Here is a 72,089-nt window from a genome sequence, read left to right on the forward strand (position 1 = left end):
GCGCCAACACCACTTGGGCGGGAAAATAGTGTGTTTCCTTTATAAGTACAAACTGGGTTGCCTTTCTTGGTCCATCCCATTTCTTTCTTTTTTTTCTCGCTTCAAAATGGGTGGGGGAGGATTCTACCAAGAATAATACAAATGTTGGTTCATCATCAACCAACTATAGCAAATGTTTTGAGTGTGGGGAAACTGGGCCTTTGGAAGATCAATCGTCCATGGGCAACTACGCATTCGTCCGCTATGCTCAAGTACTGAATATGAGGGTATGGTGTAAGTACAAAGCCACATAGTCCGGGAAGAAGGTTTCTCTCATGCGGGGGGCCGATCCATGCAAGGGTTTTAAATGGATAGATCTAGAAGGTGAAGGGACACATAAGGCTAAAGCACCTGCTAGTGAAGCAAAGGTGACAAAGGAAAACCAGTTGCAAATCACCATTGATGGTCCTATTAAAATGAAAATAGAGGGCAATGTTGATGATGTTAGCCTACTTGTAAAGAAACTATCCATTAGAGACTGATATTAATAGTTATCAGTGTTGATGACCATGTCATTGTTATAGTTACTGATATTAATAGTACAAGAAGATGTCCGTTCAAACCAAATTAATTACGAAACCAAAATTGCCAACCAAAACTATCCAAAATATCAACCCCGAAGTAAAGCCACAGGGTAACAATTTACCACTAACATATATGCAACTGCAAGTGCCAATTTCAAACAAACAAACCAAAGCTGCCACTATTGGTGATTGGTTAAAAGAAAGATCATATGTACTCTTCATATGCAAAATCTGGTGGAATCCCAGCTGAAAAATCAATCCACTCAACATCATCACTTGCAACCGTGCAAGTTGCCTTATTGTGTCCAAGACCACCACAACGCGTACACCTTCTTCTTTGCACTGGGACTCCCTCTCCTTTAGAGCGCTTTCTCTTTTTTTGTGGTCTTCCGGGCATCACCTCATCAACGGGTGGACGGACGATGATGCCATCATAAACCCAAACCCACTATTCTTTTCCTCTTAATGGTGTCCAGCCTTCTCTATGTGTATCCATCATCGTTTCTTTTGTGTACCAATGCAAGCAAAAGTCATATGCACATAGCTTACAGTGATCGATTGCCTTCATAGCATGGCTACAAGGAAGACCAACCCGTTGAAAGAAACCGCGTGTGCAAGTCCTCTCCAAAAGGTCTACGGTGTCGATGCGGTCTAGTGATTGCCGCAGAGTAAACGTGTTCACTTGCCTTTGTTGTCTTTGTGAAACGCCTACTCGAATATCTCGATGAGATGAGCACTTCCTCACCGATTTGGTCGGTTTTGTCTTCAGCTTTGATGCCATCACCCGGTAGTCATAAAAATGTTTCATTATGTTCAACCCGATACCATTGACAAGAGATGTCACCGGCATAGCTCTCTCTGGAAGTATCATCTTGTTCCGACTCTCTATGTGATTTGTGTAGCAAATGCCATACCTTCTCATTGAGCAAAAGCACAACACCACGACTCTTTTCGGAATCTTTACAATCTTTGCATAACCTTTTGCTGTCGGCAAGACATAAATTTGGCTCATAAGTCTTACAAATTCTACAAATTTCAAGTGTTCATAAGTTTCTTCACCTTCCCTTTCACTTGCTTCCATACAATTTGAAATGTCTCTGCTTAGCAATGGACATTACAATTTTTAATGCTTGAAGAATGCTTAGATGCCTATCGACAAAAGAACAAAGGACCGCCCAACAACAAGGTCTTTTAACTTTTCCGCACCAATCCCGTCATTATTATTTCCTTTGGGACTATGGCAAATGCAATTAAATCGTGGGTATTGCCATCAGCGCGATAGCGATTAGTATGATTGACTTGTACCTACCGTCATGAAAGTGCCATCAATCATAATCAATGGACGAAGACATCTTTTGTAAGCTCGGACAGTGACGCCGTAGCTCACAAACAAACGTTCAAACTTGTGCTTAGGGGCCGATGACGTTTGCAGCTCGGTGAAACAATCTGAATCCACTCTTTTAAGTTCTTTACAATAATTTGGCAACATTTGGTACGACTGACTAAAGCTTCCCCTTATCTGCAAGCAAAAAAGCCAAACAAACATAAGTTAGTTGTTGCTACTATTGCGTTCATTAGTTGCTGATATAACCAAGGTAGTTACCTTTTGTATTGCAATTTCTTTTGCTTTCCAAGCAACTTTATACGACACATTTGTCTGGTGTGCGCCCTTAACCTCCAACTGCAACTGTTTTTGAGCCATATCAATATTGTCCCTAAGTTTCGATTTCACAACTTCAAACCCATTTTGCATCGGCTTTTTTTTATTAGTTGCAATTGCTTTATCTTATGAACATGTATGTGCTTCTCCTCAAGGTTATAATAACCCATATATCGTAACCGGTGGTCGGTTTTGCAAACAAATGAAATGTACAACCGGAGACTTACACTTCATATAAATCCTCTCGGAGAAGTGCTTTCATGACGAAAATCAAACATGTTTGCTATTCAAGCGTATGACTTCATGTCTTTTATAAGATCATCCCGAAGTAGATAGTGTTGTCCTACTTTAGGAGGAACAAACTTCAGTTCACATGAGGAGGAGTTACATCCACTTTAGTGGGTGTTTACGGACTATGGGAGAGCGAAGAGATCATATCCTTGATGTAAGTCTTACGAATTGAGATCTTCTCGCGAATAGCATAGCATCAACCATTCCATTTGTTTCAATATCAGGTTCACTTTGGCCTTCCTCATCATTAACAGTCATATCAGGTTCACTTTGGCATTCCTCATCATTAACAGTCATATCAAGTTCACTTTGGCCTTCCTCATCATTAACAGTCATAGGCGTGCCTCCCCAAAAAAACTCTTGACTACGGTTAGGAATAGACCATACATCACAATCATCATCCAATAATTGAACTTCATCATCATCATCTTGATTACCACCATTTACTACTCTAACTTCATCATCATCAGCTCCATCCTTTACTTGTACTACTTCTTCTTCAAAATTAACTTCATGTAGTATTTCAACTTCATCATCATCACCCTCATTATTGTCAATATTTTGATTCATGAAAATTCTATATTCCTCAGGGACGTCCTCTGTATCACCATATGGATTTTGGGAATCAAAGTCATCATAATCAGGTTGATCAAGATCTGGTACACCATCTTGCTCATCACTATCATTGACCGTCCTCAGATATATCGATAATTAGCTCCCCACTATCGGCAAATCGAACTATATGTTACCTTGCAAGGCTATAGAGTGTACCTTCCACAAACGAGAGAAGCGGTGTGACCGTTTCTCTTTTTCATCTTGAAGGTTCGGTGTAACTTCGTGAGGAAACACCCTCCGGACAAATATCTATATTTCAATGAACACTCGATAAGTTCCACACCACTATCGGTGACGGGTAAAGCTATCATCTATCAACATATCCCATTGATATCGAAGACTTACCGCCATCACCTTTTCGAACGTTGACAAGCTGTGAGGTTGAATGTGTTCTTCGGCGTCGTGAATCTCCACATCTTCCCATTGATGAGTCCCCACTCTCCCACCCGTGGGTTGGTCAAGGGGACTTTTCTCGAAAACCAAAGATTCATAACTATCGGGAAATAAAGCATGTACCCACCCTCACTAATAATGACTTAACCAAATGGAACCGCATTACTTACCAATTGCTTCGTGCGACAAGTTTAAATTGGTTAATAGGGACTTTCCGACGAGCTAGCTCCTTCGTTTGAAAAGAGTGTTTCACAGAGAAATAATGCTTGGAGTCGCGTCTTTCTTAAACAACTCGAGAGCAATTTCTTTCTTCTTAACATTAGGTTGTCCATTGCTTACCACTTCTACTTCGTTGATAACCCAAACCATCATTGTTTTTTCTTGGAGACTTTCTTTGTTTCATAATCATGTTCAAATAATCTGTTTTCTTCATCAATTCGACCGCGGGGACTTCTTCACAAGTATCTTATAGAAAAAGTAGATGATCTCTTTCTCGACAACACACCTTCCACGGTACTCATGAATCCTTCAAATGAAATACCCCCATCACAAACTCTCAATTTCACCTCGCCACCAACATACTTCATTCGGCCATACTTGTCCGCTTTCATCTCCCCATTGTAGTGAATAAGAACATCCAAAGAAGTACCTAACCAGTAAGTATAAAAAAAACAACCAAAAAACGATGGTTACAAAGAAGTACCTAACCATAAACCATAAAAACTGAAAAGTAAATTCAAACATTTAAGCACAAACTAGTTAAACTAATACTTTTAGGACATTTATGACATAATCTATCTTAAATGCCTTAATATTAAACCCAACATTAAATATAGAATCAACATGGAAACCACCAACATTCTACCACAACTATATAATCAACAAGCATTTATGCATGGAGACGTCATAGGTACGTCTTCAAAACCCTCTTCCTTGAAAGATGAAACATCAAACAAACAAAACACTAAACTACGTGGAACAAAACCGTAGTACCCCCAGGCCCTAAATAGCTTAAAAACAACAAACTATACCTTTATCATGTGAATGTGTCATGTTTTCCATGTCAAACCTTAAAAATACAAAAAGCGGAGGGACAATGACGAGGAAGAAGAAGAAACAACCAAGAAAAAAGCGAAACTTTGAGCTTTTGTTCTTATTTTTTAGGTTGGCTCAAAATAATGAAATAAAAGTTGTGAAGGTAATCGACAACAACCAAAATCAATCGAGAGTTGCCGATAGTTTATTAGTAAGTTGCTTCTTCATTATAGCAACCACGATATAGTCAACATGTTTTGATTAACGTGTTTTCTTGATCAAGATCCAACGGTTGTCCATCATCAGAAAAGTCAAACTCATCGTATAATATAGCCGAGTTATCGCGAGAGGGGTGAAGAGGGGAGAGAGAGTGTTGCAGGTCCACGTGGGCATTGTTTGAAAATAAGGAGAAGGGCAAAAGTGTCAAAAGTGAGGTTGAAAAGTCAAAATTGAAGAGTGGCTACTTGGGAACAGATTAATATTATGGGTTACTAATTGGGAAATTACCCATCGGGATATGTACGTACCTATAACCTAATAACCTTATTGCACATAGAATTTAATATCAAGAGGTGAGACACATTCTCTACCGCTGATTTCTTTTTCATTTTTTTTCGTTCGTTTGTTTTTATCACTTTACTTCCAAGTAAAAGTCATAACTTATTGGTTTAGTTTGTATACAAATTACATTTTTCTCTATTATTAGGTAAAACCTTTTTTGTCTTTGTGTTTACGACAGACCAAAAACAGATCGGAGATTTGAGAATGATGGCATGCAAAATTTTCTGATTGATAAATGGTCCAAAATCCAAATACTCCTAAAAAATCACAAAAATGTACCAGTACCATTACTGTGCAGTTTCAGGCTTTCAGCACTGTAACGACTGAAATGCTGAAGTCTTCAACGGCGAAATAACAGTAAGTACATTGGGCCTTGGCAGTACCCAGAATCATCCAATTCAAAGTTTCCAGTCAAAAATGCACACATGGTCAACAGTACCCTTCAACTAACCATACTATAACTCTATAAGCCTGGAAAAATCCATATAACCAAGGGTACTCTAGTAACTGTGACCATTTTAGCAGTGCTTTCGTTTGTAGAATAATATTCTGTTCAAACTTCAAAGTGCAATCCCCGAATCTTCTTTAAATCACAAAGGCAGACCTCACCTAAAAACAGTAGAAAACGACCTCTTACTAAGAAGATCGAATAATATCGTTTTCTTTTTCTTCACCTTGCAGAGTATAAAGACAAATCGTCAGGGATCTAAAAGGTTCTTCTGTACGGATTTCCTCATCTAATACTCTTTTACCACATTTAAGATATTCATTCTGTTTTTTTTAGAAAAAAAAATGTATAATGAACCTGATAAATGAGAATCATTTAAGTGGAAAAAAGTTAGCTAGATTCAAAATGACTGAAAAATATCACCTCTATACCAGTATCTTCTTAATTGAATGCTCTCATAGATTCATCAACTTACATATATGGATAACTACAACTATTAGGCTACTCAACAAGAGCTCTTGTGAGAAAAGATGAATTTCATATAACAGCCACAGGTCCTATCTTAATCAATTTACCTTCAGTCAGCTAATGAATTTATAATTTTATTCCATTGAATTTTATTGATCAGAATGCACAGTTCAAAACTAATTTGGTAAGAACTATACAATTTGGTGTGATCTTTTTTTTTTTTTTTAAAAACAAATTCGTTAGAACCAACTGTCATTAAGTTGCTGTCTATAACTTTTTGCAAAGAGACGGTTGTGCCAAAAGTGTCAAAACTGAAATGAATGAAACAATGTTGGTTAGCTCTACAAATCTCCTCGTATTTCTCAATTTTTTCTGCCGCTACTCTATTAGCTGCCTCCTAATGTAAGTAGCAAAATTTACAAAATATCTTTTCCTATCTAGAATGTTTCCAAACCATGAAGGTGGGTATCCATCCTATAGTAAGAGGTAAAAATTTGCCATGTTTGGCTAAAGTAGCACATTTAATTGAAGCAAGAAACCACGTGAAGCAATATCATTTAGTGATAGCTAGATAAATCATAAAACTAAATCTACATTATATATCTAGAACCCCTCTATAAAGGCACCCTTGCGGCTTTGCCTGCATACATGGATTGATGGATAAGAAAGGATCTAGTACTGACCGTGATACATGTATCCATTTGCTCGAATATCATTGTTGCTATCCTTTTCATATTCTTCATATATCTAATTAAACAAGTAGCACTTGAGGGAATGCTTAGCCTAGCCCTAATAGTATACATATATCAGTTACCAAAAAAAAATAGTACATATATCAGTTTTGATCAGTTACCGTTACAGCTGGGTATATACATAATATACCTCCCAATTATCTAAAAGGATGGGTTCTAGGAATATATTTTATAAAAACACATAAACAAATTCAAATTCGTTAGGACATTCAAATTAGGATTATACTAATTTTTTGTAGATATGTTCTTCCAACTATTCTACACATTATCACAAATAATCAAAAATTTTAAAAATTCAAAAATTTTAAATTTGCCAAATGTACTCAACAAATTACAAAATTTAGCTAATTAATTTTCACCTTTTTTTATATTATATTTGGCAAGTTTAAAATTTTCTAATTTTTTTTATTATTTATTACAATATTTAGAAGAGTTAGGGGATCATATCTACAAAAATTTAACCTAATCTAAAACTTATAAATATCCTAACAAATTTGAGTTTGTTTATCTGTTTTTAATATATATGTCCGTCCCTAATTTAGAAGATTATTTTCTTATGTCATGCTTAATTGGCCCTACTAACAGGAAAAATCAACTTCCTTGAGTCCATCAACCTCAGAATATAATCATATAAGAACATAATCCGCATTGGACGTAGTGTAGGATGGTAAAATGCATTACATAAAATAGGAGTTATTATTATTATTTTTTGGTAAAGACGTAAAATAGCGAGTGTGCGTAATTGGCGTATGTGACTATGTTGTATGTATTGTTGAGGTATTTCGTAATGGGCACTCCTTCTATGCTTTGCTTTTCAAGCTTTTTGATCACGTCCACCTCCGACAACAAGGACGGAGACATACAGCCGTCTAATACCTAACCAACAACTCTCTTCTGAAAAAGCCTGCTTCCTTTGTCCCCATAAGTACAGTTCTATTTTCATTAGGGCTATTCACAAAACCAGCTCTATCTCCCTCTGACCATTGACCAGTTGACCACCATGTCATCAGTCAAACCACAACTAGTTCCCATTAATCACAAACTCATCCCTTATTCCCAAAATAATTGTTACCACAGTCCTCCTAACTCACAAGTCACTCTCTATAAATACCCACTAAATACTTATTTCTACACACCATCATATCTTGACTACACACTCTACTAGTCAACTTTCTTTCTTTGAGATTTTTTTTTGAACTAGGAAAATGGCTTGGGGTTCATACAAGAAGACAATCAACACTGTTAATGAAGAGTACCCACCGGCGATGATTCAAAGAGTAGCATCAGAGAGTGCTGTAGTGGTTTTCAGTATAAGCAGTTGTTGCATGTGTCATGCTATCAAGAAGCTATTTTGTGGAATGGGTGTGAACCCATATGTTTATGAGCTTGATCAAAACCCAAGAGGGAAAGAGATTGAGAAGACATTAATGCTGCTTTTGGGTACTTCTCCAGTTGTTCCTGTGGTTTTTATTGGTGGTAAACTTGTTGGTTCCATGGATAGAGTTATGGCTTCTCATATTAATGGCACTTTGGTTCCTTTACTAAAGGAAGCTGGTGCTCTTTGGCTTTGAAGATACTGTCACATATTCAGAAAGAAAGAAAAATGTCTTTTAGATTTTCAGAGATATAGCTAGCTAGTAAGAAAAGGAGAAATGGAGGAATGGGTTCAATATTTTCCTCCATTTTGTTTACGTGACTTTCCTATTGTCAGGTTTACTAGTTCTTCACCCTTTTTTCAGCTAGGATGTTTACACAGAAAAAAATGTATTTGCTTCGCTCTCCTGTATGGAAAATCAGAAAAAAGATTAGTGAAAAACTTGTTAGTTACTTTTATTGTTTTTACTTCGATGAAAAACTAGTTAGTAACTAACTTTTCCTTCAATCTTTGATGTCTTGTTTTCACTTTCAATGTTCTTGTGTCATTCATTTTTTATCCTTTTTCAAGGATGTTTCTCTTGGTGTGTTATGTCACTTATGAGTTACGTGATGAAGTGAAGAGTGTTTTTAGACCTGAAAAGGATTGCCACTTTGCTGTGTTTTGGCCCGGAAAGTTATTGTGCTTTACTAGTTTTTTTACCAGAATTCTGACCGACAGAATTGAAGTCAGAACGTAGAACAAAAGGCATGATTGACTGCTGATCTGCCCTTCCAAAGGACCCACATTATCTGTAGAAAACAGTGGAAAATTTTGAAGCTAAAATTTTGTCCTATATTCTGAAATGTCCAACGTGGCAAGTTCCGATTGAGTAAGAAAAACAAAAAACGTACGAGCAAATATGGTCGCCATACCGAATGTGAGTCGCCCGACAGAAGAAAGTTGAGCCCAAAACAGCAATTGCAGTATCAATGGCATATATGTTGAGACTTGAGACAATGATATTTTATTCTAGGAGCCAAATCATTTGCCTATATTAATATTTGCCCAAACCCAGTGCCAGTAAATAAGTAATCTTTATACAAGTAATGACTTTGGTATTTTCTAATACTCAAATTTTCGAAACATTTCTTTTTTAAAATTTCATATACAGTTGGGAGTACAAATGGAACAGAAGCCAATCGATATATGGCTCAAAGGCATACTTTGGAATTTGGTTTCAGCAAATGGGGCTAGCAAAACAAAACATTGCACTCACTGTTTGGCTAGCAGACACCATAAGAGTTATAGGGATCCTCGTCCACCTGAACAATAAACTCAACTGTGAAATCATTGCTGCTTCCAGATTTCAACGAAGGATGCCTTCAAGAAGACTCAACTTGAAATTTCGGAATACAGTCCCCTCAGGGATGCTTTTGATGCCTGAAAATAAGCAAGCCAAAATAATATCATGACAGTACAGCCCAATCTGGATATGGGCATTCGTAAACCCAACCAGGTCCCGAGTATCTCGCACAATGTAGCCACAGACCCTCTTCATCTTTGCCATATCTGCAAATAGAAGATACATGACACTGCAGATGAAATATATACTGACCACAGTCGAGGATCTAACCCGAAAGAGTAGGAGTAAAAAAAGAAGGCAGGAGAATCAGCACAATAACTGACTTGCGCGGCCATCCATTATCATTAAAGATGGAACCATCTCCTACTAACGTCACGTCAACATTGTCATATCAACTGACACGCGATGCCCAGGAAATCGTAGGAGAAGGTTCTACCCCATCGTGGATACAGGTTGGCCTCTTCAAAGTATTTTTCAGAATGAACTTTTTCTACTAAAGAAACAATTCTGAACTTGGGAGAGAAACCCTTAGTTATTTTGTTCAAACGAAATATAATATACTGTTGTGCATGCTTCGAAACAGTAAAGAGATGTTCATTATGGTACCAAGTTCCAAGGTCTTTCCTGAGAAATATTCACAATCGAAACCTCCTTGATGGATGATTCTAACAACTATGCACTTTTAATACTTAAATAGCGGAAAGCCAAGTCTATCCTACAGCTCAACAGCTCAAAATACTTGTGTTTTGTTGAATAGGACCGTGAAATCAAATTTTCCTTTTGCCAGAAAATATCCATAGACATATTCTAAACTCTGTAGTCAACATAAAGGCTCTATAGACTTACAATTTGGGTAACATAAAGGCTCTATAGACCATGATAGGCATTTGACTTAAGGACATCATTTTGGGTGGTCCTTAACTGACTATCACAGTACTCTATACCTATTGTTTTACCAATCCCAAAAGTATAACAAAAAATAAGAATAAGCTCATAGAACAACTAAGTCTATCACCACTATTTACCATGAGCTCCATGATCCCCAGCACTGAAGCCATGATAGGCATTTGACTTAAGGACATCATATCTAAGTTGTTTCTTGGTGGTCCTTTCTGTCACCCGCGGATTTGTAAGGTTAAATTCTCTATCACAGTACTCTATACCTATTGTTTTACCAATCCCAAAAGTATAACAAAAAATAAGAATAAGCTCATAGAACAACTAAGTCTATCACCACTATTTATTTTGATGGAAATAATACTCCTTACCCTTTAGGAACCAAATCTGGACAGTTAGTGCACATAGGATCAGTGCTGAAATTTTTACTGGAGCTCTCTTCACTTTCATCAGATTGGCCGTTATTAGGAAATTGAAAAGTTGAGTGATCTGAGTTGAGCATTGCTTCTTTTTCAGCAGTAACTTCTACAGTAGAACGAGTTGCAACTATGTCGTGAAGGTAGAGAGCGTCATTGGCGATAGGGTGACCAGCATACTTTAAGTGTACCCGAATCTATTCACATTCATAATCAATGAAGCAATTAGGAGCCTCACGAGTCTAGCTTCAACCTTGGCACTTAACGCTATCATTAAGGTTACAAGCATATGAAAATTAACCAGAAAAAGCTACCACTCTAAAAATGCAGACAATACAATACAATAAAATAAACAATAAAAAGTGCAACACATTGACCTAGATAATCACTTGATTTGTTTTATTAATGCAGCAACATAGAATAATAATAAATACAGTACACGTACATGCCTGTGTGTGTTTACTGGACAGGTTGGATTCCTGTCTCCAGTGGAGCAGTGGAAGTGAGTGAAAAGCCTAAATGTGACAACAATTAGAGAGGTTTCTTCTTAGTTAACAAGAATCGAAACAAAGTAAAGAAATACTTAATCATGAAAGAAGAAGATGACGTTGATAACTGAATACATGGTCATTCTCTTACAGAGGGTAACATGTTTGGAATTGGAGCCAGTTCGCTCATGTGAGGTATATGGTTGGAGCGTAACAGACGAAATTTTGAGGGTAAAGTAATGGAATCCCAGAAGGTCATTATAACCATAAAGGGCCTTCTTTGCTACTGGAGCATAGTGTTTGTTGACCTTTTTTTTTCTTTGGTATCCCTGAATGTAATAAATTCTCTGAGAAGATAAAACCAATAGCTTTCACAAAGTCCTCCCCCACTATAGACCAGCAAAACTTATAAAAATAAGCATTGTAGCCATCTGGGCCTGGTGCTTTAAGATTGTCCATGCTGAACGATGCATCTTTAATCTCTTCTGGATCTATTGCTCTCTCTAGCAATGTTGCTTCATGTGCTTGCACTGAGGCTCTCATCTGAAACTCTTCAAATAATTCTTTGTTAACAGAGGAACTAACTCCCAAAATATTCTTATAGTGGCTAACTATAAAGTCTACCACCTCAGAATTGTTTGAAATTTTAGAGCCATTACTATCTGAGATAGACCATATTTTGGTTTTCATCTTCCTTTCCTTCACCATGTTGTCAAAAAAAGCAGTGCACCTATCGGCTTGTTGTAACCATTGACAACTAGCTCTTTGCTTGATATCCTCATACTCCATCTTCATGAGATCTGAGTATTCCTTTCTTGCTATCCTTTCTTGTTCAATGAGGCTTGTATTCCCTTGGTCGATGCTTAATTTCTCTTGAATTGAGAAGAGCTTTACTCTTGAGTTTTCAGTACTCTTACTTATATTAGAGAAGTGTTGTAGGTGTGTACCAAGTGAGTACCATATGAGTGTGGTCAGACACCCCTCAAGGCTTGAATTCTGCTTTTGCACATTAACCATACATTTGTCCAAGTGTAGAAACTTCCAGTGTACTGTAAATCTACCAGACATAGAATTTACACAATCTGAAAAGTCTCTGAGATCTCTACAATGGACAAGAGCTCCCATCCTTTCAGTCGAGACCAAACTGCTATTGAAGTCATCCCTGACACACCATGGAGTTGTGATAGTGCTACCTAAGGAAATCAGATCGTTCCACAAGTTGTCTCTCCACAGAGTTGGTAGCATAAACTACAATTAAATGAAAACTATGAGCCGTAGGCAGCTAGCAAAACCAAATCCTCCCAGAGGGATCTGAACTAGGGCTGTCAATAGGTTCCGATAACCCGATAACCGACCCGAACCAAACCAATAAAAAACGGTTTGGGTTTTGGTAATTTGATTTACTTTCCACCGACCTGAAACCGAACCAATAAGATATTGGTTTGGTTTCGGGTTTGCCCTCCACCGAACCAATATGAACCCGAACGATAAGATGACATTTTAGTAATATTTATGATTAATTTTGTATATGTTTATCAATTGTGTGGTTGAAATTAATTGATTTAATTTAAGATTTAATTGATTTTATAGTTTTCGGTTGAGGTCAGTTTGGGTTCGGTTTGCAATATTTTTTATCGGTTCGGTTCGGTTTGGGTTCCCAACTTTCTTATCGGCTCGATTTGGTTTTGGGTTCTAACTTCCTTATCGGTTCGGGTTCAGATTTTTCAAAACCCGACCTAAACCAATTCATTGACAGTCCTAATCTGAATTATAAATGCTATAATTCCTCAAATGAGTCCAGAAAGGACAGCAAGTGCTCCTAATTAAATAATATCTGCCCTGACCTTGGTTTTATGTAACCCAAGCATACAAAGATTATTCTCAATTCTCACTTTATTCAATTCTCTTGCTTTAGAAACTTCATTAATACCCCTCACATTCCAGACTCCTAATTATATATATATGGGGAGGGATGGAGGCACATGCACTGTAGCCACATTCTAAACACAGCCAATCCCATCCCTCTATCTATTCCAATCCTACGGATGAAGTCAATTCTCAATTAGCAAACACGTGAAAACAAGGAAGGGTAATTTCGGGAAAAAAAATTGATCGAAACAAAAAAATTAAATAAACAAAATTTAGATCGAGAATTTTTCTCTGAAACTCCTCCTTCTCCACTATCTCTTTTCTCTTCTCCCCTCTCAACCACGCCTCTCTCCAAAATCAGGCCGCGATCTAGCGGAGTTCTCTATTTCGGTTCGTGTGCTTTTTTCGAGATAAATTTTGAGCTCACAGTTCACTCTCTCAATTTCTCAATCTTAAATCGATTTCTCTCTTTCAATACCATCTCAAATTCCTAAGACTAAACATATCTAATTGCTTGGAAACTTTTTTCTTATATATTCACTGTTCACAGAAAAGAAGAGAAAAAATTACTGGTGGCTAAACCAGGCCAGTTAGTTAGAACAGAGTTTATCTTTGCGTTCCTTCTAACTTCCAACAACACAAAAGGTGAGTGAGCTTGGTTGTTAAGTTAGTTGTCTTTCTCTATGTTTGTTTGATTAATTACATGTTTTTTTGCCATGTATGAAAAATGAAATGTTGAATCTTTTGTAACTTTAGAGAGTGTTTGGGTTGTTGGGTTAGTTTGTTTTAAACGTTAATGCTAGTAAAGAAGGAAATTTTTTTTTTTTTTTTTTTTGGGTTTTTCTACAATTGGGGTTGTGCTGCATTTTGTGTAAAAGAGGAAGAATAAGCTATTTTAGTTACAAAAAAAGAAAAAAGAAAAAACCATCTTTGTGTTGTTTCTTGTATGTGGGTCTTTGTTTTGCATGTTAGCTTTAGGTAACAGTTCATGTTTTATTTCTTGAAAATGCGAATCAACCATCAATTTTCGTGTTCAAACTTTAGCTCTTAGTTACTTTTTAGCTCTCAATTATTTTTTAGCTTTAGGTAATAATTCATGTTTTACTGTAAATGGATATAGCTTTAGGTAATAATTCATGTTTTACTGTAAATGGATATAACTATGCTTTAGCTCTCAATTAACTGTTTTTTAGCTTTAACTAACTGGATGTTTGGTTTGTTGAATTTGTATTACTATAGATGGAAATAACTATGTGAAATAGGTGTGGTGATAACACTCATGCATCAGATAAATGTGGTTGGCTGTCCACACCTTGTTGCATACGAAACTGTCGCGGAAGTAGGATCCTGAAACAGGCAGGCCAAACTCGATCTCTTGGGAAATTTTTTTTTTGACCTTCCGCGATTGCAGAGACTTCCAATGAGAGCATCTTCAGTAATACCTCTGGAGTATCTAAGATACAGATAGGTGAATTGTGCGGGGTTTAGAAAGGTTAAAACAACAATGAAGAAAAATGAAAATGAAGGCAAAATTTTTTTGAATTGCACCGAGTGTGGAAAAGATTTCGAATGGTTGGATACATTGTCAGCAAGGTTAAGGAACAACATTAAGTCGACAACGAGTTCAAGCTTTTCCCCAGTCGCCTCTTCCTCATCTTCAAAAAGAGATTAAAAAGTGAAAATTACAATTGAAATTGACGATGATGGTTTGTCGAAAGAGTTTGAGTTTCATTGTAAAATTAGATGAGTGGTATTAAAGAAGGGGGTGATTTCAAGTTTTATTGTAATGGATATAAAAATGAGGGTGACAACTTTATTCACAACTTGATGATTTCCAGTTTTATTGTAATGGAAAGTTTAAAAATAGATATATATATATAGTTTAAAATTTTCCATTACAACAAAACTGGAAATCATCAAGTTGTGAATAAAGTTGTCACCCTCACTGAAGCAAGGCGGCACCCACATTTTTATATCCATTCCAATAAAACTGGAAATCACCCCTTTCTTTAATACCACTCATCTAATTTTACAATGAAATTCAAACTCTTTCGACAAACCATTATCGTCAATTTCAAGTGTAATTTTCACTTTTTTATCTCCTTTTGAAGACGAGGAAGAAGGCGACTGGGGAAGAGCTTGAACTCGCTGTCGACTCAATGTTGTTCATTAACCTTGCTAACAACGTATCTAACCATTCGAAATCCTTCCCACACTCGTGCAATTCAAGAATATTTTGCTTTCATTTTCATTTTTCTTCATTGTCGTGTTAACATTTCTAAACCCCGCGCAATTCACCTATCTGCATCTTAGATAATTCAGAGGTATTACTGACGATGCTTTAGCATCTTCCAACCATTGGAAATCTCTACAAACGCGGCAAGTCGAAAAAAATTTCCCAAGAGATCGAGTTTGGCCCGACTGTTTCAGGATCCTACTTCCGCGACAGTTTCGAATGCAACAAGGTGTAGATAGCCAACCACATTTATCTGATACATGAATGTTATCACCACACCTATTGCACATAGTTATTTACATCTATAGTAACACAAATTCAACGAACCAAACATACCGTTAACTAAAGCTAAAAAACAGTCAATTGAGAGCTAAAACATAGTTATATCCATCTACAGTAAACACATGAACTGTTACCTAAAGCGAAAAAATAATTGAGAGCTAAAAAGTAACTAAAAGCTAAAGTTTTAACACGAAAATTGATGGTTGATTCGCACTTTCAAGAAATAAAACATGAACTGTTACCTAAAGCTAACATGCAAAACAAAGACCCACATGCAGGAAACAACACAAAGATGGTTTTTTCTTTTTTCTTTTTTTGTAACTAAAATAGCTTATTCTTCCTCTTTTACACAAAATGCAACACAACCCCAATTGCAGAAAAACCCAAAAAAGAATGAATTTTTCCTTCTTTACTAGCATTAACGTTTAAAACAAACTAACCCAACAACCCAAACACTCTAAAATCACAAAAAATTCAACATTTCGTTTTTCATACATGGCAAAAAAAAACATGTAATTACTCAAACAAACATAGAGAAAGACAACTAACTTAACAACCAAACTCACTCACCTTTTGTGTTGTTGGAAGTTGGAAGGGACTCAAAGATAAACTCTGTTCTAACTAACTGGCCTGACTTTGACACGAATCCACTTTAGCCACCAGTAATTTTTTTTCTCTTCTTTTCTGTGAACAGTGAAGTGAATATATAAAAAGAAAGTTTGAAAGCAATTAGATAAGTTTAGTCTTAGAAATTTGAGATGGTATTGAAAGAGAAATCGATTTAAGATCGAGAAATTGAGAGAGTGAACTGTGAGCTCAAAATTTACCTCGAAAGAAGCACACAAACCAAAATAGAGAACTCCACTAGATCGTGGCTTGATTTTGGAGAGAGAGTCGTGGTTGAGTGGAGAAGAGAGAAGAGATAGAGGGAGAATAGAGAAGAGATAGTAGAGAAGGAGGAGTTCTAGAGAAAAATTCTCAACCTAAATTTTATTTATTTCGTTTGTTTTGTTTCGGTCAATTTTTTTTCCCAAAATTACCCTCCATTATTTTCACGTGTTTGCTAATTGAGAATTGACTTTATCCATAGGATTGGAATAGATAGAAGGATGGGATTGGCTGTGTCTAGAATGTGGCTACAGTGTTTGTGCCTCCATCCCTATATATATATAGTTTTAAATGAGATCAGCAACTTTTCGCTAGCGGGGTTCGAGCCCTTGACCTTTGGTGTCATCACCCAAAGGTTTTACCAACTTTGTTAGTTGGCACCTACTGTTTTGGCAAGCCTGTTTTCAAAGGAGATCAAACGATCAGTAACTCATTTATACGGCGGGGTTTGAACCCCAGACCTCTGATATCATCACCCAAAGGTTTTACCAACTTTGCTAGTTGGCACCTGCATTTTATAAGATATTAGTGTTTCATTCCCCCACCTCTAGGCCTTCCCTTGCCTCTAGAGGGTAAATGTTGTGGCTGCTGCTTACTACTATTAGGAGAGAGTTGGTGCTTCTAGTCACTGAACATAAAGCTTTCTCAGCTTGCTTCTGTGTTTGGTTCCTTGTAACTGGTGCTGATGGAACTACCCTCAGCTTCTTTCTCAATATGATCATCAAAAACTTGATGATTGCCAGCCTCAGCCACTATCTCAGAGATTATAGAAGTCTCCAATACTTTAAAAGCTGATTGTTCCTCCTCATAGATGAGTATAATTTGTTCCAACTCTTGAACCACGTTATGGGTATATGGGACTTGCATTTTCTGGAACAATGTCAGACAATGTCTGAGTCTCAGTGCTTAGACTATGCTGTTCAATTCCACCATCATTATCCTTAAGGTGAGTAGGATTTCAAAAGTTCCCTGTGTGCACGGAACAGGCTCAGTAACAAGGTCAGCTTCATGGCTCTGATCTATAGTACTGACTATCCTTTCGAACTCCCTCAGGTGGTCAACCACATTCACCTCAGCAGTACTTACAGCTTCTTGAGCGTTTATGGTGTTAACCCTACCTTCACCAGTATCAACCACTTGAGGAGAAGCTCGAGCGGTTACCATAGCACTTTGTGTACTTGTTTCTCTAGGAATCCAGACTCGAGTCACACTAGGCTACATTTCCAACTTGTGCCCACATCATTTACAGGTGAGTACAAGGTGGAATCCAAGAATATTCCACTCCAACTGTAACTATTCTCCCAGCACCTAAATTAAATTTTTAGAGAATCTGGGTACTTTGCATCATATGGAATTTGAATGTGCACCTTCGCGAAGTCAAGCCTTGACCTTTTCCTTGTAGCCACATCCAGACAATGGGGTTTACCCAATCTACTGGAAATAAAACTCGAGTCATGCTTAGTCCAAAGTTGCTTGGGAACATCATAAACCTTTACCCAGATTGGTATAGTTTTAACTTTTAAGGTATTGCTTACCTAACTCAAGATCTTCAGACCATGGCCTAATTAGGAAAATTCTGCCTCTGATAAATAGAGGTCCACCCTCAAGAACTTTTTGTCTATCCTCTTGTTCAATGAACTTGAAGTAAAATAAGTCCTTATCTGTGGAGATTTCATAGCCGGGTTAACAAGTATTAACCCCAATACACACAAAAAAAACACGGTCAACCCAAGTTGACTTTTTTGTGTGTGTGTTATTAGGGGGGAGACCCTAATTTCCCCATCTAGTGAGGGGGAAATCCTAATTGGCTCATCTAGTTGGGGGTGTAATACTAGTTAACCCTTCATAGCCTCTCAGAATTCTGCACCTTCATCAAGAAATGAATGAGGGGGGGGCATCAGCTATTCATCCACTCCTGATAACTCAATATACTCCAGTTGTTCATTTCCAGAGAATTACTGTTACTATAGAATAAAGAGCTCCAAGCAATAGGAGCATTATCGCTTGAGGAAGCCTGAGTGGCTTGGATCACAGAGGGATCCACCATACTCAAGAACACGAAACCCACCAACTAAAGACAACACATCTAGACCCAAATTGTACTAACGAGGAGAGCAAATCTTTGTGTAAAACTCACACCTAAGAAGACGAGAGATAATTACACAAATAAGAGACTCTCTGCTAGGGAAATGGTGCTACTAACATTGCCTAAAGAATCGCATCCCAATTCGCCCATGACATCACCAGAGCTAGAAACATGTTCCTGATTTTTTTCATGTGTTTGTGGACTAGAGAAGCATTTTCTATGATAATTTTATGGCGAGATCATTGGATATTATCTATAGAGATTCTTAATTGTAAGTGTAGTTTTTTAGGAAGTCTTCTTCATTTTTCTTTCTCTTGTTGTACTGGTACTCTGGTAGGTTTTCTCGATCTACAGTTTTTCTCTAATAAAAATCTTTCACTTGACCAATTCCAACAAAAAAAAAATGATGGCAACAATAACCATAAAAAGACTTCTTAAAACTGATAAAAGTTTGATCCATAAGTTGTTCGTTCCAAACAATTATATAGATAAGCTCATAAAAATCATTCACTAGAAAAGTTCTAATTCAATTATGAGTCCCAAAGTAAATAGTAAACTCATACTAAAACTCTAGAAACTCCCACACAAATCCTACTAAACTTGGACCCGAGTAGAAAGCAAATTACAATGAAAACTGGAAATCAAGATTCACTTGAATGAATTGGGATTCATTTGGAAGAATCACTCAGACCCAAGTCCCTGACAGCATTCTCTGAAATAACAGATATATTCATCCAAATGAATTTTTCCAATAAACATTCAGTAAAAACTCATTCAAATGATTTATTATGTTTTTGTTGAGTCGCGTTCTACGTAAATCCTCCCCTCTTGAAAACAACTCCAACTAGAGTGGAAAGAAGCAGAAAAGAGTACCTCACTAAATAGAAACTGTTCATTTAGAAAACAACTCGCCTTGATTTTTTCATTGAAAATGAAGAGGGTACAGTTTCAGAAAACAAGGGATGAGATTTGGATTTGAACACTGATCTAGATTGTGCTGTTTATAAACACTCGACAATCACCAAATTCGCAACAAAAAAGTTATGATTAGAAAAATTAATTGCAAAAACCTGATCTGCGTTTAGTTTAATCTTGTATAAGGTTCTTACGAACTGCTCCCTTGTCTATGTTGGTCATGATCATGACTGATTTACGGATCTTCAATCATTCTAAAAATATATCAGTAAAATTCATGTTGAAGTATATGATACAGTGAGAGGCACTGGATCATTGTTTGAGTATAATTGGCATAAAATGTGGGAATATCTCTACATGGTAGGATATAAAAAATGTTGAATATCTAGAATATCTTCGGATTGTGGAATATATTTGGATAATAGAAAATTAGAATTAATGTGTTTTGTATTATTTGTTTCCATTTTAGGGTGATGTAATTCTACGTATGAACTCATTATGAATTCATCAATCTAACAAGAACAATGAAACATATTTTGCTTCTCTTTGATCTTGTTCTTCATCTTCACTTTTATACTGTATAAGAGTGTGGATCTCTCTCAAACTGGTGCCGAGGCCTTTGAGTTAAAAACCCCACACCAATTGATTGGGCTCAATAGTGGCCAAGGTTGGGGGCAGTATCGGGCTTGGATGGAAATCTGTGAGAGCACCATTTGTGGGCCCTAGGTTTGGCTGCGGTCAGGCCTGACAAATGGTATCAAATCCCGGTTGCCTGACATGAGACTCAGGTGGAGTCCAGTAGACTAAAAATGAAAGAAAAGAAAGAAGACAAGCTTTGAGACGAGATATTGGTCCAAGGTGGAGAATGTTCGATGTGTGAACCAATATCCAAAAAGAAAGGATAGTCCCACATTGAGAAACAAAGAAGATAACAAGACCAAGGAGAAACAAAATATGTTTCATTGTTCTTGTTAGATTGATGAACTCATTATGAGTTTATATGTAGAATTATATCACCCTAACATGGAAACAAATAAAGCAAAACATATTAATTCTAATTTCATATTATCCAGATACATTCAACAATCCGGGGATATTCTAGATATTCCACATTCTTGATATCCTACCATGTAGAGATATTCCCACATTTTATTCCAATTATACTCGAGCAATGATCCAGTGCTTCTCACTGTATCCTATACTTCAACACTTCAAATATCCAATAGATATAGAAAATAAATAATGAATATTATTTAATTGCCATGTCCGCATTCTACGTATTTTAGATTCGTCTGCATCGGCCGAGTCTGTATTTTCTATTGTTTGAGTTCTATTTGTTGAATAACGCTTGTTACTAATTTCTGTTTTTCTTTTTTAAAGATGAATTGCTAAATTAAAATTGTCAAGAAGCCTTTAAGTTGAGTTTTAATAGGTTTATAAGTTTGCTACTATGTTCTAGATAGCTTAGGAAACCAATTTTCATTGTTCTAGAAGGATTCTAACTTGTTACAAAGGAGTTGTCTATATAATGAATTCTGTGACCAATTTTGTATTATTATTCATCATTTGTTGAATAAAAATTCAGTTTAGTCTTTCAATCATAGTTTATTATCTTCAAGTTCAAGTTCCATAGTCTCTTTAACGCTTCCGCTCCGTTAAATTCAAGCTTCCTTGATTTATTTTTGTTGATCCCCTTCCTAATGAGATTAACTAGCAACAACCTCAAAAAAGATAAAAATCAAAATAAATTCAAAATCAAAATAGAACAATACAATCCTATGTCAGTTTTTTTGATAGAACCGAAACAAGAGCATACTCTATGAGCAGCAAAGATTCTTAGCCTAATGATTCAGAAAGCTAATAACATACTGCACAAAGCATCTCCCCGATTGTGATCAGATTCAATAGAAATCACAGCAAACATTTCATCAAAAAGGATTTTTGTTTAGATAGAAAATAAAAGGTTCTACTGAAGGAATACCTGATGAGTCCGACCTGTAACTGGTTCACATAAGACGATACTGTAAGTTCCATTGGTACTAATCCTGGTGAATTTGGTACAAGCCGACTTCCCTTTAGGATGTATATCACCAGGACACTTCTCCTCCTGCATAAGAGAAGTATTGAAACAGATCCCATTTAAAAAAAGCCTTTCAAAAGCACTTAACAAATAATAAATGGCAATTAGGTATATTTTTATCACCTTTAACTATGGAAAATCTTTGGAAAAGTACTTAACAGATGCTATTGGGCAAATAAATAACAAGCAGGAAAGCGGAAACAGTCAGTAGCTTTAAGAAACTAATTTTTCTCATCACCATACGACAATTGTGTTGTGAATTACCAAACAAAAGAGACTAAATTTTAGTCTTAGCATAGTGCAAATGATGTTATCAGCATTCTCAACACTCTCATCACGGATACTACTGTCCAAAACCAGTTTAATGACCACTTAGTGACACCTTTTTATCAGCTAGTATCAACTGACACAGTCCACCCCTTTGGTGTGACCAAGGTACACAAGTTTGACAAAATTTTATATAATATACGTTTACTTTTAGTTTATGTTAAATGCTCATATAACTCCAAATTTCAGAAACTGATGGGGCTTTTCACAATGATAAAACACTAAGGACCAAAACTAACTCAAATTGTGATTCAATTTTACGGAGATGAAAAATAAGGCAACAGAAAAAACCTTATACAGTTGAAGAAACAAGATACATCGGGGTAGGGCCTATATACCACCTTCACCGGGAAAGGCGGGGGTGTTAATGCCATAACTAGTCGAAATTTGTGTCCAATAAAATAAAAACAAATATTGGTCCTTCAAAGAAGATAATGTTTCTTAATAAGGACTTTAGGCCTTAGGGTAAATAATACCTAAATAAGTAAATAACTTGAGGCGTGATATATTATTTTGGTTACGGACCAGCATTTTTGCAAATGTTCAGATGCTTCTCAGTTAACTTGGATACCTAATTGAGTGTGTCTGAAATTGTGAAAATGTATATTTTTAACTATTACTTTATTCCAATGTTCCTTTCTCACGACTCTTTTTCTATTTTCCTTTTTGGTCGATCACTTTAAATTAATTAAACCCCATATCATGTAGTGTCTGGCTAGTCGGCATACCTAGCGCCTAGTCCGTCTAGGCGCCCTCCTCCCACTGCCCACCCTCCATCTAGTGCTTTTTAGAACATTGCCTCTAAAGAGTGGCCTCTATGCTACTCACTTGGTTTGTTGCCTGCTAACATTAAAAATGTGCACTGAGTTTACCATATTTCTTTTCTTTTACAGAAAACAAATCTTAATTAGAGAGCAAAAACATGACCTTATTACATAATGGACTTGTGAGACTTACAAAAATAAAAGGACACTTAACAATTAAAACCAAATAAGAAAATAAAAGCAACCCTAACTAATGGTCATGTGTGAATTCCCTACTCCCTCCTGCTTTTCATACTGTATCCATCATTTCTTCCAGTTGAGTCCTCACTCTTTACTTTATTGTTTTTTTTTTTGGGATGGATCATACATGGGAAGCATCTTCCTACTTAGACTCCACTTTTTCTTGCTTGATATCTTTTATATTTGTTCCACGTGTCTTTGTGATTATACCCACTTGCCAAAGTAACATAAATGAACTTCTCATTCATGCACTTCAGACGCTTGCATGTCCAACTTATATTTCTACGAGTAAGATTACTTGATTGCCAAACAATTCATGATGTATAGGCAACCATATATAACAAACGGGATGATTTCTGATATGTACAGCAGTTATGAGAAAGTTACAGTGTGAAGTTTGAGTAAGAACCCTTGGTGCCCTTTATGTATTTCAAGACACTTCCTTTAACCTAAGCAACATGGACACGGCAGTCATCATGAAAAATGTGTCGCCACAGTTAGACACGGCAAAAACTACACAGAGTAATCGCCACAAAACACAGGACATAGAAGTAAATCAAATAAGGCTGGTTCTAATGGAACCTTATCCCCTAAAAAATCAGTAAAATCAAGCTCCTACCGTCCCCCATTCCCGCATAACGCTAACTGCATCCCCTTAAACCCTCATAGTTCACGCTTTATATGCAGTGAATTTTTAGTGAATGCAGCAACCATTGCTAGCGACTCCCATTGGATACCGACAAATTGCGAGCCCCCCATGTATACAATAACAGTTTTCCTTTGCCAATTACCATTATATCCCCACTCTTTCATTTTATATCTGAGTTCTACCATTTAATATATCCCATATTCCCATTTTCGAATTCCATTAATTTTATTTTATTTTGTCAAAATAGAATTGTAATCACTAAAGTCCTCCACTAATAACTACTCAAATATGGTAGACAATAAAAATTCATAATATGGTTTTAATGACTATTTAAGGAAAATCAACAACTATTTTGATACCTTAATCAAGATCTGGGAGAGGATGAGGGAGAGCATTTAAGAAAAGTCAGAGATGCTGGTCATCACTAGAAGTAGCGTCTGATAGTTTTATGCAGGGCACACATTCGTTTGGGAAAGGAAAGGTATCAGTAGCCACTTCGATTGGCTACTGACTCTGGTCACCACTCCGACTGGTTACTGGTGTTTTTATCCATTGGAGATTTCCAACCTATACCCTTAACAATATTACTGTACTAATGGGCAACAAAATCGGTAATAATACAACTGTAAATAAATAAAATAGATAAAACAGGAAACAAAGAATGCAAAGTTGTAATTAATGGATGCATTATCTGTAAGACATCTGATAAATATTACAGCTGTCCTGTCCCTCTCTCCTTCCTCCCTTTCCCTTTCTTCTCTTTCTATTTTCAATTATATTTCTGTTATATCTTCCCTTTGTTTAGGGATGAGATATATCTCCATTCTTCACAGAGAACATGGTGGTGATCAGTTCTAGAAGGCTTGGATATGAATTTTGGGTACCCAACTCAATATTAAGCTACAAAATAGATAAATAAATGTACATAAATGGAAGTGTGTCACCCGTGTCCAGGTACTTTATGGGTGTTGTGTCAGACACCCTGCCCCTGTGTTGGACAGCGAGACACGTACCTGTGTCAATGTAACTTAGCCTTTAACCAGGATCCGCATGATGCGTTGAATTCTTGTCAAGAATAAGAACTAGGTAAGACGAAAATGTATAGTAACTAGCAAGGCATCCTGGGAGAACCCCATTGTAAGCATTCAATACACATCAACTATATAACATAACATTCAAATTATGCTCACTACCATAGATGCACAAACAATGAAAATGTGAAACAGAAAACATCACCTCAGCAGAGCTCCTCCCTTCTCGAGCATTGTAATCAACATTTGCATTGACAACCTGCTGTACAAGGAAATAATTAGTCCAAATGTTGAGTGTAAAAAAATTATAAAACAACTAAAAAGAGCACCAAAACCAATTGGCACTTATTTGTAGGGGTGGAATTTGAGCTTGGCAGCGCAGGCTTGGCTTGCTTATTGCTCAGCTCAGGCCCGTTCATAAACTATACGAGCCAAGCTTGAGCATATTTGTAAGCATGAAGGTAAACCAGTGTGGTGAAGCTCAGCTTGATAAGCTCGATTACCATCCCCACACCTCACAACGTGAAATAGTTGAGCTACTAGGGCTCGGCTCGAGCTCGTTCACATAATATATGAGCCAAGCTTAAGCTTATTTCAAAGCTCGTTTAATAAACGAGCCAAGCCTGAATGGGGACAAATATAATTAAGATCATACTATATATTATGAAATGAAAAAGAACCCACCTCTGCCTTGGGGAACACCCCAATAACCTTGGCGATATACTGTTTTTGAACCATCCCAGCCTCAATCTACAAAAGATACAGCGTACTTTGAGATGGTATATCAAAAAGATAAATATAGTATATTTAGCAAAAGAATACCAGCCAAAATAAATAAAACAAACAAAAACTACTCCAGGCACAGCTGAAATGTCAAGCAATTAGAGTAAGCTTTAAAACGAAGACAAGTTTTAGCATTAGCACGATTGCCACCTGCATATCTTTCCTCGATTGAGTCTAGAACTCCAATGCCACATAAACAAAAACTTTATCAACTGACAAAAAATGGTGATACGTTTGACTTTTCTCATTTCAAATTCTCAACTACTTATATAGTATATAAATCTTCATAACAAATAAAAAGAACGGTAATAAATACTTCTCTGATTGCTCAACACAATTGATTTACATGTAAAACTGAGGACTTAGAAATTACTAGTCATCAAGGCTATAACGTCTTCATATCATCACAAAATCATAAGCATAGTTGTACAAATATCGAAGCATAATTGTAAAATTATCGAATATTTATTACATGAAGAGCCTATGTACTATGGAAATGAGTATCGTTAGATCAGGAACGAGATTTTAATCAGCTAGTAGTAAGGTCCAAGGAGATTCTAATGCAGATTATAACGGCGGACGCAACAATAACATAAAATCTACACTTTGAGAAAAAGTATCGAGAACCCTAAAAGTCTCTCTTTCATTTAATCTTCTCATAATTGAATAACATCCACTCTCCCCCAAAACTGAATTGTAAGCCCTTATTTACAACTAGGGTTTTGCCTTGCTAGCCAAGAAAACCAATTAAAACATGCCATGTGGCTCCTAAGAAACAAAATAAAAAATTTAAAAAAAAAAAAAAAAAATAAAATTAATGGGTAAGTCTATTGCGTGCACGCTTGGGCTAGTCAAACTCAATGCCCAAACCATACTCCCAATTAGAAGCAGAAGCAAGTTTCCAAAGCAAGTGTGTTACCATATGTCAAAGGTTCCTACAACTCCACTAAGGAAGCGTCCTAATCAAGAAGGGGGAAATCTCCACTATTTTTATGCACACAAATGTGAACTAACATGCCACATAGATAACCCTATACTATTTGTAGTGTTGTAAGGCACATTCAAACTCGTAGAGACTGCCAAAGGCGTGTACGAATGTGCCCAATGCTCTTCAAAAACTGCCTTTAATATGTTCTAGTTGCACACCTACATGTGCTAAAACAAGCAACATACAATATAACCTCAATAAAGTAATATGCAATAAATTGATAATTGAATTGAATAATAAATTTTATAAGTCCAGTGTACTAAATTTATAATTTTGCTGAATTTGTAAGATCATCATACACTTTTAAAATTTGCCTAATAGTTTCTCTTCTTCAGGAAATTGTCCATTCTCTTCTTTAGGAAATTGCATGTGGAGCTTATGTACTTTTGCGATCATGTGAGGCATTTGGCTAGAGCGGAACCATCGTCACTTTGACGGAATCTCATTTTCATTTAAGAAGACGATTCTATCGATAAAAGCTGTATTATATTAGTGGTCTAAAATCTTCAAAGAGTTTAGAGGATGTTTCTTTGAGTCTTTTGTAGCTAGGTGGGATCATCTTATGTTCTTAGACAAGGGGTGATAGAGGAGTTCTTGATTTTTTCTTATGTAGTTTCTTTTATTGTAAATGTTTTTAGTTCTTGTTTCTTTCTTGTAATGTAGGCCTTCTCAACCTACTTCTCCTTTCTTAATGATATTTCACTTTACCGAGCAAAAAAAAAAATCCTAACAATTTCCTGTATGTCCCACGTATACATAATAGTAATTTGCAAAGACGTACATGTGACTCTGTGAGACCATTATGATGCCTTCTTAAAATGTTAATCTAGTGTTGCTTGTCTTTGGCTACGATTTTCAGTCTAGCTAAATTTCATCTCTAACTTTTCGTAACGCGTTAAGAAGTTCCAGTGTGATTTCTTGTATAGTAACAAGAACTAATTTAGTGTCTTTGTTGCTTAGAGAGTTTCTCTGAATGAGATGGGGACCAAATTACAACAATAATCATCAACTTTGTATGCTAAACCCTAAATAATGTACGTTATATAGAATTTTAAAACTAAAAAATAAACTGATAAACTAATAACCATTAATTTAGTCGATTAATTCATAAAATTATCAATTTATCCATTAAAAAAACCCGTTTAATTAATAGGTTTCACCTGGTCTGAAGAGTATTAATTCATCGTGGCTATAGTGTATATCAAAGGCATATTTGGGTGCTTCGGCTGAGAGCTTAGAGGGCCTATCAGCTACAAAACTGAGAGGTGAGCTATTATGGAGGGAATCAGTTGACCCAATTGAACTTGGCTGGGATGACAAATGGGTGGTCAAAGCATTATGGGAGAAACTCAAGACCAAAGCTTCTTGGATTAATCGTGAAGCAGTGGTGAAGATACTTGTGCAAGACATGGAGCTGCTTTTCCAAAGTGTGCAAAGCAGTGGTGGAGCTCAAGACTTGCTTTTATGCATATGCTTGAGAATCATCTTCACTTACTAAAGATTTGTCCAACGGTGTTATAGGGAGGGAGGCAATTTCAAAGCAACCTATTTCATTCCTTCCTCTTTCCTCTCCGTATTCTATTTATCTTAACACAATTACCCTTCAGAGACAAATCATAGCACAATAACCATTTAGCAAAAGATCTTAGTACAATTACCATTTAGCACTGAAAAAAAGTATTGATGGCACAGTTGAAACAAAGACATGTAACAACTGATGAAGCTCTAAATAAACCTGATGTACGTGATCATGTGCAAACTTTGGCTCTAAGAACTAATATTCAGATGACACAGGACGAGCAACAGCTAGTAAGTACATGTATGATTGACCATTCTTTGTAAAGATATGATGGTGCCTATGCCCCTTTTTCTCTGTAAAGATCCCCTACTAGCTAAGAGAGTAAAACACGGGTCAGGGAAATGGTAGTTAAACAAAACTTAGTGTTATATAAAACTGCCACTACTAAGGTGAGTACAAGATCCTAAAAGTCATTCAGTCTTCTTCAATTATATGTCAGTTCGATCCATGAAAAGAAGGTAATATCAAGATCTCGGAATTGAAGTTCCAAAATAATATCTTACTGTATATTACACATTAAAGCATGTCTTTAAAGATCGGATAATGATTGGAAAGTGCAAAGATATTTATACCGCAACAACACGTTAGAAAAGTATCACATATGTAATACTCAAATACCCAGTTAAACACAAGAATAACACCCTATACTCATATCAAGACAGAATTCATATGTATAAAGTTATAAGCTGTATACAGTATAATGATTACCTGTTGCCTAAATAAGTCTGCTTTAGCAGCACTCCTGGCAAAAATTAGAAGCCCAGAAACCAGTCGATCTAGCCGATGCACAGCTGACAAGTGTCAAAGAAATATGCACAGAGTCGACAAGAAACGTATTAACCAGAACCCATCGATATTAAACAAATGGCAATGTTAGCTCTGTAAATAGAAAACCATAACTTCACTATAATTACAAACAATTTTCTAATTAAGCGGACGAGTCTTGTTAGGATACGAAACAAAGGTGCTAAATCATGCTCAGCTTGGAGAATTCCAACAACAGTATTCTTACGATATTGGCCACATGGATGAACCTACATGACAGTAAAATGTCAAAAACTTGAAATTGTAAAAAACATTAACAGTCAAGTTAAGATGTGAGACTGAAATAAAAAGAAGGGGTCCATCCTGCTTCCTGGAATATTCACATGACATACGTGCGGGAGGCAGTGTGTTAAGAAGCCGACCCGATTCAGTTAATGCCTTTAGAGATGAATTACAAAAACCCATTAACAATCAGAAATGTGATTACTTGATATGTAACATGAGTACCACAGAGTTCAAAGAAACAATGAACCGGACCGTATTATAAACGAATAACCAAAGAGCTAATAAACACAGCTCATTGATTCGAACTGTTGAGTTCCAAGGAGCTAAGTATATGATGCAAACAAAGTTGTCGCAACTAAAATGTAGATCACTAAACAACTGCACATCATCCGGTATGCATGGTTTTCAACTCATGACAACTCGTGAAACATATTGGGAATAACTCTTTTCAAGAAAAGGAAATCGTAAGGCTAAAAAAAAGAACACATACAAATTATGTATGCATAAACCATGCAAAGTGTCCCGATCTTGTTAGAATAATACTCAAAAGCATATAAGTATCACACCAGATTCTGATGTAAGTGCCTAACAGCTTATTACCTTAGTTTGTAGAAATTTAGTTGACCTTTTAAATATGCCATGTGTCCAAACTTTTCTATCTTAACTCCAGATTGTGGTGGTAATGTTTCACAATTGATGGCTTTGTTTGTAAAAATTACAAAGTATGCCAGAAGTCCCATTTCTCTAGTTGAGATTACTCCACCCCATTCTAAGGTGTGTCCTACCTATGTTCTCTCACCGAGCCTCCACTCCTATCCAAATAACTTGCCCTCTCTACAAGTTCGAGCTTTATGGAGAAATTGGCAATTTCACAGGTTATAAGAGCTCTCATGTTCAAGTCTTGCCATGTGAAGTTGCATAAAAAACAGAAAAGTGTCCACCAGTGTTTATATCCATCGTATCCCGACGAGGGGGGATGCTGAGATTATCCCATTCCATTCTAAGGTGTGTCCCACCTATGTTATCTCATTGAGCCTCCTCTCATATTCAAAGAATTTGCCCTCTCCACAAGTTCGAGCATATGGAGAAATTGGCAATTTCCCATTTTCACATCTCTTAAATATCAAGTTTGGGTGTCGTGATTAACGCTTGAATCGTTAACTTCTTTTTTTTTTAACCTATTGAGGCGCCAAAGAAACAAAAGTCATGGAGAACTATTTTCAAGAAGAAGAGAGCACAAAAAAAAATGACGAATTAGAAGAAAGAAATAAATATCAAAAGAAAATACCTTAATCCTAACATTTTGTTATGTTTCTTTGATTTGGGCGTTAGAAATGGGTTTAAACTTTAAACACGAAAGAGCTTCAATTTTTTTTTTCCTTTTTCACTGAATTAAGGAATAGTTCCAAAATGGAAGCATGTGATTCCTAACCATTCTACCAGTTTGAGTCGTGAATCCATCCGACTCCTAAGATTCTCAACTCAGACCTCAGATTCAGATCTTTTGCAATTTGACGATTTTGATAAAACTGCATGTATGACCAAGAAAATAAATAGTATTGCGCAAAAGAATTTGAAACAGAAAATTACAAAAGGGGTACTCTACTACGGGAGAGAGGGACCAAAATGACCCTAAGTTTTACATATGAACAGGGAGACCGCCATGCTTTGTGCATAGAAATTAACATTATTTCATCATGGCATCACCAAACCGTTAAAAATGTTGAGTGTGTTCCCAACATAAACCTCATCACTTTTATAAGTTGAAGTCAAACAAATTCCAGTTAGACTTTTGAATCTATATAAAGTTATTGTAATGTTAAGAACTCATTTAGGACCATCTTGGCATAAACTTCATCGTAGAAGCAGGGATGAAATTGCACTACCGGTCTCTACAGAATAAAAACTCTCAAATACCTACAGATTTACTCAGATACCATATAAAAACATTTTCAATCCAAGAAGTCTTAAACACTAGTTCATTGAATATCTTAGTGGTGTGCATGGTATCTGATTACCCGAACTGGAACCGTTTAGAGCGGTTATGGGTCCTAAAATGTTAGACCCATAAAAGGTGGGTCTTCAAGAACAGAACTATTATAACCGAATAGTTAAAAACCTGTGGGTACCCAAACTGAACCTAGAACCGATTATTATGATTTTGATATATAAATTTTACTAATATATTACAATTAACAAAGACGAACTCAAACATTATAGTATAGTATTTACTTAGGTGTAAAAGTCCATTAAACATATATATATAGTATATAGTGAATGTGTTGTTAAATGTATATCTTATAATATGTTACATTATGTAAATATGTGTTTCATAAATGTTAATAATAATGTCAACATGTATACGTATACTATGAATTAACTAATATAATGTATATACACGTGCACGTGATAATATCTATATATAATGCACGTGCTTGATATATTACACGTGTATATATATATATAGGATAATGAATACGTGTAATGCTAACAATTATGGAATATATAATTATTCTGCATGTTAAAATTTAGTGTGAGATATATTTATATAGGACGCATGTGTGTATAGTATAAGTACACATGTTCGAGTTAATACACACGTACGTACAATATATAAGATGTATTTAAAGTTTTTTAATAACTTAACTTTCAAAGATTATTAAAATTAATTAGGACAATTACTTTTTATGAGAGGACAAAAATATAGGTGGGAAGTGTAATTAAAACCCAACTTTTATATGTCACACGAAAAACCGTCGTTTATACCGGTTACATAATTAAAAAAGTAATGTTAACAATAATAATGTATAACCTGACAAGGAACCGGAACCAACTTAATGGGTACGGTTTCGGGTTTTCTAAATTTAAGAAAAACCCGAAAAAAACGAACCACGTAGGAACTGTTAAAAATAGAACCAAAACCGGTAAGAACCGACCCATAAACACCCCTAGAATATCTCCTGGCTATCCTAAATAGGAAGCACACCTCATTTGCACAACATGCGATACATGATGTCTAAGTCATACTCCCCATCTTGAAAAATAAGAAGTCATATTCAAGGGAACAAAAAATTGGTGCACAAAAAAGCAAGAAAGGCATCCACTTAAGTCATAACCATAAATTAGCCTGGAAGGACCATTAAAATGCGAAGCTGGAGATGCCCAATGCTACAACTGTAACTTCTAGAATACTAGAGCAACGCGCAACAATTTGAAACTAAGGATTTTGCAGAATAGACATTTGAAATCGCAGCATGACAAAAGGGGAAGGAAAGCTACAAGCCTACAACTCCACTAATGTAAGTGAGGTGCGACTCTTGTTAGTTCTTAAACCAAAAGCGAAAGTCCTTATTTACAATGCACCAACAATTTTTCAATACGTAACCATTCACACCCTTAAAGACTATCTATAAGGGTCGTGGAGGTTGTCTTCAACTTCACAAGTCAATTGGTTGAGACAACAGAAAAAGGGGCGAAAATACGACAAAATAAAATGTTTAAGGAAATGGTCCCACAATGTGTCAGGTTGGAGTATCATTCTATAAGTCAAATTGCATTAGAGTTGTAAGGAACAGTTTGAACATTGGCCTCTTCTGAAATTCAATAGCATAAATATACTGGAATGACCTACCGGAACTGACGCTGGCTTACAAACAGTAACCACCTCACTTTCTTTATGAAGAATCGATAAATCCAACGCCATCACAGGTGGTTCATGCCTACACACACCATTCTAAACTTCAGAAACTTTCATTTGTGATAAATAAATGACAACAGCTAACTAACTAACCAAGTTAACCTGTGTAAGAAGTGGCTAATCTTTTGTGATGATTTAACAACATAAGAAACTGGGACCATCTCTCCATCAACTTGTATCCTACCACATTCCACAGCACTCACCTTAAAAAAACATATAAAAACAGTTATTATTATTAAATATATATTTTATTTGAGAATAATAATTAAAAAAAGAATAATACGTACATAGTAATCGTAAGGTCGCCCTTTAAATTCTTGTGCGAATAAATCCACAATTGTTTTGCCAGCCCATCGATTCTTCACGTGAGATATGAATTCGAAGTAGTATGGTCTCACGTGACGCTTTCCTGAATTTTTTAAAATATTATTATTGTGAGTTAATAAGAGGAAAGGAAAAAATGAAGGGTATACCGTTGCGGAAAATGTAGTCGTGGCGCTCGGGTGGGTTTGCTGGGGTTTGCCATACGATCTCCATGTCGCCTTTGCCTCTTTTTCTCTTCATACCAATAAATAAGATCGATGAAAATCATATTCAGTTTGTTTACAGGGTCAATATGGGTTAGACACACACACCTGAAGCCTATTGGTGTGGCCCAAAAGGTTTAATATTTATCCACGAGGCATTATATTGCACACCAATAGGAAGGAAAATGACCCATGAAAAAGACATTTTCAAGGGAAGGGAAGGAGTCACAATTTCACCAAGTCATGGTATTGGGTTTAATTGTAATCAAAACAAATTAAACACTCAAATTGTTAGAAAGCAAAATACTTATAGTATCTCCTATAACTAGTATACTGCATTGCAGTGGGGCGTGAGCGTAGTATATTATTTATTTGACTCTATTTTTTTTTATATATAACAATAATTATATTTATTTATTTATTTATTTCTAAGATTTGTCCCTCGATTTCTATCTATCTCGCACTAATAAGATGAGTTGTATTCTTATATACATTCCACGTCAGCCTCACTAACAATTTCTTGACATTTTAATCTCAAGATAAAAAAAATTGTTTATTTTCCAAACAAGTTAATATGTGAAACAACACTCTGGGTTGTGTGTGACTTCATTTTTACTTGTGCAAGATTAATATAGTTTCCTACAACTTCCAGGAAATGGTAATAAAATGTTACAACTGAAGATGCTGTTATGAAATAACAAGTTTTAAAACCATAGAATGACTAATGCACTATTCCAGCTAAGCAATAGGATCTGTAGTCTATGCCCACAAAGACATATCAAGCACCTTTAGCTAGTACATAGTTGCAAAGGAAAAAAACATGTTGCAAGTACAACCATTTCTACAAATTGAAGAAGAAAGTTCAATCAAAGGTTTCCTTCAGAGTGGACATACGCATGACAGTTTATGGATCATAATCAATATCAAGGTCAAAACCAAACACAATAGTGAGACAATTTTATTGATTGATAAAGCTCATCAAAAGAAATCCATGATCAACAACTTCAAGATCCAATAATACATCAAAGACAATTAAAACACTCAACATTGAACTAAAAATATAAATGTCATAGAAAATTTAGCATCTAAGAGGCCAAACGATGCCAACGCTAACTAAGTTTGACATTACAACTTAAGGAAAACAAACTCTTCAATGAAAATTTCGACATAACCTCCTTTGTATATTCAATATTAAATAAAAAAAAAAACCTGTCATGTCTAAAAATCATTAAACCTGTCATATTACCAAAAGAACCAAAATAACAACATCCCAAAGGTTCTAAACTACTATACATATAACAAGTTGCACAGTTATTGAGTTTACAAACCGATCAACTCAACTCAAAAAGACACATAAAGGGGGCTAGCAAAAGTCCAAACAACTATAATATAAAATGAAGTAGTTGAAGTGACAAAATCCATCTGCAGAACCATCAAAAAATGTCCTCCTCAGACATTACTTGTGGAAGAACCTCGCATAAATCAAAACAACAAAATTAAGCATGATAACGACAGTAGATATTCATTTATGAGAAATATATAAAATCTTGATGAAGTGAATTTGCAAACAATATAAATAGAAATAAAGGTAGAAAGATGAATACTTCATACCGAGATAAAAACAAGAAAATAACATTTCAACTATAAGATTTTCTTAGAACATCAAATGGTTGAAGCAGACAAGTGCAACAAACGATTCTCCTCTTGCAATCGGCCTCTAAGACCAACACATTTTCCAATCTTTTGAAGTCTTTCCAAAGAGAACATAGGGCAAAATGCCGATCACACAACTTTCTTGTCTGCGAGACAAAGCAACAAAAGTCAAACCGAGGCTTTCCTTTCACCAATATCTACCACGTACCGATCAAGAGTTAGGCCTTGACTCTTGTGAATTGTTATCACCAACATAGTACTAGGGGAACTGAATCTACCGGCATGAAGTATTGCCCGACTTCCAATTTGATGTCCGTGGAGTAATAGGTATTGTATTAGAATCGATCGAACCCTAGCACCACGATAGTGGTCGAAGTCAACCATAACAGCAAGAGGTATATCTTCTGGTGATTTGCAGCCATTTCCATAAACAATATCTACAACAGTGCCCATTGCACCATTAACCAGTCCATTTGTGGTGGCAATGTTTGAACGAAGCATAACACGTGCACCAAGTGATAAACACAGAACTTTCTCCAAGCCTTTTGCATCATCTGACGAAGCCTTGGTAGCGGTCTCACAATTATTTAGTGATACAATTCGAGCAACTGGTTTACCAAGCTCAATAAGTCGGGTGAGATTATAATCATGTGCAGGCTGTTTGGTAGGAAAAAGACGCAAAGCATCTTTGAAGGTGTTAACCTCATCCATATTGAGTGAGGAAATATCCCGAGTTAGAAATAATTGCCAATCACTTACGGTTGAAGTTCCATTACTTAGTCTGAATAGTGTTTCTCGAAATGATGCTTGGTCATCCCCTGCTTGTCGAAATATATGTGATAACCGAACACATTTATCGAAACTAGAATACACAATTCCACCATGTTGTTTTTGAATAGACCCACCTTGGACATATAATGCACTGTCACATACAGGAGGTAATTGACGCATATCACCAACGAGGATAATAGATACATCACCAAATGGATCGTTCTTTGAAAATATCTCGCAACGCCGTCAATATTTGCAAGCATACTTCTTCCAACCATGCTTTGTACTCATCGATAATGATAAGTTTGGTGTCTTTAAAGTCTTCTTGCATACGTCGACATTGATCACCTTCAATATTTTTGGAAGTTTGTTTCACACCTTTTGTTCCACAGGTGAAAGATAGCTCATGATGGATGGTTGCACCTCCAATATTAAAAGCGGCAACTCCAAAGGGAGCCATGACACGCACGCTTTGTTTGTTTTGAAAATTGCGAAAACTGCGAATACACAATTGCATTATGAGTGTGGACTTGCCTGCGTACTGCTCCCCACAAACAATTAACCGAATACATGCTCCAGCTTTGTGGGGCTCTAACTACCATATCATGAGCCGCCTTTGTTCATTAGATAAATCATGATCCGGTACAACCGTTTGAGGTTCATGATTTAGTTCATTGCCACCACGAAGAGCATGGACAAATTTTCTATCAATTTCTATATTTGATATCGATGTAAACCTTCAGCCCAATTGTGTGAAATGTCGAAGTCTCTTCTTCCTAATTCCACAGTTTCCCCAGGGACAAACATGGGCCCCATTGTTGCTGCCATCATCCACTCATCCCGAAGTAAGTCTTCAGTACCAAGCTCTACCTCAATACCATATTCAAGCTCTTCATCTATCGGTTCTGGAAGAATAATCCCATGAGTGATTTCGAAACCCAAGTCATAGTATCTTTCAGACCACAAGGGAAATTCTCCCCGAGCTTCTTCGAGAGTTCGATAATGATGATGAATTAAGACTTGTTGACGACAAAATGATTCCCATTTTTCAGTGTTTGGTAGGATGTCACCGTCTAGCTCTGGAACCAAACGCACAACTGCGTCAACTCGAGAAGTGTGCCAAACATGCTGCTTGAAATAATGTCTTTTTGCCATATTCAGTAGGGAAATATTTTCATAACAAAAGGTCGCTTGCAGATATCTTCCTACAAAGGTTGGATCTGTTCCAACAATTTCATCCTCTCGTCGCTCGACGGCGCACAATTGATGCTAGCATGCTCTTTTCGCTAACATTTAAGAGTACAAACTTTCGGATGATCGGGTCAATGGGTACCCCATTAGCAAGTGACATACTTCTGGGGCGAGAAATATCTCTTCGGAGACACTTTTCATAAGTAGAAGAAAGCGGATCTTGCATTTTGACGGGGCGATGAAAATCTTCAACAATATCTTGAAGAGTATCTCAAAACTTTTAGAAGCCGGTTCAGATTTAGCGGCGTGATTTAGCAATGTAATTGACAACAGATTGCACCCGAAAAGGATCGGCGACCAATCAATGTTTGCACGCCAGTCCGCAAAATCTTACGATTGTGGGAAACGGACTAGTTCACCATTTCGCCGACGAGGAAACGATACATGTTACTGTTGGGAGGCTCTTCTACAATCTTCGACTGACCAATTACATCAAATGGGTATCTAAAGCGACATACCATTTGTTTGGTTGCTTTGTGTAAGCGCAAACAATGACTCCCACATATAGAGTGTCGCATGACCCAATTGACCAACGAAACATAGTCATCTTCGTTTGTATCAAGTTGTAAATCGAGTGGCAAAATGCGTGCACAAGGATGTTCTTGGAGATTTCTAGACATGCTTGGGTCTGGGTTAACAGTGCAAACAAGTCTATCAAAATAATCAATAACATTAGATCTATCGATAGCACTTGTAGCAATCTTAGTAACATCTGGAGCATCTGCTAGCCAAAGAAATCCATGAACATGACCACTACCACGATTTTGCCACTCAAACCGGTACCAATGATCAACCACAGAGAACTCATATCGTAAGTAATCCCGAAAGAAGAATTCCACTCTTGTTTGAAAGAACCAAGCAACAACATTTGGGTTATCATTAATTAACTTTGCGCGTCCCCTTCTTTTATCTAAAAGAGACATTTTTTCAAGATCATTAGAAGGATCTAAAATACGAAAAAGTTCTGGCCATTGCATGTCAGCAGCGCTGAGTGTGAAGAAGATGGTTGGTGCACCTAACTGTTTAACCATGGCAGTCAGCTCTTTCAATCTTGTATACCAATAACAGCGGGTACCACGAATGTTGTTAGCAAAGTAAGAGACACGATTAGCTAATTGCTTATCACCGGACAAAATCATATTTCGAATTTCCTCAATTGACAACTCAAAGATCCCCCTCGGATTCTTCCTCACAAAAACATCACCTAAAGAAAGTGCTTGCCACCTTGAAAGAGAGTTCCAAGCAAAGTAAGCGGAATCTCGTGATTCTAGCAAATCGCTCATCATGATATTTCATCAAAACCGGAAGTATGGCAATGGATTGACTTTCACCGGGCGAGCTTGTCGTAGATCGGCCTCACCGTAAGGAAACAAAGTTGGAAATGCCATAACAATATATCCCGGGTTGAAAACTCATCAATGATGTGAGTTGTTAAAGGCATATGGACATTAGTTTGATCTACATTTGGTACCATAAATGCCCTCCGGAGACGCGTGCTTGTTGATTGGGTTGTGCCAAATAGAAATAGTTCCAACAAAGATGAAACTCATCAATGTGCAAATCCGGTTATACAAGTCGGGTGGCCCGTCATCGTCATCGGCTTCCCTAGGTATGGCAGAAACTTCGTTGTCGATATCTTCCACCAGTCGGGACATATGTGGTAGGTCATCGTTGTCCATCTAGAGGTAGTCCTTCGATAGTTCCATCATCAATAATTATATCATTATAGTACCGATTATAAGTTTTCAACCAAACCAAGGTCGTATGCGTACAAATTCTCGCCCGAACACGAATTCCTTGCTTGCATGTGGCCCCCTCTATTAACGACAAGAATTGCGATAAATCAGCGGGCTTGAATGGAAGAACAGTGGCAATCAGATTGACATCTTGGGAGAAATTTATCACATTACCACTATACTTGTATTGTTGACCCCTAACACGATACACAGACATCATGGGATGCACCCTGGCAATGAGAATTCTTTCTAGATTGGACAAATGAGACAGTTCTAGAGGTACAATGCCCGGATCCATTGAATTGTTAACACTAAACATGCCAGCGTTAGTGTTGTCCCGTTTTTCCAACTTGCAAGAGGTACAAATACCTGCATCAATTCTTGTTATAAGCGAGGTTCTCACTTAGTACAAACATATTCCAAGAAAATATACAAAGAAGATCAATTACCTGCTGAAATCTTTAGATCGGGAAATTTTCTTTTGCATAGAGGACAACTGACCCATGAAATATCATTGCAGGATTTTCTAAATACTTGTGCGTTGGAGAGTGGTATGTAGTCGTCTGTAGTAGGTGGGAGATAAGTGTTTTCACGGATATTGTCTTCACACACCATAAGTTGAACACCAGGAAGTCTTTGATGAAGAACGTTCTGTGAAATAACTATTTGACGAGCAATAACAACTCTTTGATTCCGCAATTGTTTGGCGTGCTAGTCTTTGCCCAACAACTCGCTGCTCTGAAACGCGTAAAGGAGTTTTGAACAACCCTTTCAACGGGTTTTGCCTTACAAATGCTAATCTTCTACGAGATTGTGCGAATTTTGTACTCCATCCATGTGCAATCCACGAGCCAAACCTTTACGGCGATTGTCAGGCGACGATTAGCATCTCGGTGCTTGGAGGTTTCGCCAATGCGTGCATATTTTCTTATGGCAGTATTAATTGACTGTGTTGATGCATGTTGTGAACTTGTCTGTTTTGCACGAAGTTCTCTTTTTTTGCAGTATTTGTAGACCTACCATGCTCTACACTTTCCCTTATGAGGGAATGTCGATCGCATCCATTTGCAATCCACGAGCCAAACCTCTACGAAGCGTTAATCTAGGCTTACGATGAGCTTCTCTTTGCTCGGAGGTTTGGCAATTCGCGTCGCGGCTTTTCTTCTAGCACTATTAATTGATCACGTCGATGCATGCATCGCTTTCACTTGTCTTTTGCACGGGCTATCTTCTTTTTGTAGTATTTTTTGCCCTTTTCGCTCCACCCGTTGCATTTTGTGGGAAATGCTGTTATTATCAACTGGGCATGCAACCTTTAGATTACGTAGCCACTGAATGAGCGGGCAATTGTCTCCGCTAAATCAAAATCGATACACTATCTAGTTGCAAACATTTATCTACTTGACTTCCATCCCTGTCACAACCTCTTGAAGTCTCTATTGGATATGGTAGATTGACAACCTTTTGAATACGGGGTACATTTTCTGGTAAATCAGATATAGTCTCCCTTACCAAAGAATTTGGTGCGGGAATTCCATCCGTCTTTAACCCAATCAATGAGCGGGCAATTTTCATCTAGATCATTGAACCTCTCCCTTGCTGAAGATATTTCTGCATAATTTCTAACCATGTGATTACTAATAGAGGATTTTGCGTGATCAGGTCTCCTATGAATATGCATTGAACTCTGAGGTTGAGATACCACCTTCGTCATAATCCGAGAAGAAGTACGTCTGGAAATAATTGTACGTCTTCGAGTAGTTGGATATGCAATTTCTGGTAGGTAATCTAATCTCCTGATGTATGCTGAAATTTGGGCGAAAGAGTTACGGTGCCGACGATTATGAAGACGCGGCCGAGTAGTAGTTGGTAGGGTAGTATGTCGATTCCGACGACTATAAAATTTACCAAAGAACCTATCAATTTGGTGTAGTGCTACTGGTAAACCTTCCATAGCTGCATCCATTGTGCAATAAAACACTGAGAGTGGAAAATTACGGAGGAGATGGAAGTCTTCTTATGTCGTGTCAATTGAAATTCCTACATGGTGGGCAAACTGGAGCATTAAATAGTTGAAAGTTTTGCTTAGGAAAGTTGTTTCTTTTCTCTAACGGAAAGTTAAGCCAAGAAAAGTTTAATAAACGGATAAAAACTATAAAGTCCAACTACTTCAAACTTATTATTTCAACCGTGGTTGTCTTAAATGTGAAAAACATGCAATATATATGAAACATAAATATGACCACTTACTTTGTTATATATAAATGAATTAATGAAATTTTGGCCATTATTACTCAATACTCACTTATTAAAGGCACCCAAAGTAACTAATGTATTAGGAGATATTAATAATATTAAGCGCTAGAGAAATGCATGAATATTAACAAGGATTGCACGACTTATATGATACCGTCTCCACCAATTGCATTACCATGTAAATCGTAGTTTCAAGGTGAAAACAATTTAAAACAAGGAGTAAAGCAAATGCGAATGAATACATACCAATTTGATTGACAAAAATATCTCCAAGAAACATAAATACTGAAATCTAAAACAAAACCAAAAGAACTGGACTGCAAGGACAAAACAAATAGTAGTTAGCTTTGGAAATATATTGTAATGACAACGGGTAGTTAGAGGCCAAGAAAATATTAGTTGTAGGAATCGAAATAACACAAATCTGAATGAAAACATACCGCTTCCTTTTTTCAATATTTTCCACAATAACAGAAATACCTAGAACCAAAAATGTGTAGCTGTAAAAACATAAGAAAATGGTTAGCTACATGGGAATATAGATATTCAATAAAGTAAATCTACATAACGATTTTGTTGCTTTTATATGTTGAATTGTTTGAAAATGCTAATGTAAAGTTGTATCTTATTTCTTGTTATTCCTTTTGGATAATATTTATAACAAAATTAAAGCATAAATACACTTTCAAATTTAAAATTGAACTTACATGTAGTTGACATAAACAAACAAAAATTCTCAACCATGATTTAAACATATAGATAATTGGTTTATTCATCTAATAAGGCTTGGTTCCACATCTTCAAACCTCCCCAAAAGTGTAAACGCTAATGGATCTTAAGTTGGTGATGTGGTTGGGGCTTTTGACACCCACACACGTGGTGTAACCCACTAGCCGTAAGCCTACTTGCATCCCTTCTATTGGGTTATTGGGACATGACATGGTAGAATATGCATGAATGATATATATAAATAAATACACATGGAAAATAGCGCAAAAGAAGTACAATTAATAAATGTGTTGTTCTAGGACAGAAGCATACAACTAATCATATTTGGCAAGAGTAAAGGGTAACACCGAATACGTCAAATATTGCACAGTGAGTTAAGGGTAATAAATCTTGTTATTTTTCTTGGAATTGTTTGAAAATAATAGAGTAAAGTTGTATCTAATTTATTGTTATTCGTTTTGGATAAATTTGTTCATTAATTTAAAGTTAAAATACATTGCCAAATAAATAAAATACATTGCCAAATAAATAAAACAATATAATTTAAAATATTGGACTTACATGCATTGGTGGAGGTTGATGTATATTGCGATCATGACAGAGATTAAATCCCCTCTCTTCTTGCATTATTACAAGTGGACATCTTGTTATTTGGGTTTTCTTGATCTCCATCAAATTCTCTGCTACGCTTTGGAGCAAGGTGATTTACTTCACTTATGGTAGAGGTATTGTTTTGAAGAAACGAAAAAACAGATTGACGACTCTGGTCCCATGTCTTGACATATATAATTTCTTTTTTCATGGAGTAAGAAGTAAAATCAACACGGTCATTTTCAAGATCAGGGGTGGTAGGATTGAATGTAACACAACCAAACCGCATAGTACTTTCGAAAGTGGCACATCACAGTGGAACCATGAAGGCCAACAAGTACAATACTTTGTCGACCTGGAATATGTAGATAAATATCTCTATGACACAAGAGCCAATCACATTTCCACTTGATGTCATCCTTCTTCAAAGAATTTAAGCTGGTGTACCATGCTTTAGCATCCTTAGAATTGTACAAGGGCGCTTGCTAATGCTTGTTTTGACAAGATTATATCTGCTATCTCCAACACTTTTCATTTTCACCAAGGAATTTGATAAGTGCTCATATGCCCAAACTTGAAGAAGTGGAATGCATCCTAAAAGCTTGGTATGTCTATTTATGACACAATTGGTCAAACCTATAAGAAGTTCTCGCTAATATCATTGGTAATGCGATAGTAACGCTCCTAGCTCTAACTTCTTGAATAATTTTGCATAAAGAGGCATCAATTTTGTTTGTGTTATTCGAAGAAGAACATGTCCCACAATTGCTAAGTCTATTGAATTTGCACGCCCTAATGAATTTTTTATCGTTTGGATCACCAACATTCAAGTGTCTAGCGATAAGAAAATCAAGAGTGCAAGTTTTCACTTGACCATTTTGTCTTTTTCAAGTATTTTTTTTGAGATACGCAGGAAATCGACAAGTTCCTTTATATAGCTATCTTTTAGGTGGGGATAAGCAGGGCTTCCTTCAAGAGACATGCCAAGAAGATGAGAGCATTCTTCTAGTGTAGGACAAAGTTGATGAGGGCCAAATTTGAAAACCATGTCATTTGGGTCCCAACATCTAACAAGTGCTTCTATGAAAGCCCAATTGATTTCGAGTTTAGCTAAAGTTAGTGTGTTTCCCATACCACTATTTTGCCTCCAATTGATCCAATCACCACTATTCCAATCATTGTTAATGATTTCCAATAGGCTTTTATTAGGCACTTTGGTATTCATTATCCAGTTCTCCACTCCCTCCTATAGAAATAAAATAGTTCAATTAGAATACGAGAAAAAATTATTTGTCTATGTAGATTATACTGAATGCATCTAATAAGGCTTGGTTCCACATCTTCAAACCTCCCCGTAAGTGTAAACGCTAATGGATCTCTATTTGGTGATGTGGTTCGGGCTTTCGACACCGACAGTAGTGGTGTAACCCACTAGCCGTAAGTCTACTTACATCCCTTCTATTGGGTTATTGGGGCATGACATGGTAGAACATGCATGAATGATATATATAAATAAATACACTTGAAAAATAGGCAGAGGAAGTACTGATCAAGTAAATTTGATTGAGAAGCTAATTAGCAACAACATTCATCAATAACCCAAAGAAGAAGCTAATAGAACATATATATCTAGAACTGTGCTTTGCGAACTATCATGTTTCTTGGTAGCTTGTGCATGAATGCATTTTGAGGAAATAAAAATCGTTACGTTACGTTTAATTTGTTTTGTGACTTCTTTCGATATATTTATTTTAGTGCGGTATTGGACATTATACATATAGATCTTTGGATGTCATTGTCATTGAGGATGATGGTTCATCTAAAATTGAGCTACTTGAGGGATCTATGTACCACAATAATTAGAGCTTGGGGTGATGTCACATCTTTGTATCAGTGCTTTAAGACTTGCTCAAACTTGAAAGGAATTTGTCAATTTTAAATGGCTATGTTTTATTTTATTTAATCGCTTTGATTTGTTTTCATGCTCATCATACAAATATGATTATGTTGTTATATCATATTATCATTACTGAGCTTGTGGGATTTCTTACAACTAGCGGCTTGACAGATCATATTGTGCTTGATCACATGTTAAAATGAATGAGATTTCTTTATGTTTGTAACTGAGTTTTTATATGTGATTGACTTAGGGATCGTGTTTTCAACTATGAGTGGTGCTGCCTGAGGGGTCATCTCACATTTCAGTTTCTTGTGTTTGAGGTATCCTATCACATAAATACTGATCTTAAATATAGTCGGATTTGGGAGTACCCGAGGCTAGATAAAGTTATGTGCACAGATTTACCATTGAATTGAAAAATTATGCACCTCGCCAAAAAAAAAAGAATCTGCTCATGTCTTATATTATTGTTTAAATTGTCACTTTTGTATGTTTAATCTAGCATAGCGTATGTATATGCAACTTGTGTTTTTTTAGGGATCAGACTAGAATATGAAAATTCAATTATTAAATAATTAGCTTCCCGTTATAAAACTCAATTTTACCTTTTAACTAAACTAAGCGAGATGAGATAAGCAGAAAATCCCAAAAAAACAATATTGATCAAGCAAAAGATGTTTCTTTGAACTAATCAGCCTACTTTAAGTAAAAACAAAGCATATGATTAAAAAAAGGTGGAAAAAGAGTTATATTAGCCTCAGCTCCCTCGTCTTAAAAGAAGTGCAATAACCAACAATTATGAGGGTCGATGTCTTATAAGATTATGAATGTCATTCTTGTAATTACGTTTGTGTCAAGCTACCATAATCAAATACTGAAATTCCACTCAACCGAGTATGTGTGTCTTTGGTTAAGATTATTTTTTATTGGCAAAGCGGAATTGTATTTTTATAAAAACCGAGATTGTAGGATGAGATATCCTAGCTTGGTATCTTGTACTTGGTACTTGGGTCGGTGTTAATGTTACAAGTACATGCTACTTGGGTCGAAAATTAGATGGGCATAAATCATAGATGAATTTCAACAGATTTTCACAAAATAAAGTACAGAAATAACTTTAACCTTAAAATGAAAACAAAGAACGAAAAGAAAAATAAACCGAAAAGTAAAGCTCCCCGGATATGTCAAAACAAAGACTTACCTTTGTAGAAAGTTGTTAAAAGTTCAAAGATTCCAAAACGAGCTCCGACACGAAAAATCCTTCCAAATGTTGAAGACATAAAACCACTATATAATCCTACAAAAATAATAATGAGTGAAAATTTTAGAACACATAATCACTAAACTATCCAACGGTTTATACTTAGGATGTTGTTGCAGTTAAAATCCAATAAATTGTTTTCCTAAGACCCTTGTCTTAACACAAATGACAACACCACCAAAGAACAAAATTTAAAGGGCATGGCTACCTAAGCTTTTTTCCCAATTTTGCAGAATCATACCAACCTTTTCCAAATTCCAATTCTTTAAATTTATTTCACAATCTAATTTCCTAGCCACCACGTCAACAAATGACTATGTTTTCTATGTTCAAATGAATTTCTATAGTGCCAGAGTACCACTGGGTCCGTTCTAAAAGCTGATTTTAGTCAAACCAACCCACGGGAACTCATTCACCCTTAACCAAAAACGAAGTTGAGGAACCACGCTTACAAATGCAAGCCCCGCACACCTTTCCAAACTGAATACGATGACTCGACCTGCAGTCAAAGAATGACCAACTAACATGGTCATAAGTTTTAAGGTTTTCCACATTGCCCGTAGCACACCGGCTCATTGGATCTAACCCTATCATCAACAATCCACACAAGCAATGAGCAACCTTTTGAGAATCTAACTCTTGACACATCTTATGAGTACTACTTCTTTATATCATTCTTAAGAGCCTTCGAACATCTTTTGTCACATTGAATTCAGCATCAATGTGAAGGCGTTAGACGTTCTTCGAAAGGAAGCCACCTTCGACCATCTACAAATAACAAAGAACTTCACCAAATTATACTCACTTCTTTGAGGGGATTTAAACATTAAAATCATATCCAACTTTCTCGACAATCAACATAAATAATTTTCCTATAGCCAACATGATGAGCTTCCTTAAGACTTATAAATTTATTGCTATTAGTATTCGTAGAAGTTAGTATATATGTACCAAAATAAAATATAGTGATTTCCTTAACTAGCCCTAGACCAAAAGTTTGGTTTATATCAACAAAGGAACAAACAAACTAGTCCTAAAATTACTGTGTATAACTTATGAGGAACTAATATGTAATTTACTTATATAATGGGACATATCTTTAATATACTAAAATTTAAAAAATAGCTCCCAATTTAGGATTATAGACCAAAGAAACAATTAAGGCCCAAATCTCCAAATTCCACACAATGCTTTGTGGTACAAGTACAAAGATACCAAGCTAGGATATCTCATCCTACAATCTCTGGTTTTTATAAAAATACAATTCCGCTTTGCCAATAAAAAATAATCTTAGCCAAAGACACATACTCCCTGGTTGAGTGGAATTTGAACATTCAAAAATATGCAACTTTCTGAACATGTTACGTAGAATCTTATTTATTTTTCTATGTCCACTTTGTATAATAAGCCCCTTACAACTTACAAGATTTGTTACTATAAGTTGGAGCTTGGTTTGTGTCCATAATCAACAAAAGAGTTAGTCCTAAAATTATCTGTATATAACGGCTTTGGACTCAAATAAAGTTACTATTATGTAGTCTACTTAAATATTCTGATATAGCTACAACCCACTCGAGTCTCAAAACAACCACAAACCGAGACTCAAAGGTCAAGAAACAAATTAAGGCCCATGGCTCCAGCCTCCAGAACGTAGTGCAAGCACAAACAAATGCTATTAAAAATAAATCGAAAGAATGAGCAAGACATTTCTTCCACAAAGAATTAACAAGTGCACTTCTTCCGCTATGCCCAATCGACAAGCAAGATAACCCGACCAAAAGTGGATCAAAATTTGTGCCACCAAAGTCATCTCAAGAGCTTAACCAACAACATGCTTTTACAGGGACCAGAGATGCATATATCTGCCAATTAACTATTTTCAGAAACATGATCAACACATCTGAGGAACACAGATTTATGTCGACAAACAAAGTCTACTCCTAGAAGCCAATAATATGACTCTTTGGTCCATGGGATTGAGCTTGTCATGCTAAAACAGACTGCAACAATAGTGAACGAACAAGGGTGATGATTGCATGCATGTCCATCAAACACGGTTAATTTCTATTTCTTAAATTTATGTATTGAAGATGGGCATCCAAGGTGATAATGTGGAGAAGCCCCAGGATTGAAATATTTGATGGTGAGGCTTTAGACACCCGATATGGGATGACAATCTCAACATTACGAAAATCACAAATTTTAATTTAATTTTATAATCACCCATGATGATGAATGAATACATAAAAAGAAATTACACAATAGTTAAAGTTGTACCATTGCATTTCAACTTAGGAAAATAAGAGGAAGAAATGCATACCTATGGATCCAAAATCTCAGAAACGATGTAAATTGTCGGTGAATGTCTGGTACATCTTCTCTGTGACTGAAATAATTTTTCGAGTGTTACAATCCACTCCACAAGCTGATTTTAGTGAAATTAGGGTTCCTAATTTTCCGAGAGTCACATTTGGGTTGCGAACTATGTTAAAATCAGCATGATACTTTTGTAGGTTTGTCTTTCTGAAATTTACGCCTCTCACTTTCACTGGTTGGTTGGTTAAAAAAGTGTTATTTGAGGAAGATAGAGGAGAGATTGATGGAGGAGAGATTGGAGGCGAAGATAGAGGAAGATGAGAAAAGAGGGGGTGTTATTTGGGGAAGATAGAGGAGAGATTGATGGAGGAGAGATTGGAGGCGAAGATAGAGGAAGATGAGAAAATAGGGGTGCGGTCGGACAAAAAAAGAAGTGTTATTTGGGGTGCAGTCGGACCACGAGAGGATGACACGAAGCAAGTTGTTTTTTGGGTGATTTTAAAAAACCGACCTCAAGAATTCGCTACGCTCACGGATTAATCTTGACTCTTAAATTCATCCGGGTATTTTTCTTACGCATAATACCCCTAAATAAATAATTACCACAAAACACCCAAATAATAATTAGAATGACTATTTGGTCTTTTTGGCTTTTGTGAATTTCTAGTACCCATAGTGTCCTTAAATTAAAGTATTGCTTATGGCACTTTAAAGTAACAAGAGTAATTGTTCATTTTATGTGTTGGTGAATAAAAATACAAACTCCACGCATCATTTGAATTGTATGCCACCATAAATACCAGCTTTAATTAGCCATTAATACTGACTTTAATTAGCAATTCGGAAATCCCTTCCTCTTTCCAATCCCCAGTTTTGCTTCGTTTCTTCTCAATCTTCTCCATTTCGAATTGTGTTTCTCCCTGTTTCCATTCTCTCTCATTGCTCTTCAAATTTTCGCTAGGGTTTTATGTCCATCTTCTCACCTTCAACAAATCATCGTCATCACCACTACATCTCTAAATACCATAAAATCTCTCAACTTCAAATTCCTCAATTAGTTTCTCTAATACACACAAATCCAACTGCAACAACACCAACACCAACAACTTCAAATTCCTCATTCAGTTTCGACTATACTAAATTGATTATCTTTTTCTTTTTTCTATTCAGGTTTGATACTAACCCACTCATTATCTAGGGGTTGTTAAATTTTAATAATTGAGTTGTAGCATTATGTTGTTAGTGTCTTTTTATTAGGATTTTAGAGTATATATATATATAAAATGTTTGAAATTGATAATATACCACTACTTTCATTCTGCCTGAGTTTTATACCATCTTCTCGCTGGGGTTTTATACCCATCGTCGAGCACTCGAAGTATCTACTCGATTCCATATTTTTCCCTTTTTTTCTCCATTTTTATTTCAATAGGTTGCAATTTTTTTATTTTGTTTTTAATCTGGGTCAGACTCTTCAGCTGGAAGGCAACTGGATGTCAAATAAAAGGTTTAAGCTTAGTGACAAATAATTAATATTTCAAAAGTTGGGAATAATAATCATTTCAAGCGTTGGATAATATGTTGGTATTGCAATGCTTATAGTGTTGTTGGATTTTTTTTTTTTTTTAATTTTTTTTATTTTTATTTTTTTATTTATTTTTTCCGTTGAAAACATGTCTTATATATATCAAAGCATAAGAGGAACAATACTACTGTCCAACAATAACGCGGGAAGATAGTTCAGATCCTGACTACTAGAAGCCCACTTGGCCAGTGCATGGGCTTCACCATTAACTTGCCTACTTATCCAACTAAACCTACAAAATATGAAAGTCTTACATAGGTCCTGAATATTACATCTAATGGAATCAACTTTCCAGTTCATCAACTGCTGCTCACTCAAGTTCTGTGCATCCAAAATAACTTGACGGCAGTTGTCACACCCCGAATTTCGACAGAATTCGGAAAAACATTATTTGTTCCCGACTCTTCGATTTCCGAGGTATGACGCACTCTCCACTTTCAAAAACCCATAAACAGTTTTAAAAAAATGCGGATAATGAAAAACCAATAAATTTTTTAACTTAAACAAAAGTCTTCTTCATTACAAAAATTAACAAATGAAAAATGCAAATAACCTTATCTCAACTGAAAATTTATATCACCTCAAAGGAAAACAAAACCTATCTTGAAATGTGACGCTAACGCAAATCACAAGCATCAACCAACCTTCTTCACACTAAACCTGTCAAGACTTATCAACTATGTTCATTTAATGAACACACCCGATAAACAAACATGCAAATCGGGTCACATTATAAAAATGCTGGTGTGAGTAGCTCTAAAATACGACATATTTTTATACAAATATATACACAATCCATAAGGCGCTTAGTTCCTCCACCGAGGCTTTAACTTTCAAATCGACTAATACAACATCCTTAAGTACAATAATTTAGGCGGTGGTAGTTCCTCCATCGAGGCTTTAACTTCACTAACTAAACAAACAACAAACTATACGCATAATAAATAAGACATGTAGTTCCTCCATCGAGGCGCCTTAGGTTCTAAGTAAACAAATAACCAACATATTACCATTATTATATTATTTAAGGTTTTCTTTGCATGTCCCTAAAATCACGTCGTATCTATGTCTTACTGTAATGCCCGTATTTAAAATACGTAATTATTTATTAATTAGTTAATTTATTTATTTATTTAAAATTCGCTGGATTGGATTTGGGATATATGGTCCTGGTTTCTGGGCTCGAGTATGCGTTGGGCTTGGGTTTCATACCCAAGTATATAATCACATTGTTATAGAGAATAGGGTTCTTGGGGAATAAAAAAATAATAAAAATGGAGGCAGAGCTAGAAACTCGTTTGCTAGAGCGTGGAGCGCGACGACTCGGAGAGGAATTTCGTCGAGCTGTTCATTAAGGTGAGTAGATAGTTTTTCTATTTCACGGAATCCAGAATTTTACTGGTATACAGACAAAATTCTACTGTCAATTGTTTCTATTCATTTTCTGTTTGTTCGGCTGTAGTTATTCGGCAATATTGTCGAATTGATTAAACTAGATAATGTTAGGGTATCTTTTATTTAAGTTATTGGAATGTTGTGCTTATTGGGCTAATGAAGCTCAAGAGAGCGTCAATGGCGGCTCCTCTGTCCGTATGCGTTACTGTTAAACTGTGATGGGGATAGGTTGTTTGATATCGGTGGTTAGAATGTCGGGATGGATATTGGGGGGTGGTGGTAAAGCTTGCACTGTCCATTAATGGCGGCTTGCCCAAACACTGCAGTAATATAGTTTGAACTATGTTTGGTCGATTTTGGTGGTTGAACTCTTATGCTATGACTTTGTATTGCTTGGTTGTTGGTTGATTGGGTAGGTACTGCCAAAGCTTGGTTGGAGGCGTTAATGGCGCCGGTGGTTGGGCTGTTTTTTTGGTTTAATTGGTTGTGGTGTTTTGTGGTAATGTGTTGTGATGTTGGTTAGTGGTGTTTGAGTGGGTGAGGGCGGTCGAATAGGGGCTGTTGGAAGCTTCGATGGGCGTTAATGGTGGTGCGATTTTAGATCTCGTTTTGAGGAAGATGGGGGATCAAATGATTTGGGGATTTTGTTTTTAGTAAAGTTATAAGGTTTTCGATTTGGATCAAAACCGTGGGGTTGAAAGGGGAGGACGATTGGAACTGGCGGTGGCCAAATCGGTGGCTGCTGGTGGAGGGAGAAGAAGCACTGTTGATCGGTTTGGGCTTGGGCCTGCGTCGGTTTCAGTTATTGGGCCTGGGTCGGTTTCAGTTCTTGGGCCTTAGCTTGTTTTGTTTGGGCTAGACCAATTTGGCTTAGTCTATGGGCCAATTCATTTATTTTTGGGCCCGATTCTATTTTGGTTTTTGTTGGGCTAGTTTTGATTAAGTTGTGGGCCAGTTTTGTTTTAGTTTTTGGGCCGGTTTCAGTTCAATTTTTGGACCAAACCACTTAACTGTTTTGGGGCCAGTTTCTAATATTGTTCAGTCCAGTCCATAGGACTTAATAGAGATCCAAATGGGTCTTTCAACATGTAGACTTTTGGGTTCTAAGGTTTGGGCTTGCCGGTGAGTCCGAACCATTACCTTAGCTATGACATGAATATTGACCTTAGCCATGAACCATGGCTATGACCATGAACCTGTTGAACATAGAAACGACATTTGACTTTGACAATAACAGTTTGACTTCGACCATGATGTGTTGACTTTGACCATGACGTATTGACTTTGACTTTGACTTTGACCGTTGACCATTGCCTTTGACCGTTAACTTTGACTGTTGACTGTTGAATGTTGATTTTTTCCAGTTTTTCTCATATTTAAGAATATGGACAAATATAGTAATAAAATATTGTCGAAAATTATATAACTTTATTTGTCACTATCTAATTAAGATTTGACATGAGTAGTGTGTAAATCATATAAATATTGGGCTTCGATTGTGGATTATGGACTGTGTAATTGTGCTACGTTTTATGTTGTAAATTGTATGGACAAAATCAAATGCTAAAATGCTATGGAAGCTTGTATGAATTTAGTTGTCATTATCTAATTAAGATTTGACGTTGATATTGTGACATTATATAATATGTTGGGATATATATATTAAAGACAATAGTTTTGGAGAAATAAATGTATAGACACTCTATTATTTTATCTATGAGGTAGTATAGTATGTGTGGATATTTTCCCACGGGATTATGGCTTAGTGCAATAATATATTGGCACGTGAAAGAATGAAAGTGGTTACGAGATATAATTGAGATATTTGTAAATATTGTGGCTTAGTGCAATAATGTATTTGACATGCACGTGATATAGTGAAATGTTTATGAGTCATAAATGTATGACATTTGAATAAATTACGTAACGAAAATCCTAGAACCTAGCTACCACAACTCATATGATTGGCCCTTCCGGGCGTTTGATGAATCTGAATGGCCTTCGGCGTAAAAGTAATGTAATTGGCCCTTCCGGCGTTTCAAATCTGAATGGCCTTCGGCGTAAGTAATGTGATTGGCCTTTCCGGCATTTCAAGAAATCTGAATGGCCCTTCGGGCGAGCCGAATAGTGGCTTTGATTATTCCGTTCAAAAATAGAACGAGACGCGATATTTTATGCCGAATAGTGGCGATTTTACATAATGGCTTTAGTGTGAGGGTTACGGTGTCGCGGCATCCCGCCGGGGGTAGTTACGCACCGAGTGATACATTATGTAAGGGGAGGCATGTGGATGTACATGTTCGGTGTTGGGTAGCGATTGTGGTAGCCGGGAACTAGGTAAGACATAGATACGGACGTGATTTTAGGGACACACAAAGAAAGCCTTAATTAATATAATTATGGTAATAGGTTGGTTAATGATATATCTTTAGATAGATGATTGTATATGGTTTTGCAGAAGGGTGGGTCAAACTAATTACTTAGGCAGAGACGACCCACTCTGTTATTGAGCATGAAATGCAATACGGATATAATATGTTTGGTTGGTTATTTGTTTAGTTAGAACCTAAAAATCGATGGAGGAACTACATGCCTTATTTATGATGCGATAGTTTGTTGTGTGGTTAGTGGGAAGTTAAAGGCTCCTCGGTGGAGGAACTACCCCGCCTTAATTATTGTACTTAAGGATGTTGTATTAGTCGTTGAAAGTTAAAGCTTTCGTGGAGGAACTAACGGCCTTATGGATTGTGTATATATTTGTATAAGAATACGTTGTGTTTTAGAGCTACTCACACTAGCATTTTTATAATGCTGACCTGATTTGCATGTTTGCTTATCGGGTGTGTTCATTAAATGAACACAGTTGATAAGTCTTGACAGGTTTAGTGTTGAAGAAAGTTGGCTGCTGCTGCTGGTTTGCGTTAGCATCGCATTTCAAGATAGGCTTTGTTTTCCTTTGAGGTGATATAGATTTTCAGTTGAGGCAAGATTATTTACATTTTCATTTGTGAATTTTTGTAATGAAGAAGACTTTTGTTTAAGTTAAAAATTTTATTTGTTTTTAATTATCTGCATATTTGAACTGTTTATGGGTTTTTGGAAGTTGAGAGTGCGTCACACCTCGGAGATCGAAGAGTCGGGAACAAATAATGTTTTTCCGAATTCTGTCGAAATTCGGGGTGTGACACTTACCTAGTTTTCCTGGCTACCACAATCACTTCCCAACGCCGAACATGTACATCCACATGCCTCCCCTTACATAATGAACCACTTTCATGCGTAACTACCACGAAATGAATGCCACACACCGTAACCCTCACACGAAAAGCCATTATGTAAATCGCCACTATTCGGCATAAAATATCGCGCGTCTCGTTCTATTTTGCGAACGGAATAATTAAGCCACTATTCGGCTACGCCAGAAGGGCATTCAGATTCACTGAAACGCCAGAAAGGCCAATCACATTACTTACGCCCGAAGGCCATTCAGATTCACTGAAACGCCAAAAGGGCCAATCACATTACTTACGCCCGAAGGCCATTCAGATTCACTGAAACGCCAGAAGGGCCAAATCACATGAGTTGTGGTAGCTAGGTTCTAGGATTTTCGTTACGTAATTTATTCAAGTGTCATACATTTATATCTCAGAATCATTCCACTATATCACGTGCAGGTCAATTACCTTATTACACTAAGCCACAATATTTACAAATATCTCCATTATATCTCATAACCACTTTCATTGTTTCACGTGCCAATATATTATTGCACTACGCCACACTCCTGTGGGAAAATATCCACCAATACTATACTACCTCATAGTAGCATCTCACATATATAATAATAGAGTGTTTATATAAATCTATGTCTCCAAAACTATTGCATTCAATATATATATCCCACATATTACATAGTGTCACAATTGTTTCAAACGTATCGCATACATTTTTATAGCGTTTTAGGAATATTATATCTCCTAAAGTTTCTATCTCGTCACGTGTCAAAATATACACAACATCAACGTCAAATCTTTCCTAGATGCTGACAACCAAATTTATACAAGCTTCCACAACATTTTAGCATTTGATTTGTCCATACAATTTAATATATAAAAACGTAACACAATTAAACAGTCAACAGTCCACAATCAAAGCCCAATATATATATGCTTTACACACTACTCACGTCAAATCTTAATTAGATAATGACAAACAACGTTATATAATGTTCGACAAATATTTTATTACTATATTTGTCCATATTCTTAAATATGAGAAAAACTGTAAAAAGTCAACATTCCACAGTCAATGGTCAAAGTCAAAGTCAACACATCATGGTCAAAGTCAACACATCATGGTCAAAGTCAAACTGTCATTATCAAAGTCAAACTATCGTTTCTATGTTCAACAAGTTCATGGTCATAGCCATGGTTCATGGCTAAGGTCAATGTGCATGGTTCATGGGCTCATGACTAAGGAAACGGTTCGGACCCAACTGGCCAAGCCTAAACCCCAAACCTTAGAACCCAAAAGTCTGAACATTTAAAGACCCAATTAGATCTATTTTAAGTTATATGGACAGGCCCCAAAACTAACTTGAAACTGGTCCAAAGAAAAGCAATTAGTTTTAGCCCAAACAACTTAACCTAAATTGAGCCCAAACTAAACCAAAACTGGTCCACAACTTAATCTGGAACTGGCCCAACACACTACTAGATTTCGGCCCAAAACAAAACAAAGAGAACTGGCCCAGAACTTAACTTGGTTCGGCCCAAAGAAAACCAATTAGAAAAGGCCCAAACAAAATAAACTAAAATTGGGCCCAAAACCAACTAAGGCCCAAGACCAAATAATAGAACTTTGACCCAACCCAACTAACAAACCTAAAGGCTTTGGCCCAAGGCCCAAAGCCCAAATCGGCTACTGTTCATCTTCTCCAGGCTTCTCTTCCTCCAGCCACCAAATCCGGCCACCACAAAACCTTCACACACCACCCCAAACAAACCAAGCAGTTTCACTCCTATACACAAACCCTACAACTTTAATAAAGCCAAAAAACTCTAAATCATTCAATCCCGATTATTCATCAACCTAGATCGAAAATTTTATTAAATTAACCATTAATGGCTTCAACCACCTCCGACAGCCCACACAAATTCAACATTTAATCAGACATTACTACCTAACCTCAACCCAACAAAGCAAAACAACACAACCACAAGGGTTCAAAATAAAAAACGGGCAGGTGACGCCATTGATGCCGGATTTACAGCTTTGACCACACCACTGTCAACCTCCAACCACCCCCAATCGAAACATCACAACAAAAATTCAATCAAATCAAACATGATTTCGTTCCCTTTTTGTTTTCTCCGGGCGACGCCATTAGCGCCTGTTCAAAGCTTGAACAGAGCTTTAACAGTCTACCCAATCAACCCTCAATAGCCAAACATAACACCGCCTTTACCATCATCAATACTCCTTTTAGAAATTGACTAAAAACCACAACACTACCAGTTCCCGCAACTTGCTGGAACAGGCTTGCGACCACCATTAATGAAGCTCCACAGCTTGAACCGTTCCAACAGTTTTTAAGGAAGGGCTTCAACAACCCAAACTCTAACCAATTTTAACCATAACAAGCGAAATGATCACAGACGATGACGAGCAGGAAAAATTAACAGAACATTGTACTCTAGTAAAACTGTTATCTCATAATCGACACTATAGACTATAGACGAGAAAAAGAAAAAGAAAACTAAACTACTCACCTGTAATAAAACTCAACTCGACGAAACCCTCATCGTCCGAATCGTCGCGCTCCAATGCTCGAGCAAACACGTTTCTATCTCTGCCTCCATTTTTATTATTTTTTTATTCTCTAAATTAAAACCCTATTCTCTATAACAATATGATTATATTCTTGGGTTTGAAACCCAAGCCCAACACAGACTCGGGCCCAGAAATCAGGCCCGCATATCCCAAATCCAATCCAGCCGATTTTTAAATAAATAATTTAATTAATTAATAAATAGAAAAATATGTATTTTAAATACGGGCGTTACAGCAGTCTCCTTCAAACAGCACTGATGTACTTCCCGTGGTCCTAGCTAGTTTAACAGCCACTTCAAGTGCCACCAACTCTGCCTCTTCTGCACTCCCAGCTTCAAAGTGTCGTGTAGCTGCTCCAACCAAAGTGCCTTCTCCATCCCAAGCTAAAGTCCTTGCTGCTGCCACCCTTGTTTCCCTACAAAAGGCCGCATCAAAACGGATTAATACAATATTTACTTCCATAATAGGGAAAATAGAATTGTTTTTCTCATCAAGTCAAGTCTTGGGAAGGTAAAAGTTTGAAATAACTACTCCCTGAGGTTCTCTATAAGCTTCAAGGCTCCTGTTCCACTGAGTGTAAGCCCTTCTCAGCAGGCTATCTCTGTTGGGCAATTTGCCCTCAAACTTGGCCTTATTTCTTACTCCCCAAATATCTTGTAAGATATGAGCTGCTAGCAGCCCTTTTTTTGCAAGTCCTGGGTCAGCTGTGTGTGTCCACCCTAGGAAGACATCCAACCAATCTCTTATTGTATGCCCAGCATGTTCTTCAACTCAAGGCCCCAACTCAGAGGCAAACCAAACCACTTTGGTCCATTCGCATTGGAAAAAAAAGTGGATGGGTTCTTCAGGGGCCGACCAGCATAAAGGGTAAGTATGGTCCCCCTAGATATTTATGCTTTCCATCACATCTCCTGTGGGAAGTATGTTCATATACAGCTTCCAATGAAACATCTGTGTGTTAGCTAGCAGCTGCAATCCCCACAGAGTTTTGATACTCTTGGAATTGAAAGAGGAGGTACCTCCTTGCCAATTAGCTCTAGTGACAAACTTATAGGCAGATTTGATTGTTATGAGTCCATTATAAGTGTGCACCCATCTGATATCATCAGTAGCCCTACTGTTAGGTCTGATCACCACTTGTTTGATCATAGTCACTATTTTAGGTGGAAATAGAGACTCCACCTTTTGGTAGTCCCAGCTTGAGCCATCCCTTAGCATCATGTCTCTTACTCTTAGTTCCTCCAGTTCAGGTCTGGTAGGCAGCATCTCTTCCAGTGTTATAGGGGCATTGTTTTGGAGGAGCCAAGGTTGTTTCATGACTTTCACCTTGTCTCCTTTTCCAATACTCCATATAACCCCTGGGAGAATGCCACGTGCAGTTCTATGCACCCTTTTCCAAAACTAGGAGGCCCAGGGAGGAGGTTCCTCTTTACTATCAAACCAATGATTTCCATACACAGCTATAAAGGTCTTAGCCCAGATAGATGTGCTGTCCTTTCCAACTTAGCAAGCATAGCCTTATTCATGTCCCCAGTTTTCCTCAAGCCTAAGCCTGCCAAGGCTTTTGGTTTACATATGTCATTCCACCCAATGGTGTGGAGGCTTTTACTGTCAACAGTACCATGCCACCAGAATTGTCTGTAGGCTTTATCCAACTTATTGCAAGTGGATTTAGGTACCTTGTAAGTTGTTATAGCATAAAGGGGGGTAGCTTGAGCTACAACTTGGATAAGAGTATTCCTCCCAGCTTGGCTCAAAACTTTTGCTCTCCAGCCTTTTATTTTGCCATGGACTTTGTCTACTAGGTAGTCAAAGTCTTCCTTTTTATTATGAGATATGATAATAGGTACTCCCAAGTACTTATCTCTCTTATCAAAGATTCTCATCTTCCAGAATCTCTTTAGAATCTTTTTGTGCATTCTTTGCACATTTTTGCTACAATAAATGCTAGACTTACCATAGTTTATTGTCACACCCCAAATTTCCAGAATAATTAAAACTGATATTCACTCACCTGGAAACCCGGGGTGAAACAAAACCCACTAACATATTATCAACCACGATATTAAACTCTGAGATCAGATTAAAACTGAAAGAACAACGCTTCATTTACAAATAAAATTTTTTACTAACCAACTCTATTACATTTGTTTCAATTCAAAACCGTACACTTTAAAAACTTAAACCGGAGAAGACTCCAAGAGCAAATCCAAGTCAATGGTCTTCATCCATCGCACTCCACCATCTATGTTTCCAAGAACACACCCACGTTGCAAAAACAAAGCAAACATGGATTGACAAATTGAATTTCTTTGGTATGAGTAGACTAACAACAAAATATATATATATATATATATATATATATATATATATATATATATATATATATATATATATATATATATATATATATATATATAATCATTTAAATGAATAAATGTAACATTTCAAACAATTTCAACTTGGAGACAATATAGTTCCGTTTTCCAAAAGCGGTGTAGTTTCTTCCCAAGTAAGATTTCACCCCCAACATACAAATTCTAAGAATCTCATATAACAGTACTCGTCATTTCCACTTTCCAAAATAACTCACAATACAATACCACTTACATTCCATTTATTAACTGCACATATGATAACCTAATTAAAAATGAGTTTGGTATACCTTACCTTTAAGCCAACACGTCGTCTTAGGGTAGGATATTTACGTCCCTGCAGAAAAGATTAATAGATCCTACCCTCTCCGCAAAAACGAGTTAGACATCACAATAAAATGATTTATCTCAGCCAGTCAAAATTCCATTCATAACCAAACCTCATTTAAGACATTTAAGTCTAATTGATATGACCTGTTTCGTCCCGCATATTCGGGGAATACCACTTATCATAATACCTATATCAAGGGTAGTCATTCATATGACATCATTACGTCATAAAGTTTCTCGTGCATAATCATAGATCTCGGACTATCACAAGTCATTAATAGTTTAAGAATAACATATCAAGTTATAGTCAATTCCGCGTCACATAGAACTCACAATCATTTATTAGTATTATTCACGTCACACTTCATATCCATAACATCACACAATTCATATATTTTTTTACTTTAGTATCACTTTCGTCTACTTATGAGAACGAGGAAAAGTCAAAACCAAGGAGTACATTCATCCCTTGTGAGTATCAACTCATACAAACCACGTAAACATTTCTCATAAGAAATCATAGACATCATATGCAATAACTCCATCACACGCGTAAAATCAATATTTTTACTTTGCTTATTAATTATCTTGTTGACTCCTTTATTCAAAGACAGCCCAACCTTTAGTTCCTACTCCACGATTTGCACTACACACATTTGCCAAATCACACATATCCGTGCGCCTCACTCACACCGAGTACCACTACAAGACATACGTCCCAAGCGGGATATCGCCTCCAGGAAACATACTTTCATCTTGTAAACTCGTAACTTGTGAGTCACGACCATCTCGGGCTTTCCATACACATAATCACAAAACCTCTTTTGGGCATAACAAAATATCAGGTCATTCATGGCACATTCAATGAATACCTTGGGTCATTCCCCACATTCGAGGAATACCCATCATAACACTAACGGGCCATTCATGGCACATTCAATAAATGCCCTGAGTCATTCCCGCCACATTCAAGGAATACCCAAACCTACATTCCCGTACATTCAAGGAATACGACCAACCCGCAAGGCGAATACCTTAGTTCCTCTATAGGGCAGTCAAACGATTGGGTCATTCATGGCACATTCAATGAATACCCGGTCATTCATGGCACATTCAATGAATACCCATCTATCACATGACATCACAAGTCATAAACATTTCTTTTCATTACCAAATCCTGAGGCGTGGAGAGTTCTAAAGATGTGGGCGACACATTAAAACATTATTATCACTTATAATTATACTAGCATTACTCATGTCAAAATAGACCACACATGCAAAGAGTCACTTTTCGTGGCGTCAAGGCAAATCAAGCACTTAAATATCATTAAATGTAAACGGACTTATAATCAAACAAATACAATTTATATAACCATACTCATATATACATTATCGTAAACAAATAGTTCATTAGCCCAAATTCAAGTCCACACACACTAATGTCTAAAACATATCCACATATACTAAAGTCTATATTCATATACAACTTCTATCTCCCACATATATATATTTATGTAGTCTCAAAACAACAGTAATTTCTAACATAATCACATAGTTATCACACAACTAATATATATATTATAGATATAGTGTAGTGGCTGCACTTTTGCTTAAAGTCAGCCCCTCGTTATCCAAAGCTTTCAAGATTGGAATCAAGCCTTCGTAGTTCTTATCAGCCACATAGTCAATGCTATGGTTTTTTTTTTCTACATTCATCCAAATGACATGTAACTTAATTATTTAGAAACTAAGGTATGTATACATACTTTTTCATGTAGAACTCGAAGTCCCAATCTGAGACTATCTAGAAGAAAATTTAGGTTGAAAACGGTCAAAATCCTAATTTCAGCAAATTGGATTTCTGACGGGATATCTTTCGAATGGAACAACTCTTTCCACAGGTATCCAAACGCATCGAAGCTTTTTGTGTTGCAAAGCTGACGCACAGAACTTACTTTCTCTTGTTTAACAAAAAAATACCCAATCATCAAGGTCAAATCTTTCTTAGATAATGACAACCAAAGTTATACAAGCTTCCACAGCATTTTATTACTATATGTGTCCATATAATATACACATAAAACGTAGTACAATTAAACAATCCACAGTCCACAATCAAAGCCCAATATGCTTTACACACTACTCACGTCAAATCTAAATTAGATAATTTACCAACCAAGTTATACAATATCCGACAGTATTTTATTACTATATATATATCCATATAAACAAACATATGAAAAACTGGAAAAGTCAACATTCACAGTCAACGGTCAAAGTCAACGGTCAACAGTCAAAGTCAACGGTCAACGGTCAAAGGTCAACACCTCATGGTCAAGGTCAAACTCAACATGTCATGGTCAAAGTCAAACTGGCGTTTCCGTGTTTGACAGGTTCAGAGTCATAGCCATGGTTCATGGCTAAGGTCAAAGGTGCATGGTTCACGGGCTCGTGACTAAGGTAATGGTTCGGACCCAACTGGCCAAGCCCAAACCTTAGAACCCGGAAGTCTAAAAGTCCACTTATTTATTCTACCTGACCCAATTGGATCTATATTAAATTATATAGATCGCCCAAGCAATATTAGAAACGGGCCCAAAAAAGCGGTTAAGTAGTTCGGTCCAAAATACAAATGAAACGGGCCCATAGACTAATATTAGAACCGGTCCCAAAAACTTACTTAAACCGGGCCCAAACTAAACTTAATATGAAACCGGTCCAAACCAAGGATTAATCCGGCCCCATAACTAACTAGTGTTTAGGCCCAAAACTCTGAAACCTAACCGAGCCCCCAACAACTAATTAGTTTGGCCCCAAATCCGGAATAGAACTTCGACCCCACAACTAACACTAAACCGGGTCCCAAAACTTAATTAAATTGGGCCCCGAAACAAAACAACCAAAATCGGGCCCAAAAACTTAAAATAGAATCGGGCCTAAAACTTAAAATAGAATCGGGCCTAACATAACATATAAAGTTTATGACCCACCAAACAAATGCTAAGGCCCAAGCCCAAAATCGGATCAACTGTTCATCATCTTCTCACCAGTTCTCCTCAACAGACCGAAACCGCCCGGCCACCACTCATCCCCACTCGTCCCAACCAACTTCGAAAATGGCGAGAATGAAAAACCATACAATATTTACAAAACCGAAACCCCCCAAATCAATCAATATATATTTTCTCAAAAACTAGATCTCGAAAAATTTCGAACCGCCATTAATGGCTTCCTACAGCCACTCAACAATACTCACACACCTTAATCCAACCAAAACACATCCAACCGACCAACCCAAACAATAAATACAAATATCCAAAACCTTGTAGCCCAAGAATGGCTTCGGCCATTACCGCCTCTTAAGGAGCTTCCAACAGTTTCCAATCCTACATCCCGGCGTCCATCAACCAATCAAACCATTCAAGCCGATGAAATTTAGAATCACCGGGACAAGGTTTCAAACCCAGCGTCGATATAAGCGATGCCATTATTGCTTGGGACACAAAACTTCGACAATCCCACCCAAAATAATACCTCACACCCAACACGCACACAATGGTTCAATAAAAAACTAGGCGATTTCTTTATTGTTGGACTCGCTGACGCCATTGACGACTTAGAAGTTCCAACGGTTCCAAATCCCAAAATTTCAGTATTTTAAGTTTTTAACTACACAACAGCAGTTTTTCAATAGAGTTTTCAATGACGGGGCGGCCTTGAATTAAAGCAATATAATGACCGATATAAAACATAAACATTAAACAATATTCACCGATACACGAAAATCATCAATCCGTGAAATAGCAAAATAGCTACTCACTGTATGAGCGGCTTCGGACGAATCCTCCTAGCCCGATTAAATCATACTCAATGCTCCGACAAACCAACTTCTCTCTGCCTCCATTTTTAATAATTTATATTATCTTACGAACCCTATTTTCTAGAAAAGTGTTTATATACTTGGGTCGAAACCCAAGCCCAACCTTGAACTTCGGGCCCAAAACCAGGCCCACGTATCCCGAGTCCAATCCGACGAATTTTTAAAATAAACAATTAAATTAATTAATTAAATAGAAAAATACGTATAAAAACACGGGGTGTTATAATATACACACCTTAAAAGGATCTCGTCCCGAGATTCAAGGTAGAGAGTAGATCAACCAAGCAAACACTACGCCAAACAATAAATCTTCAAAAGCTCTAAAGTTAATGGATTATATCCCAACCACTAAGCTTCAAGAAATAATCTAAAACATGCCATCAAAATTAATTAAACATGTTATTTATAGCTTGCACCCAAAGGTCATTGTAAACAAATATAAAAAATATAAGTGTATACCCCAAGCATACACACCTTAAAAGGAATACACGTATACAATATCGTATAATCTTACATGTAGACATACGTAGATACAAACCACATAATGAGATGCACCACCCTTTAAAACAATGTATAAGACCAAAATCCAAAATGAGAACAAACAAACATGAAAACAACATCGAAACTTAACACAAAAAAAACACTCTTACCACCCATTACCATTAATCAGGATCACCTAGACCTTCTCATTCTAGGCTAACCTAAGCTCTGATACCAAAATGTCACACCCCAAATTTCCAGAATAATTAAAACTGATATTCACTCACCTGGAAACCCGGGGTGAAACAAAACCCACTAACATATTATCAACCACGATATTAAACTCTGAGATCAGATTAAAACTGAAAGAACAACGCTTCATTTACAAATAAATTTTTTACTAACCAACTCTATTACATTTGTTTCAATTCAAAACCGTACACTTTAAAAACTTAAACCAGAAGACTCCAAGAGCAAATCCAAGTCACGTGTCTTCATCCACTGCACTCCACCATCTATGTTTCCAAGAACACACCCACGTTGCAAAACAAAGCAAACATGGGTCAGCAAATTGAATTTGCTGGTATGAGTAGACTAACAACAAAATATATATATATATATATATATATATATATATATATATATATATATATATATATATATATATATATAATCATTTAAATGAATAAATGTAACATTTCAAACAATTTCAACTTGGAAGACAATATAGTTCCATTTTCCAAAAAACGGTGTAGTTTCTTCCCAAGTAAGATTTCACCCCCAACATACAAATTCTAAGAATCTCATATAACAAGATTTTCGTCATTTCCACTTTCCAAAAATAACTCACAATACAATACCACTTACATTCCATTTATTAACTCGCACATATGATAACCTAATTAAAATGAGTTTGGTATACCTTACCTTTAAGCCAACACGCCGTCTTAGGGTGGGATATTTATGTCCCCTGAAGAAAAGATTAATAGATCCTACCCTCCCCGCAAAAACGAGTTAGACATCACAATAAAATGATTTATCTCGGCCGGTCAAAATTCCATTCATAACCAAACCTCATTTAAGACATTTAAGTCTAATTGATATGACTGTTTTTAGATCCCAAGATATTAGGGGAATACCACTTATCATAATACCTATATCAAGGGTAGTCATTCATATGACATCATTACGTCATAAAGTTTAGCGTGCATAATCATAGATCTCGGACTATCACAAGTCATTAATAGTTTAGTAATAACATATCAAGTTATAGTCAATTCACATCACATAGAACTCACAATCATTTATATTAGTATTATTCACGTCACACTTCATATCCATAACGTCACACAATTCATATATTTTTTTACTTTAGTATCACTTTCGCCTACTTATGAGAAGCGAGGAAAAGTCAAAACCAATGAGTACATTCATCCCTTGTGAGTATCAACTCATACAAACCACGTAAACATTTCTCATAAGAAATCATAGACATCATATGCAATAACTCCATCACACGTAAAATCAATATTTTTACTTTGCTTATTAATTATCTTGTTGACTCCTTTATTCAAAGACCGCACAGCCAACCTTTAGTTCCTACTCCACGATTTGCACTACACACATTTGCCAAATCACACATATCCGTCGCCTCACTCACACCGAAAGTACCACTACAAGACATAATCCCCAAGCGGGATATCGCCCGTGAAACATACTTTCATCTTGTAAACTTCGTAACTTGTGAGTCACAACCATCCATCTCTGGGCTTTCCATACACATAATCACAAAGCCTCTTTTGGGCATAACAAAATATCGGTCATTCATGGCACATTCAATGAATACCTTGGGTCATTCCCGCCACATTCAAGGAATACCCATCATAACACTAACGGGCCATTCATGGCACATTCAATAAATGCCCGAAGTCATTCCCGCCACATTCAAGGAATACCCAAACCTACATTCCCGCATACATTCAAGGAATACGACCAACCCGCAAGGCGAATACCTTAGTTCCTCTATAGGGCGGTCCAAACCGATTGGGTCATTCATGGCACATTCAAATGAATACCCTGTCATTCATGGCACATTCAATGAATACCCATCTATCACATGACATCACAAGTCATAAACATTTCTTTTCATTACCAAATCCCGAGTGGAGAGTTCTAAAGATGTGGGCACACATTAAAACATTATTATCACTTATAATTATACTAGCATTACTCATGTCAAAATAGACCACACATGCAAAGAGTCACTTTCGCGCGTCAAGGCAAATCAAGCACTTAAATATCATTAAATGTAAACAGACTTATAATCAAACAAATACAATTTATATAACCATACTCATATATACATTATCGTAAACAAATAGTTCATTAGCCCAAATTCAAGTCCACACACACTAATGTCTAAAACATATCCACATATACTAAAGTCTATATTCATATACAACTTCTATCTCCCACATATATATATTTATGTAGTCTCAAAACAACAGTAATTTCTAACATAATCACATAGTTATCACACAACTAATATATATATTATAGATATAGTGTAGTAGTGGCTGCACTTTTTGCTTAAAGTCACCCTCACGATCCAAAGCTTTCAAGATTGGAATCAAGCCTTGGTTCTTATCACCACATAGTCAATGCTATGGTTTTTTTTTCTACATTCATCCAAATGACATGTAACTTAATTATTTAGAAACTAAGGTATGTATACATACTTTTTCATGTAGAACTCGAAGTCCCAATCTCAGACTATCTAGAAGAAAATTTAGATTGAAAACGGTCAAAATCCTAATTTCAGCAAATTGGATTTCTGACGGGATATCTTCGAATGGAACAACTCTTTCCATTGTATCCAAACGATCGGCTTTTTGTGTTGCAAAGTCGACGAGAACTTACTTTCTCTTGTTTAACAAAAAAAATACCCAATCATCAAGGTCAAATCTTTCTTAGATAATGACAACCAAAGTTATACAAGCTTCCACAAAGATTTTATTACTATATGTGTCCATATAATATACACAAAAACGTGGTACAATTAAACAATCCACACCCACAATCAAAGCCCAATATGCTTTTACACACTACTCTCACGTCAAATCTAAATTAGATAATTTACCAACCAAGTTATACAATATCCGGCGATATTTTATTACTATCTATATATCCATATAAACAAACATATGAAAAAGCTGGAAAAGTCAACATTCACAAATAACGGTCAAAGTCAACGGTCAATCCAAAGTCAACGGTCAACGGTCAAAGGTCAACACCTCATGGTCAAGGTCAAACTCAACATGTCATGGTCAAAGTCAAACTGGCGTTTCCGTGTTTGACAGGTTCAGAGTCATAGCCATGGTTCATGGCTAAGGTCAAAGGTGCATGGTTCACTTCGGCTCGGATTAAAGGTAATGGTTCGGACCCAACTGGCCAAGCCCAAACCTTAGAACCCGGAAGTCTAAAAGTCCACTTATTTATTCTACCTGACCCAATTGGATCTATATTAAATTATATAGACTGGCCCAAGCAATATTAGAAACGGGCCCAAAAACAGTTAAGTAGTTCGGTCCAAAAATACAAATGAAACGGGCCCATAGACTAATATTAGAACTGGTCCCAAAACTTACTTAAACTGGGCCCAAACTAAACTTAATATGAAACTGGTCCGAAACCAAGGATTAATCCGGCCCCATAACTAACTAGTGTTTAGGCCCAAAAACTGAAACTGAACTGAGCCCCCAACAACTAATTAGTTTGGCCCAAATCCGGAATAGAACTCGGCCCACAACTAACACTAAACTGGTCCCAAAACTTAATTAAATTGGGCCCAAACAAAACAACCAAAATCGGGCCCAAAAACTTAAAATAGAATCGGGCCTAAAAACTTAAAATAGAATCGGGCCTAACATAACATATAAAGTTTATGGCCCAACCAAACAGCTAAGGCCCAAGCCCAAAATCGGATCACTGTTCATCATCTTCTCACCAGTTCTCCTCCAATGTACCACCGAAACCGCCGGCCACCACTCATCCCCACTCGTCCCAACCAACTGGTGAGAAGATGTAATATTAAACCTCATTGACACATAAATTTGGTTAATTATGTGTTTAATAATCATGAAATAAGTATGTTTTCGTGACTTTGCGGTCTTCGCAAAGAAACATGAAAATATTGGTTAAACCTAATGTTAAAGCACGGGAACGATGTATATATGAATTCTTCCAAATCAGCCATGTGAATCCTAACAAATCCAGCCGTAAGTATCAAACTTCTGAAGCTCCCACCTCTTGAACCAGGACTCCGAATGCGACAAGTGAGCTGCTCAGACAATCAAGGCGATGAACTCTACGCATAGATGGGAAGTTGTAAAATTGCCAAAAGACCGAACTACCACTAGACTGCACGTGGACCCACTATGCAGGCTCACAAGATTTGATGAGTCATCATACAAGTCAAGACAAAGTTATAAATAATTAGTGCAAAAGTGACACCTTGCATGTAGTTAATAAAGTTAGATAAGATTAGGTGTTAATAGTGAAAAACGATAGGTGTCACTTTGTTGTGGATTGTGTGGTTAAGAATGAAGTAAATGTAGTTTGGTGTTTCACGTGGGATGATAAGAGCCCAAAACTGTAGTTTTAACCCCTTAACAATCATACTTTTAGACCAATTATGTACGTGAATAATAAATAAGAGTTAACACTGATTACGTGTTTTTATGCATTTCAGGCAGTAAAGTCCATTATATGCAGAAATGTGCCACTTTAGCGAGATAAAGGAGCAAAGGTCGGTTGCTAAGGAGTTCTGTGATTAAAGGCCAATTTTCAAGAAGACAAAGCCTCTGTAAAGCCCGGTCAAAAAGATGAAAAGTCAAAGTCCACGCGGGCGTAAACAAAGGCACAAAGTCAGCAGAACTTTCAAAGACCATATCTTTGGACTCAGACCTCGGAATTGGGCCTACCTTACATCAAAACGACCGGATCGGAAAGAGCTTTCTAATGGTCCAAGTCTTGACCCAATCAGAGGAGCAAAAGTGGACGAAAAGTCTATTGAAGCCAAATCCAGCTGGAAAGCCCTTTTCGGACTAAAAGAATTGGGTTTTGGGACCGATTTTCCGGCCCAAAATATGGCTCCAAGCCCATGCACAATTTTTGGATCTGAAGCATATAAAAACAAAAGCTTAGCTCTTTGTTAATGGTAGCTAATTAGACCTAAACTATAGATAATTCTAGATCTAGTTTTAGTTGTTTTTAATTAAGTTAGTTTCAATTCAATTCTTGTTTTAGATTAAACTCTTAAATCATCGTTCTTCATCATTAGATAAATAAAATAGTAGATTCTTGTTCATTTCAATTTTTTGTCATTTACAATTATTTAGATCTAAATTCCTTTATTACTTGTTATTCATTTCCTAGTTATTACCTAAGATTTCAATTAATGTTTAGACAAATTGCATAAAGATAGAATTTTTATATGATGTCTAATTTTAATTCAATGGAAAATGATAGTTGTATGAATCAAGGCTAAACCTCCATTAGAGGGGTTGAAGAAGCCTTGATGAAGCTTGATCTTTGTTAAACTTAGAAATCGTCGTGATAATTATTCCACTCTAGAAACGATTAATTCACCATGAGAATGGGTTTAATCGCTCACATGCTAGTTATGAATTGGTAGAAATGCCATGTATAATTAGGGATTAGAATTACTATTTTGATATGTGAAGCATTCAATTTGGATCATGACGAGTCTTTGTTAGTAGGATTAAGTCGAGTTAAGGTGGATTCAATTCCCTTTAATTCTTTATCTAGATTCAAACCCTTAGCATTCTCTCATTTCGTTATTCGTAACTTGTTAATTGAATTCACCTCGTAAATCTCTCACTAGACTTATGATTGATTAGTTGACACGAAACTATTGCATGCTAAAGAACTAGGAGTGGAACGAACTTCCTACTCCACTATATCTTAATTTGATTGAGAGTAGAAAACTTTGATAAATTAGATATACGAAAATAGTTCTAGTTTTTACTAGCGTTTCGAGTTCTCGCGAGCTTTAGTCATTGGTAAAACTAATCTTTCTACGGTTATCAAATGGCGCCGCTGCCATCTTAGTTCCCTTTAGCATTGGTTTCATAGTATAATTAGTCATTTTTAAGTCCCAATAAACCCACCCACCCTTGTTTGATTCAGATTGTGGTTGTCCGCTTCAAAGATTGAAAAGTTCCTCGAAATTATTACGGGCGCTTGCCAAAACGCTGGAGCCCTTAGCGCTGACCTGCGCTAAAACCGAAAGCGACCCTCCAAACACTGTAACTTGAACTTACATGGAGCGACTGCGCTTCAAACAGAGCTACTCTCGCTCTGAAAATTGTCCGATTTCCCGTGTTTGTTTCAAACTTTCCATTTCTTCAAGTTTTCAGTGTTCTAACTTGTTATACACACTGATCACCCGTAAACAAGACACTATTCGTAAGCGAAGCAAGGAGGCATTCAGGTACTCTTTTCTTCCACACCTTGCATCTCCAGTTAGAGGTTTATACTAGTATATCAAGATTGTTTGGAGTGTTGTCGTGTTTAGACTTAGACTTGCATGAGATTAAGGTCTGGCCAGAGAAAAACACCGAACGTAATTAACCGTCAATGTCAACAAACACATCTATCTAGTATACCAACCACTACACCTCTAGCTACTATTCCACACACCACACCTGACATAATGGCTGAAGAAAGAGAGACTCCTCTCTCCGACTTTTACAAAGCCTTGAGCAATAGCCCTAAATCTTGCATCGTTCTAGCAGACCCAGTGGGAGATTTTCGAATCCCCCCAAACATATTTAATTTGTTACCCGTTTTTCATGGTTTGTAAACCTTATTAGCACATGGTTTGTAAACCTTATCAGTTTATAGACCATGAAAACCTTATCAGCACATGCGTAGGATTGAACAAGTCCTTACAACATTCCACCATCCTACGGTTGGTGCGGAACAAATTAAACTGAGGGTATTTCTCTTCACCTTAGCCGATAAGGCGGCGTCTTGGTTAACTGCCCAAGCGCCTAATTCTGTGGACTTGTGGGCTAAACTTGTTTAGCTGTTTATGGAACATTTTTACCCACCCCTAAAGACGGATGAGATGCTTTCCAAGATTCATTTCTTTCGACAAAATCCTCATGAATCATTTTCAGAGGCTTGGAATCGTTTCACCGATCTCTTTATAGAATGTCCACATCATAACCTAGCGAAAGACACGTTAGTTCATGCCTTTTTCAAAGGACTTCTACACCACCATAAAGAAGTCCTTGACATAATGAATGGGGGTAGTTTCCTAAGTAAAGGAGCCTCGAGGCTTACAAATTTTTAGAAGATCAAACTAAGCGCAATAATAATAATCAGGGGTAGTGATGATATCCCCCGCTTTGCTAGTTCTGCTTCAACAGTTAAGGCCGCCGATATGTTTGAGATGAAACCCGATCCAGAACTTAAAAATTTAATCGAATCTCTAACTAAAAAGGTAGAGGCTATTTCTGTTCAACAAAAGCCTATCTCCGTCATGAATGCCAACTCCAACCCATGTAATTTCTGTTTGAGTCCCCGAAAGCACCTCGACTCTATTGTCCTCCTCGCTATGAACAACAACAATCGAGAGCAAGATAATGTTTGCTCCATTAATAGCTATCCTATTCCTAATGCCCCATGGAGACAATATCCCAACTTTAATTGGCGAAACAATCAACAAGTTACACCTCCAGGGTTTAATAACCAAAATGTTAGGCAAGCAAACAATTATAACCAAGCTCTACCTAGACAAGGACAAAGTCAGGGGAATTATAATAATTATAACAACCAAGCACAACCACGACAAGGTCAAGCACAAGGTCAAGGTAATTATAATAGTTATAATACCAATAGAGGTATCGTTTCGGTTAACAATAATAACTATCACACCCTGCCCATAAATAATCAACGTGAGATAGTTCTAGTCACACCACCTGTGACTACTACACCTACACAACCGGATCGTTTCGACACCTTTATACAGGTTACCCAAGAACTTTTCCAATCAATGACTCAATCGAACCAACATATCTTACAATCCATAAATCAGGGCATATAACAGTTAGCCCAAGAGAAAGCCCAACCAAAAGGCATGTTTTCAGGCCAAGCAATATCAAACCCTAAAACAGCAAACACAGTCTTTGAGATAAACGGTAATACTAGTACGGAAACTACATCCGTAGGTGAGCTAAATGCCATCACCACTCTCCGTTCTGGTAAAGTGGTTGATAACAAAGTACCTATGTCTATAGTTACCCCACCAGTAGTCCCTACACTGGATATCGAACTAGATACTGAAATAGAAACTGAAGAGCCTACGATTGTAGAGTTACCAGTTAAACCACAACCTAAGAAACAGATACCCAAGGTTAGAC

The 72,089-nt window shown here is 36.7% G+C and overlaps 3 protein-coding genes and 1 pseudogene across 9 annotated transcripts; 1 reads left to right on the top strand and 3 right to left on the bottom strand.

Annotated features, from left to right (window-relative positions):
- The first annotated feature begins 7,926 nt into the window (after positions 1–7,926).
- On the top strand, positions 7,927–8,695 carry LOC147496577 (glutaredoxin-C1-like). Its single transcript, XM_086559553.1, has one exon. It carries the CDS (start codon positions 7,992–7,994, stop codon positions 8,355–8,357), a length of 366 nt encoding a protein of 121 aa, XP_086415679.1. The 5' UTR covers positions 7,927–7,991; the 3' UTR covers positions 8,358–8,695.
- Positions 8,696–9,165: 470 nt separating this feature from the next.
- On the bottom strand, positions 9,166–33,579 carry LOC147496578 (Pseudouridine synthase family protein). Of its 7 annotated transcripts, none has more exons than XM_086559549.1 (11): positions 33,245–33,579; positions 33,059–33,180; positions 32,874–32,974; positions 32,706–32,793; positions 28,980–29,058; positions 28,733–28,815; positions 25,359–25,424; positions 24,880–24,933; positions 21,565–21,690; positions 10,775–11,016; positions 9,166–9,712 (listed from the first exon to the last, which is right to left on the bottom strand). In XM_086559549.1, the coding sequence occupies exons 1-11, from the start codon at positions 33,333–33,335 to the stop codon at positions 9,610–9,612; spliced, it is 1,155 nt and encodes a 384-aa protein (XP_086415675.1). In that variant the 5' UTR covers positions 33,336–33,579; the 3' UTR covers positions 9,166–9,609. The 7 variants fall into 7 exon arrangements, with proteins under 7 accessions (XP_086415675.1, XP_086415674.1, XP_086415673.1 ...); XM_086559548.1 differs by having other exon boundaries at positions 32,865–32,974; XM_086559547.1 differs by having other exon boundaries at positions 24,880–24,936; positions 33,245–33,403.
- Positions 33,580–35,119: 1,540 nt separating this feature from the next.
- On the bottom strand, positions 35,120–35,902 carry LOC147496579 (uncharacterized). The gene has a single exon (XM_086562609.1). The coding sequence runs from the start codon at positions 35,900–35,902 to the stop codon at positions 35,120–35,122; it is 783 nt and encodes a 260-aa protein (XP_086418735.1).
- A 34,900-nt stretch (positions 35,903–70,802) lies between these two features.
- On the bottom strand, positions 70,803–70,896 carry LOC147496580 (small nucleolar RNA R71; annotated as a pseudogene).
- Between the last annotated feature and the right edge of the window lie 1,193 nt (positions 70,897–72,089).

The sequence above is a fragment of the Coptis chinensis genome, chromosome 5, assembly GCF_015680905.1.
Source record: "Coptis chinensis isolate HL-2020 chromosome 5, ASM1568090v1, whole genome shotgun sequence".
Taxonomy (NCBI): domain Eukaryota; kingdom Viridiplantae; phylum Streptophyta; class Magnoliopsida; order Ranunculales; family Ranunculaceae; genus Coptis; species Coptis chinensis.

What these genes read in the sequence shown, in the direction of transcription:
- LOC147496577 (XM_086559553.1), top strand. Translation starts at nt 7,992, where the DNA reads ATGGCTTGGGGTTCATACAAGAAGACAATCAACACTGTTAATGAAGAG.
- LOC147496578 (XM_086559546.1), bottom strand. Translation starts at nt 33,335, where the DNA reads ATGAAGAGAAAAAGAGGCAAAGGCGACATGGAGATCGTATGGCAAACC. An exon ending in GGCGACCTTACGATTACTAT is followed by an intron (nt 32,975 to 33,058) that starts GTACGTATTATT and finishes TGTTTTTTTAAG; the next exon opens with GTGAGTGCTGTGGAATGTGG. An exon ending in TTCTTACACAGGTTAACTTG is followed by an intron (nt 32,794 to 32,864) that starts GTTAGTTAGTTA and finishes TGGTGTGTGTAG; the next exon opens with GCATGAACCACCTGTGATGG.
- LOC147496579 (XM_086562609.1), bottom strand. Translation starts at nt 35,902, where the DNA reads ATGCGTCAATTACCTCCTGTATGTGACAGTGCATTATATGTCCAAGGT.